Here is a 53,573-nt window from a genome sequence, read left to right as displayed (position 1 = left end):
CTGATAATAGCGATAACTAGAGGGTTTCAGGAAGGATCAAATGAGAATTTCCAGTACCTTTTCACACACTGGTTATCAGCCATAATCACGTGGTGCCTCAGGGGTACAAGTTTGGACAAAGACAAGGTCCATATTGTAGGCATTTAGTCTAGTTTGGGAGATGTGATCTATGCATAAAAGACAAATAACATAAGGTGACTACCAGGGAGCACCAGTCTTGCTGATGAGGAGGTAAAAGATAGGTGGAAAGATGAGGTGGAAACATTTTAAAATGTAGGTTAAACAAATAGGGTGGCCGATGATGAATACTTTATTCTGTAAGCGGTAAGGAGACCCTGTTTGAGCTGGTGGGGGAGGAAGGTAGATGGATAGAGAAAGGTGTGGCTAAGTGCCCAGACTCTGCAGTTAAGACTGCATGATTTTTAATTGCCACATGCTAACTGTGCAACCTCGGCTAAGTTACTTAACCTCTCTGAGCCTCAACTTACTCGTGCAAAACAGGGACAGTCATAGTTATTTCATAGGGTATTGTGAGGATTCATGAGAAAAACTTGAAAATATGCAGTGTGCCCAGCACATGTAAGCATTAAAAGTGTAATAACTTTTATTCTTACTACTTTATAAGGCAATTCTTAGGACGATTAAGCTAACAAAGAGAGGTGCTCAGGAGAATTCCCTGGTGGTCCAATGGTTAGGACTCGGCGCTTTCTCTGCCGTGGCTCCAGGGTCAATCCCTGGTCAGGGAACTAAGATCCTGCAAGCCGCGCAGCAAGCCGCGCAGCGCGGCCAAAAAGAAAAAAAAATCAAAAGATAGGTGCTCGGGAACTGGATACACCAGAAATTGAAGACAAAGAAGCTTGATAGGAGATCGTGATAGTCCCAGACTGTGAGAGCTGAAGGGAAGGGACGAATTGGAAGCACTTTAGGAGGGAAACCTACCTGCTTTGGTAACTGACCAGAGGAAAGTTACCTTTGGCAGGGGAAGGAGAGGACGATGGCCAGGTTGGCAACAGCTGAAAGTCTGGCAGACTTATAGAGGAGGAGCTTGCTTTGGACAGGGTAGAGATGTGAGTTCAGCCTGAGGCGATGGTGGAGAGATTTCAGGGCTACCTTTAGATATGTGACCCAAGCCAAGGGGACATATCAGGGCTGCAGGTGTAGGCTTAGTGGGTGCAGTTGAGTTCTCTAAAGTAGAGATTGTAGAAGCAGAATATCTTTGAGTATGTTTCCAGGGTTAATGCACCAGACGATTAAATCGATGCTTCCACCTTTCGGCCCAGCAGGAAACAATGCTATTCAAAATCAGAAAATCAGATCTTCTGCTGGGAGTTTCCAAAGCACCCACACCACCTCCCTGTAGACATCTGTTTACATCTGCCTTCACATCTCATGCTTTATGGCACAGAATTCTCTAGAGTCTTTTCCCAAACTTGAATTTGCCCAACTAACTGAACAAAAACGCTTTACTGAGAAAACTGTCACCCTCCCTCAGAGGCAGTGCTCTACTTGGAGATGAATGGCCCTCCTGAGAAAGGAAAACCCAGCCTCCTTAATTTTCCTAACAGAATGTTGTCTTTGTTGCCCAAATAACTGTCTATTGCTTTTCAAACAATCTAGAGATTACTTCAAGCAACAGGGTATGTTCCTCCATCTCGACTGATGCTTTGCAAAGAGAAGCCAATAAAAAAAACTCTAGCCTTGCTGGTTTTAATTAATTCATGAGAATGCTCAACACATTTCTTCCTTGGTTTTGCTGAGTTAATAACTACAATATATACTTTATGCATGCAGAATAAATTTTACCCATGATTATGGCTCCATATGTTTAAAGGACAAAATTGCTACATAAACCTATCAGCTTACTGAGAGTTCCTAAGCCATTATTTTTTTGTATTATACTTCGTATCTTTGCAATTACTTACCTAGAAAAAAAGAACACTTACAATACTCAGTGATGACCAATATCTTCACAAAGAGAACATAATGTTATTTCAATAATTTTTAAAATGACAAACTCTGTAAGTCAAAGGATACCAAAGAAGATGGTAAAATTATTTCTACTTTTTGCTTTCATAGCAAAGCAGTTTTGGTACCTGTCCTTTCACTAAAACATTTGAATATTGGTCCATATACTTGATTCCTGTTACACTTAAAAGCTGCAACTAGCTGTTCATCAGCTTTCTTCAATTGAATTAATGATTGCGTAATAAATCTGATATTTCATTAAAAGCAATTCCAACTTAGCCCTTTCATTATGGGTCAAATGAAATTGTTGGTCAATTTTCACCATAATCTTGATTTTATGATTTAATGTGAATAAATTTTATATGTGTTCATATTAAATAATCATATATAGTTAAAAGGTTTTTTTTCATTTTTAAAGAAAATAATAGACTTTATTTTTTTAGAGCAATTTTAGGATTATAGAAAAATTGTGTGGAAGGAACAGAGTTCCCATATAGCCCCTTCCACACACACAATTTTTTTTTTTAGTAGATCTTTATTGGAGTATAATTGCTTCACAGTACTGTGTTAGTTTCTGTTGTACAACAAAGTGAATCAGCAATATGCATACATATATCCCCATATCTCCTCCCTCCCTTCTTATCCCACCCCTCTAGGTGGACACAAAGCACCGAGCTGATCTCCCTGTGCTCTGCAGCTGCTTCCCACTAGCTATCTATTTTACGTTTGGTAGTGTATGTATGTCCATGCCACTCTCTCACTTCGTCCCAGCTTCCCCCTCCCTGTGTCCTGCCCCTAGTTCATTCTCTACATCTGCGTCTTTATTCCTGTCCTGCCCCTAGGTTCATCAGTACCTTTTTTTTTTTTAAGATTCCATATATATGTGTTAGCATATGATATTTGTTTTTCTCTTTCTGACTTCACTCTGTATGACAGACTCTAGGTCCATCCACCTCACTACAGATAACTCAATTTCGTTTCTTTTTATGGCTGAGTAATATTCCATTGTATATATATATGCCACATCTTCTTTATCCATTCATCTGTCGATGGACATTTAGGTTGGCTCCATGTCCTGGCTATTGTAAATAGTGCTGCAGTGAACATTGTGGTATGTCTCTCTTTTTAAAAATTTATTTTTGTTTTGGCTCCGTTGGGTCTTCGTTGCTGTGTGCGGGCTTTCTCTAGTTGCAGCAAGCGGGGCTTCTCTTGTTGTGGAGCACAGGCTCTAGGAGTGCGGGTTTCAGTAGTCGTGGCTCACGGTCTCTAGAGCGCAGGCTCAGTAGTTGCGGCGCACGGGCTTAGTTGCTCTGAGGCATGTGGGATCTTCCCAGACCAGGGCTCAAACCCATGTCCCCTGCATTGGCAGGTGGATTCTTAACCACTGCGCCACCAGGGAAGTCCCACATGTCTCTTTGAATCATGGTTTTCTCAGGGTATGTGCCCAGTAGTGGGATTGCGGGGTCGTATGGTAGTTCTATTTTTAGTTTTTTAAGGAACCTTCATACTGTTCTCCATAGTGGCTGTACCAATTTACATTCCCACCAACAGTGTAGGAGGGTTCCCTTTTTCACCACACACTTTCCAGCATTTTTGTTTCTAGATTTTTTGATAATGGCCATTCTGACTGGTGTGGGGTGATACGTCACTGTAGTTTTGATTTGCATTTTTCTAATAATTAGTGATGTTGAGCATCTTTTCATGTGCCCCTTGGCCATCTGTATGGTTTCTTTGGCACACACACAATTTTATTATTAACATCTTGCATTAGTATGGGACTTTTTATTACAATTGATGAGCCAATATTGATACATTATTAACTAAAGGTTCACTCTTTATGTTACACTTTCAATAGGTTTTGACAGAGGTATCCACCATTACAGTATTATGCAGAATAGTTTCGCTGCCCTAAAAATCTTCTGTGCTCTTACCCCTCATCCCTCCCTCCACCAAACATCTGGCAACCACTGACCTTTCTTACTGTCTCCCTAGTTTTGCTTTCTCCAGAGCATTCTACAGTTCAAATCATACAGTGTGTAGTCTTTTCATATTGGTTTCTTTCACTTAGCAATATGCATTTAAGGTTTCTGCATGTTTTTTTGTGTGGTTTGATAGCTTATTTCTTTTTAGCACTGAATAATATTCCATCACATGGATGTACACCATAGTTTGATTATCCATTTATCTGTTGAAGGACATCTTGGTTGCTTCCAAGTTTTGGCAGTTATGAGTAAAGCTATTATGAACATTCATGTGCAGGTTTTGTATGGATGTAAGTTTTCCATACATTTGGGTAAATTCCAAGGATTGTGTGCTTAGTTTTGCAACAAGCTGCCAAACTGCCTTCCAAAGTACCATTCTGCATTTCCATCAGCAGTGAATGAGAACTCCTGTTGTTCCACATCCTCCCGAGCACTTGGTGGTGTTTTTGTTTTGAATTGTAGCCATTCTAATAAGTGTAAGATGGTATCGTTGAAATTTGCAATCCCCTAATGACATGCGCGGTTTAGCATCCTTTCATATGTTTATTTGCCAACTGTACATCTTTGGTGAGGTATCCATTATCTTTTGCCCTTTAAAAACTTGGGTTGTTTTCTTATTGTTGCATTTTAAGAGTTCTTTGGATATTTTGATACCAGTTCTTTCTCAGATATGTGTTTTGTAAAGATTTATTCCCAGTCTGTGGCTTGCGTTAGTTTTTGTGAAAGGTGTAAGATCTGCAACTAGATTATTATTATTTTTTTTCTTTTTGAATGTGGATGTTCAGTTGTGCCGGCACCATTTGTTGAAAATACTATCCTTTCTCCATTGAATTGCTTTTGCCCCTTTGTCAAAGACCAGTCTTTGTCAAAGACTCTCTGGGTCTATTTCTGGGCTCTGTGTTCTGTTCTATTCACGTATTTGTCTATTCTTTCACCAGTACCACACTGTCTTGATTACTGTAGTTTTATAGTAAGTCGTGAAGCTGGGTAGCGTCCACCTTCCAACTTTGTTCTTTTCATTCAATAGTGTGTTGGCTATTCTGGGTCTTTTGCTTCTCCATATAAACTTTAGAATCAGTTTGTTGATAGCCACAAAATAACTTGGGATATTTATTGTAATTGCATTGAATCTGTAGATCAGGTTAGGAAGAACTGATATCTTAACAATATGGAGTTTCCCTACACATAAACATGGAATATCTCTCCATTTATTTCTTTAATTTCTTTCATCAGATCTTATACATATTTTATTGGATTTATAACTAACCCTTTCATTTTGGGGTGTTAATAAAGATGTTATAGTGTTTTTTAAATTTCAAGTTCCAATTATTCATGGCACACTGATATTGGTAATCTGTGTCTTCTCTTTTCTTAGTTAACATGGGTAGAGGTTTATCAATTTTATCAATTGTTTCAAAGAACCAGCTTTCGGTTTCATTGATTTTCTCTATTGAGTTCCTGGTTTAAATTTCATTGATTTCTGGCCTCAGTTGTATTAAGTTATTTTCTTCTGTTTATTTTGCGTTTAACTTGCCATTCTTTTTCTAGTTTTTTTTTTTTAAAGAAGCATTAACTATTGATTTTATATCTTCTTTTCTATATATGTAGTCAATGCTACACATTTCCTGCTAAGCCCTGCTTTCATTTCATCCCCCAATTTTTTTTTTTTTTTTTGCGGTACGCGGGCCTCTCACTGTTGTGGCCTCTCCCGTTGCGGAGCACAGGCTCCGGACGCGCAGGCGCAGCGACCATGGCTCACGGGCCCAGCCGCTCCGCGGCACGTGGGATCTTCCCGGACCGGAGCAGCACGAACCCATGTCCCCTGCATCGGCAGGCGGACTCTCAACCACTGCGCCACCAGGGAAGCCCCTAAATACCTTACTTTTTTTTTTTTTTTTTTTTGTCGTACGCGGGCCTCTCACAGCTGTGGCCTCTCCCGTTGCGGAAAACAGGCTCCGGACGCGCAGGCGCAGCGGCCATGGCTCACGGGCCCAGCCGCTCCGCGGCACGTGGGATCCTCCCGGATCGGGGCACGAACCCGTGTCCCCTGCATTGGCAGGCGGACTCTCAACCACTGCGCCATCAGGGAAGCCCTCATCCCCAAATTTTGATGTTATATTTTATTTCATTTAGTTTAAAATATATTTAAATTTCTCTTGAGACTTATTTAATCCATGTATAACTTACAAAGTGTATTTAATCTCCAAGTGTTTTGAAGGTTTCCAGGTATCTTTGTGTTATCGATTTCTAGTTTAGTTCCACTGTGGTATGAAAACATACTGTGTATGATTTCTGTTGTTTTAAATTTCTTAAATTAAATTTAAATTTCTGTGTTTAATGGCTCAGAATGTGGTCTGTCATGGTAAATGTCCTCTGAGAGCCTGAGAAGAATGTGTTTTGTCATATGTACACTATGAAGTATTCTATAAATGTCAGTTAGATCTAGTTGATTGACGCTGTTCAGTTCAACTATGTTCTTAATGATTGTTTTGCCCGTTGGGTCTGTTAATCACTGATAGAGGGATTTTCAAGTCTCCAGCTATACTAGTGGATTGGTATATTTTTCCCTGTAGTTTTTGCCTTATGTATTTTGATGCTGTATTTTTATGTACATATACAAGAAGGGATTTTTATGTCTTCTTGGAGAATTGATCCCTATATCATTTTGTAATGCCCCTTTATCCCTGATAATTTTCCTTGCTTTGAAATCTTCTTTGTCTGAAATTAATGTAGCTACTCTTTCTTTTGATTAATGTTGGCATGCTGTATCTTTCTCCATCTCTTTACATTTTATCTATATGTGTCTTTATATTTAAAGTGGGTAGACAGCATGTAGATGAGTCTTGCTTTTTTTTCCACTCTCAAAGTTTCTGTCTTTTAATTGGTATATTGAGACCAATGATGTTTAAAGTGATTACTGATATAATTGGATTAATATCTACCATATTTGTTACTGTTTTCTGTTCACTGCCCTTGTTCCTTGTTTCTTCTATTGTCTTTCATTCTATTTCTGACTTTTCTGGTTTTAATGGAGCATTTTATGTTATTCCATTTTCTCACTTCTCTTAGTGTATCAATTATACTTTTTTAAACTTTTTTTGGGGGGTGGGGGTGGTTGCCCTAGAGTTTGCAATATACATCGACTACTAATCCAAGTTCACTTTCAAAGAATACTATATCTCTTCATGGCTAGGGAAACTACCTTGTAACAGAGTATCCCCAATTCTTCCCTCCTATCCCGTATAACATTGTTGTCATTTATTTCATTTATCCATTAGCTATAATCACCAAATACATGTGGCCATTGTTACTTTGAACAAACTGTATTCTATTTGGGAATTCCCTGGCAGTCCAGTGGTTAGGACTCCATGCTTTCACTGCCAGGGCCTGCGTTCGATCCCTGGTCGGGGAACTAAGATCCCACAAGCCATGTAGCACAGCCAAAAAAACACCAAAAAACAAAAAAACGACAAAACCTATTATCTGTTCATGAAGAATAAGAAAAATAAAAGACTTTATCTTCATGTATTCTTTCTCTAATGCTTTTCTTTTCCTTTTATAGATCTGAGTTTTTGACCTTCTCTGAAGACCTTTTACATTCCTGGCAAGGCAGGTCTACTGGCAACAAACTCCATCAACTTTTGCTTGTCTAAGAAAGTCTACTGCTCCTTCACTTTTGAAGAATAATTTCCATGGACACAGAATTACAGGTTGGTGGTTTCTCTCTCAACTTTCTTCTTGCTTGCATGGTTTCTGAAGAGAGGTCTGATATATTTCTTATCCTTGCTCTTCTAGAGGTAAGTTATTTTTCCCTTTTGGCTTCTTTCAAAATTTTTTTTTTTGTTTTTCATTTTCTGCTTTTTGCCCATGATATACTTAGGTGAAGACTTTTTTGGCATTTATCCTGTGTGGCGTTCTCTGAGTTTCCCAGATCTGTGGTTTGTACCTGTCATTAATTTTTGAAAATTCTCAGCCATTATTACTTCAGGCATTCCTCTGTCCCCTTCTCTCCTTCTGGTATTCTCACTGCACACTTTCTGTAACTGCCTCACAGTTCTTGGATATTCTGTTCTTCATTCTTTTTTTAAAATTGATCTTCAGTTTTGGAAGTTTCTCATGACATTTCTTCAAGCTCACTGATTCATTTCTCAGCCATGGTCAGTCTACTCATGATCTCATCATAGGCATTCTTTTTTTTTTTTTTTTTTTTCTTTTTTTGCGGTACGCGGGCCTCTCACTGCTGTGGCCTCTCCCGTTGCGGAGCACAGGCTCCGGACGCGCAGGCGCAGCGGCCACGGCTCACGGGCCCAGCCGCTCCGCGGCATGTGGGATCTTCCCGGACCGGGGCACGAACCCATGTCCCCTGCATCGGCAGGCAGACTCTCAACCACTGCGCCGCCAGGGAAGCCCCATAGACATTCTTTATTTCTGTTACAGGCTTTTTGATTTCTAGTATTCCCTTTTGACTTTTTCTTAGAGTTTCCATCTCTCTGCTTACATTAGCCCTCTGTTCCTGCATATTGTCACTTTTTCCATTAGAGCTCTTAGGATGTTAATGACAGTTGTTTCAAATTCCCAGTCTTATATCCATTATGTGTGAGTCTGGTTATGATGCTTTATCTTTAAAAACTGTTTTTTGGTCTTTTAGTATGCCTTATAATTTTTTGTTGAAAACTGAACATGATGTACTAGGTAAAAGGAACTGAGGTAAACAGGCCTTTGGTGGGGGGTTTTTTGTTTGCCTGGCTATAGGAGTTGGACTATGACTAGTGTTTGCTGCAGCTGTGTGTCATATGCTAAAATTTCCTCTGGTGTCCTCGTTTCTGTCTCCACTGTTGTCTTTGGGTTTCCCGGTAGACTTCTTCTTAGAGAAAGTCTAAGATGTGCAGTTGTTTCTGTCGTAATCCCTTGTTATCATACAGAAGCCCTGTTGATGTGGTGGTGGGGGGTAGCGGGGAGGGGAAGCATTCTATAGGTCTATGGTTAGTCTTTTCGCGAGCTTGTGCCTCTGGGCTGTGACCTTTACAGGTTTTTTCCCTCCTCTTTAGGTGCTAAGAATAAGGGGGCAGAAGTTGGGCGTATCTGTTCCCCCAGGTTGGTCAGGCTCTGATAATATCCCAACAAGTTAGGCTCTGGTAAAAAAGTTTCTCTAAGGGCAGCCTTCTTAAGAAGAACAGAATGCTCTGGTGTATTTCAAAATGTCTCCTCCCCCCCCCCCCACCCCCCGCCGGAATTACGGGGGAGTTTTTTCTGATCTTTACTGTGGGAATCTGGTAGGACTTGTGGAGGTAAAACTCATGAAAGTGCAGGGTTCCCCCTAAGACTGGGCTCCCCAGGGCGTTTTTAACTCTCAAGCTCATCCACGCTGAGACTTGAGCAATTCTTCAATTACAGTTTGTATTTTCCTACTCAGGTCTTGGCTCCTACTGTGGTTTCTGCTCCTGAGGCCCTGGTCTGCTCATCAGCGACTCTCTGTACCTCCCTGTCTGTCTCTCCAGTTTGGGGGCAGAGGTTTACCCTGTGACCTCAGTTCTCTGAAAGATTTGGAAAGAGTTGACGATTTTAAGTTTGTTCGGCTTTTTTCTTATTATAAGGATAGGAGTGATGATGACCAGATCAAAATTATTTTTAAGCATAATATTTAAAGACTTAATTATGTAAAATTATTAGCTGTAAAAGTTTCTTCTGCTCACTCATATTTCTTCACATTTGCCACCTTTCTGTTGTTCCCATTAGCCACACAAGAATACAGCATGGCTGGCCCTAGAAGAGGGGTAGTTAACTGGTAACATGGAACAAGGCCTTGAAGACTGAATTAACAGGATAAGACATGCACAGACTTTACAAGTTGTTTACCAAACTGTTTGATTCCCCCAAAACAACAGCCTTAATTTAAGTTGACCGTATGAACTTGCCTTCATCTACAATCCTTCTAATTAGCAAGGAAACAATTTGATAACAGGCTTAATCAGCACATTTACACTGTTATTTCACATTGGGATCAGGTTAATATTTTTACTTGAACAAAGTAAAAGGATATTCCCAATAACTTAAGTGTAGAACCATTTGGTTTGCTTTTTTATTTAGGATACTGTTGAAATCTATCTTCTCCAATATAAGATAGTAAGGAAAAAAAATTTAAACTAGAAACTATAAACAAGAAATTAAAAGTAAAATTTTCATAGTTATTTTAGAAATGTCTTTAACAAACTCCCTGGGGTAAGGGGGGATCTAAATTACTGTTGAATTTGTGCAGTGTGTTTCTCCTGGCATGAAGCTGTAATTAACTGCTTTGATTCCTGTTTTAAAATATATATGTACCTACACACATATGCACACACAAGTCAAGTTTGTCTAGGAGAGATTCTTATGACAAAGTCAAACAGAGGAGATTTAAAATTTTTCTCTTAAGTATTTTAGGCTATAGATACATAAGGACATTGCTATAACTTTTATGGCTGGTAAACTGCAGGTTTACAAAATATGGCAAATCCCTGTCTTCTCACCTCCTTAGAAAGAGCAGTTTCTAATTCAAACACCACTTACTGGCATCTAGTAAAGGGATTTGCTCATATTCACAGAATTAACAAAATGGTTCTGAGTAAGTATTAAGCTTATTTGAAGCTGAATACAGAAAACACATCCTATGAAATTAGCTGGTCGTATATGAACAATGTGAAAGATTCATAAGCAAAATTTTATTTTGCAATAACTTTTTTTTTTTGCAATAACTATTTTTGTGATTATGAATATAGAGCCTGATCCAGGAAGAAAACTAATAGATAGCTATTCTTTTTACAAATTAATACACTATTTACTGTATGGTTGATAAACATATACCTGCAGCACAACAAAAGAAAAAGAACACTTTACACTGTGGATGATTACATGACATCCAGTGAACCTAATGTATCCGCCTCATGTAGGTCAGTATTTTTTCACTTGTCCTGACGATCAAGTAAAAGCTCACAGGGCTCATCTGAAAAGAGCCACATCATAACTTTGGTGCTGTGGCTGAAATAAAACTGTAAGATATACACAACCCCAGATAGATCTGTCTTAAATGAATAAAGAAAATAACAATGTGATTTATTTAAAAATACTTCAAAGACACTTTTCTTGATTAAATCTGTGACCACTTCATTTTTCCTGCTTCCTCAGAAAGTTCTTAATCGGTGAGGTTTCTTCCATCTTATTACCGCATTTACTCTATCCACGATGTCACACACTCAAAACCCGCATGCACAGTTCAGTGCTCACATCAACTGAATATTAAAAACAAAACAAACCTCTTATCAGGAGAGTGGTACGTTAAGGATTCTATTTTGCGAGTTTATGGGAATGCACCAAAAAATGTCCTTTTTAGAACATAATGGTTTTCTTTCTCCTAAAATAATGAGCCAAAATATTTGAGTGAAACAAATGACACAAAAGTACAACTCTTGGAGGAAAAAGTCTGACATTTACCAACAGTTTGGGGGAGGTGAAAGGTCAACACTTAAATGATGCAGTCCGTAACATGAATCAGTAGTGTATCTATGTCGGGCAGAACTTCTCCACATTTGGGGCAAGAGTGAATTGGAATATTCTGTTGTTCCTGCTGCATCCAGTTTCTATCCTCAGCTCCTGGGAATAAGCATTAAATGAAATGTTAATCCATTCCTTCCATGTTGCAAGCAGTTTTAAAAAACAGATGGTGAATTTTAATTTTAACATCAGTTAAACTTGGTAATCAATACCTCGTGGGAAATGAATACAGGTTTTTTTTCCTGGTCTTTAACTGAAGTAATCGACACACATAGAAAAAAATCTCCAAAAGTAATACCTGCTTCCCTATCATGTTAAGATTCAGGCTCTATTCCAGGTTCTAGGTATGTGAAAATATGTGGTTTCGGTTTTAGGTACAGGATGATACATGTTCTAGTAAAAACTAGAATATTTGAGAGAAGAAAAGAGATAGATGAGGAGGTAAGCTAAGGAGGAGAGAATTTGAACAGAGCATGGAGAGGGATCCTGGAACAGTAGGTACCTTCTCAGAAACAGAGACAACAATTACGGTTATTCAGTAGATGCTTTTGAGCACTTGGGAGATGGGAGAGAGGGACACACACATGGTGGGGACATCAGGCAAGAAAAAGAGACAGTGGCAGGACGTGAGGGAAGCACTGAGGCTGTGTCAGACACAAGGTGGTTTTGTGGGGGGGGGGGGGGCAGAGAAGGGCGCCTGGCTCAGACAGCTCGGTGCAGACAGGCCCCCTGATGAGACCAGCTCCACTTGAGAGGAGTCTTAAGAATGAACAAGAGTTATCCAGGCAAAGAAGTGAGGAGAAGAATTGAAGAATCAGTCCTATTGTTTCCCCCAATTATGGAGTCGGACTGAGGTTCAAGTCTTAAATCAAAGAATGCTCCGAAGAAGTCATGGCTCTCAGCAGGTCCCCTGTGTGCAGACCATGCTCAGTACAGGAAATGGTTTCTAGTTCGCAGAGCACCTCGTTGATCTGATCTTTCTGCACCGATGCAAAGCATTTTAGTTTTTCAGCGTCTCCACCCAGGTCTCTAGATTTTTATTCAGCCTCCCAAATGTTTGTTTTTGCAGAATGATAGTGGAGGTAACTTTTTTTTTTGATTAATTTATTTATTTTTGGCTGCGTTGGGTCTTCGTTGCCGCGCGCGGGCTTCCTCTAGTTGCAGCAAGTGGGGGCTGCTCTTTGTTGCGGTGCGTGGGCTTCTCATTGTGGTGGCTTCTCTTGTTGTGGAGCATGGGCTCTAGGCGCGCGGGCTTCAGCAGTTGTGGCACGTGGGCTCAGGAGTTGTGACTCACGGGCCCTAGAGTACAGGCTCAGTAGTTGTGGCGCACGGGCTTAGTTGCTTGGCGGCATGTGGGATCTTCCCGGACCAGGGCTCGAACTCATGTCCCCTGCATTGGCAGGCGGATTCTTAACCACTGCACCACCAGGGAAGCCCAAGTTAACTTTTAATATGGTTATTTGCTTCTGAGCATATTATCTGAATTCACTAACATGGGAGACTGTTACGGATAGTTGGTGTTAAGCAAACTTTAGAAGCACCCTTGAATAGAAATACTGATCACAAGGCATGATTTCTGAAGCAGGGAGCTTTCTAACAGTCTCATTGTTTTAGATCAGGGGTCAGTAACTTTCTGTAAAGGGCCAGACAGTAAATATTTTAGACTTTATAGGTCATAAATTTCGGTCATAACTACTCAAGTCTGCCACTGTAGCATGAAAGTAGCCAGACAATATGTCAATAAGAGAGCATGACTCTGCTGCAATAAAACTTTACTTATGCAGACATGTGACAGGCTAGATTTGGCCTGTGGGCTGCAGTTTACCAAACCCTGCTCTGTAGGACAATCTGCCACTTATCAGGGACTGTTAATTCGTCCCTTTAAACTTTATTGCATCAGTCTGTGCCTTTATTTTTGTCCTGGTCTAGGTTTCAAGATGCAGACTGGGGCTCTTTTATCAGCCAGCTAATGGGTTCCCTCTGCCTCCTGGCTCTTCACTATAAAATCAGCTTAGTCAGTTTTTTTTTTTTTTTTTTTTTTTTTTTTTGGCGGTACGCGGGCCTCTCACTGCTGTGGCCTCTCCCGTTGCGGAGCACAGGCTCCGGACGCGCAGGCGCAGCGGCCACGGCTCACGGGCCCAGCCGCTCCGCGGCACGTGGGATCTTCCCGGACCGGGGCTCGAACCCGCGTCCCCTGCATCGGCAGGCGGACTCTCAACCGCTGCGCCACCAGGGAAGCCCTCTATGTGTATTTTTAACCTGAATTACTACCTCTAATATTTACTTTAACCTAATTTTTCCTGTAAAAGAACTCTGGCGGGGGCATCAGTGGAGTTAGGAGGTAAAAGGGATACTCAGAAATTTCCCTAGGATTTAATAGTTAACTATACATACTAATATTGCTTCCTTGCTGTTGATAACACTGTGATAGTTCCATTTCAATAGTCTGTTGCTATGTGGAAGGGACTTAGACTCAGCCAGCATTTAAAACAAGTTAAAGAACCAGTTATGTGAAATTTGCATAACATCTCTCTCACTCTCTGTCTTTTTTTTTTTTTTGGATAACATCTAACACCCTGATTCATCTTAGTGGCATTGCTATTAACTTTTCATCTACCTATGTCAGTCTTTGATCCTGTGAATTTTATGTTTTTTCAAATCTAGACTCAAGGAAAATACTTCCCTTTCAGTGATGTAATTTACTGTAAAGGACGGAACATTATTACTAGAGTATTAAAACCACGTAATAAACAAAGCACCATACTTTGAGTAAGTGTCACGATGAATTTCACTCAGGAATTACAGTCTGGATGGAGCACATAATTAGTGTGTCGTGGTGAACAGTCGGGTAACCTTGGGTTCCATGTCCAGCTCTGCCCCTAAAAATCCTCGTGATCCTGGGTTGTTTAACCTTGTCTTCTGGAAGATGGTGATCCTATACACCTCGTGGAATTTTTGAGGATCACATGAAATAATAGGTATGAAGGGATCAGCACAGCATCCACGCATAGTAAACTCTCAATAAATGGTAACATTACTATGTGCAAAACGGGAAGCAGGTGAGCATATAAGCTCCAAGGGAGCTTATTTATTAGAGTACTTCAGTGCATGTTTAGAACACATAAATAATGGGGTAAGAGTTCACTGGAAAGAGACTGTAGGAAGAGAGATATGAGTGAGGGAAGGGCATCTACATGAAGGATACCGCATAAGCAAGTATATGTAGCTATGTAAGCTTAGGATAAGTTCAAGGAACAGGAAGTGATTCCATTGGCTAATATCTATAGGGGAACGGGGTGAGGGAAGGCTCAAAAGTTTGGCTATGCCAGGCCTTAACTGCTAGTGTGAAGAGTCTGGTCTGGATTCAGTAGAGAGTAGATGGAGTTTGAGGTACTGTGGAAATAAGACTGATAGGTGTTATGTCTTTGGTAGCTTGATTTGGAATCCATTGTATAGAATGTAGTGGAATTTTCCTTCATAGGATAGCTCACCCCGGGAGCCCTGACAGCCTAGAATCACACGTGACTCACCTCTTTGAACGAGATAAGCCTGCTGGTCAGCGTCACTTGCTCTCGCCCCGTGACGGCTCTGCATTTCCATCAGGGACTGCCTGCTGGGATGAAAAGCAGCACTATATGTGAAACCCTGAAATAGGACAACATTAAGCAGGCATTCAACAGAAGTGTGAGAAAAAAGACCTAAACTACAAAGCCAAGGTCCATGGAAACCAGAACTTAAGAGTAATTTGAGGGCTTCCCTGGTGGCGCAGTGGTTGAGAATCCGCCTGCCGATGCGGGAGACACGGGTTCGTGCCCTGGTCCGGGAGGATCCCACGTGCCGCGGAGCGGCTGGGCCCGTGAGCCGTGGCCGCTGAGCCTGCGCGTCCGGAGCCTGTGCTCCGCAACGGGAGAGGCCTCAAAAAAAGAGTAATTTGAGTTTTAAATATTACTGGCACTAAGACACAATGTAGTAAAAGTAAATAAGATTTTTAAAAATCAGGAAACAAACAAAATGTCAATTGATAGGGGAATAGATTAGAAAAAAGTGGCATATTTCTAAAACAAGACACAACAGAGCAATTAAACAGAGTGAAGTCAATCTACATATATATACACACACATACAGAGTTCAAAATTAGTTATGTAAAGCAAGTTGCAGAATAATACCTATAGTGACTGTTTTGTAACCTAGGCACCTTGTTTTAAGAAATTAATATTACCTTGTTTTAAGATATTATATAGATGTGTATATATGCAAAAGTACAAAACAGCCGGGGATGGATGCTACCCACCAGTTCCGGGCAGTGTGGGGAAGGGAGAGGACTAAAATGGCGGGGGGCTGTGGTTCAACTATAAAAATATAGTTGACGCAAATGAAACAAATATTAGTAACTGTCAGTTCTGGATGGATACCTATTGGTGTGTATTATTTTATTCTCCGTATTTTTCTATTTCTATTCCTCAATAGTTCAGTTTTTTCTCAAAATGAAAAATTTAAAGATAGAAGTAATTTTAGCAGTATTTTCTTTTAAAACAGTACAGAATTATTTAAAGTGTTAGGAATATTTCATCCATGACAATGGCAGGATATGACTTCGGAACACATAATGTCACGTTTTTACAATTTATCTAAAAGAACTCGATCAGGTTCCCACAAGATGCAGCCAGGCCTTGCAGGGCAAATGAAGTGTTAGGGACACCGTCAGGCAAAGTGTGCTCAGAGCGATTCTTATAGCTCAAATTAGGAAACACTGTGGGTCACCTCTCCCACAGACCGGGTGATATGTGCTCTAAGTCTTCCCCTCGTTTACCTGCCTCCATCTTCAAAAGCATTGTTCTCTTTCAGCAGAATTGCCAGCTGCAATGCCAGTTGCTCCTTTTCTTCATGTATCTTCTCTCTTGCTGCTCTTTCAGCATGAAAGTCAGAACAATAAACCTCCATCTGTTAGAGGAAAAAAAGAGACAGAAGTTACCACCGAGACAAATGTGGATTCTCTACAGCTCACCCGCTGATAAGGTGCAGAGGTAGTGCTGCATCCTGCGACACTGTCTTGCAAATAACAGGCACTTGTTCCTGCTAGAAACCAGTGTAATCACCATGACTTTCCAACTACCGTCAAATAGAAGACACAAGTTACGTGTGTGTGTGTGTGTGTGTGTGTGTGTGTGTGTGTGTGTGTGTGCTTTAAACTATCAGAGCCCAGCAATTACACAGATATAGGTAGTTTAAATACTGTGTGTACCATTAGTTCAGTAAAATTCTCTGGTCTCTTTTAAAAAAATAATATTCAGCAGTAGCTTAATATAGTAAATGGTTTATTTACCCTGTCAGGTATATTTATGAAGGCTGGCCTTAAGCTAAATTTAAAATAACAACAATAAATAGATGCTATTTATTGAATTCCAAACATCTGCAGGGTCCTATGTTTGGTGCCCTTATTGACCATTTTATTTTCTCCTTATCCAAAATCCTGGGAAGGCAGAATTGCTATGCTCATCTTACATTTATAAATTTAATAGCTCTTCATCTTGGGGAAATTAGTTAAATGCTCAAACCAGCATTTGAACCCAGATTGAAGCCCATGAACCATGGATGCTTCCATTTATCATACTGCTTTCCACAGTGGTAGCCAGCCTCCAAGATGGTGCCAGTGATCCTTACCTCTTGGTAATCATACCCTCATGTGGTCCCCTCCCACAATGAATGGGCCAACCTGTGTAATCACTAGGATATTACAGAAGTAATGGTGTGTGGCTTCTGAAACTAGGGCATAAAGGACACCATGGCTTCTGCCTTGTTCTCTCATGGATCACTTGCTCTGGGGGAAGCTAGTTGCCACGTCATGAGGGTATTCAAGCAGCCCTCTGGAGAGGCACACATGGTCAGGAACTGAGGCCTCCCGCCCATAGCCATGAGAATGAGCCATCTTGGAAATAGATCTTTCAGTCCATCCTGAGTGCAGCCTCATGAGAGACCCTGAGTCAGAATCACCCTGCTAAGCTGCTCTTGGATTCCTGATCCATAGCAACTGTGTGAGATAACAAATGCTTGTTGTTTTAGCTGCTACGTTTGGAGAATAATTTGTTACCTATAAAAAAGTAAATATGCCATAATATGTAATTTCTTCACTGTTACAAAAATTATAAAGTAAAGGGCTTCCCTGGTGACGCAGTGGTTGAGAGTCTGCCTGCCGATGCAGGGGACACGGGTTCATGCCCCTGTCTGGGAAGATCCCACATGCCGCGGAGCGGCTAGGCCTGTGAGCCATGGCCGCTGAGCCTGCGCGTCCGGAGCCTGTGCTCCGCAACGGGAGAGGCCACAACAGTGAGAGGCCCGCGTACCGCAAAAATAAAAATTATAAAGTAAAAATGAATGCCTTAATAGTGAATTGAGCATTATTTTAATACCAGTTTTTAACTTCCTATATTTAAAATTGGGTTTTTCATTTCAAATTTAGTGGTTCTCGGATACAAATTTTTTTTTTTGGATACAAATTTTTATCCATTACTTTAAAAAGTAAAATTAATAAAAATTTAAATATTCTAAGCACACTGTAGTTACCAAAAAAAGTATGAAATAGATCATTTTAAGGGACTTCTGCCATTTGTGAGTGATCCAACATTTTATGGTTATCATTGATAGATTATGGGCTTTTTTTTGAGTCAGACCTAAATCTGAGTTAGAGTCTCACCTCCATCACTTATGAGCTTTGAGCCAGTAAGAACTGGGCCTTTGTTTTGTCCATTCCTATATCCCCGGCACTAAGAACAGTGACATAAAGTGCTCAAAAAAGAGTTGCTGAGGGCTTCCCTGGTGGCGCAGTGGTTGAGAGCCCGCCTGCCGATGCAGGGGACGTGGGTTCGTGCCCCGGTCCGGGAAGATCCCACATGCCGCGGAGCGGCTGGGCCCGTGAGCCATGGCCGCTGAGCCTGCGCGTCCGGAGCCTGTGCTCCGCAACGGGAGAGGCCACAACAGTGAGAGGCCCGCGTACCGCAAAAAAAAAAAAAAAAAAGAGTTGCTGAATGAATGAACAAGAGTATCCATCAAAACAAAACAAATGTCTCTGTACAGAACATGGCAAAAGTACATGACGACAGTATCATGCACAAACAAAGGAAATGCCTTAAAGAGCTCAGGTTGAAATTCTATTCCTGTCGAAATAAAACTAAAACCATAAGTTCAGTCAACCACTTCCATATTTCACTGGGCCAGCCACTCTGGGCAGCTGGTACTGAGTATGTATGTATATAGGGAATAATAAACTTCTGGCATTGCTACACTACAAATAATCTATTTATCTTCTTCAGACTGGCAAACATTTAAAGAGTGACGCACGGATGTGGGGAAATACGAGCTCTCATCTACTTTTGGTGAGAGAATAATTTTCATTATGCATTTTTGGAAGACAACTTGGTAATACTTATTTAACATAAAAACAGGCATATCCAATGACCCAAACATTCCATTTCTGTATCTTACTAGAGACTCCACAAGTGCACAAAGACACAGATACAGAAATGTTCAGCTCAGCATTGTTGATGATAGCAAAAATATTGGTACACCCTACAGGTCCATTAATAGAAGACTGGTTAAACCTGTCATGGCAATGTACACTTTGGACACCATGCAACTGTTAAAAAAACTACATATGGCTGTGAGTAATAACATGGAGAGATATCCAAGATATATCAAGAATGAAAAAGTAGTGCAAAATGTATGACATGATCCCACTTTTAAATAAGCAAACAAACAAAATGGAAACAAACAAAACAACGTTTTCCCCCCACTTTTTTGGTGATTTTACATCTCAGGCAGGATGTATGTTCACTAATAAAACTCTTCTCTAAGGACTCCACCCACGAGTATGAAAAGTGGGCCAAAACAGTCACAACCAGCCAATTGTACACAAATTCTTCCAGAGAACAGTGAAAGAAATGTGCCCCAACTTGTTTTTCTGAGGCCAGTAAAACCCTGAAATCCAAACCCAACAAGGACATGAGCAGAAGGAAAATTCTAGGCCAATCTTACTCAAGAATGTAGATACAAAAATCCTAAGCAAAATATAAGCAAACCAAATCCAACAATATATACAGAGGATAATTCAAGAAAGGCAAAGTTTAATATTTTAAAAATCAATGTGATTTACCACATTAACAAATTAAAGGAAAAAGGCATATAATTATCTAATTATATCATTATATGAAGAAAAAACATTTCCTAAATAAAATTCAACATCCACTCAAAATAAACATTTTTGGCAAACAAGGAAGAGAATGGAATTTTCTTAATCTAATAAGTGATATCCATGAAAAGCCTACAGCAGACACCACACACTCAACAGTGAAATGTTGAAAACACTGCCACTGAGACTGAGAGCAAGGCAAGGCTGCCTGCTCTCTCCACTGTTACACAGCATTGCCCTGGGGTCCCAGCCAGTGCAATAAGGCAAGAAAAAGAAAGAAAAAAATATAATGAACTGGAAAGGAAAAGAAACAAACAGTCATTATTCAACTGATCTTAGTGTACCAAGTCCAAAGGAATATTCAGAAATATTATTAGAATTAAAATGTGAGTTGAGTAAGTTTACTGCATGTAAAGTCAATATTAGAAATCAATTGTATTTCTATATAGCAGCAACCATTAGAAAATGAAGTTTTAAAAAATGCTCTTTATAAAAGTATCATAAAAATAGAAAATATCTAGGAATAATCTAATAAAAGATGAGCAAAATCTTTACTAAGAAGATTAAAAATATGACTGAAAATAATTAAAGAAGATATGTCATGTTCGTGGGCTGGAAGAGTCAATGATGTAAAGTTGCCAATCATCTCCAAATTGATTTTTATATATTTAAGAAAATTCTAATCAAAATCCCAGGTTTTTTTTCTGTGTAGAAAATATCAAGCAAATTCTGAAATTTATAAGGAAAGGAAAACCTAAGGTCCTCCTGAAGAATCTCAATGAGGTAGGAAGACTTTCTACCAGATATCAAAGCATTTGATTCTTTATAATAAGACAGTATGGTACCAGAGCAAGGATGTACAAATAACCCAATGGAACAGTATGGAATCCAGAAATAGACCCGTGGGTACCTGGACACAATATGTGACAAAGAGGGCAGCAGAGTCCTTAAGAAAAGATGACCTTTTAAATAAATGGTGCCAAATGAACAGGATATTCATGCAGAAAAAAATATAAATCTTTACCCTTACCTCACTCCATATAGAAAAGCTAATTCCAGATGGTTTTTAGATCTTAATGTAAAAGGCAAAACCATAAAACTTTTAGAAGACAACATAGGAGAATATGTTCATGGCCCTGAGATAGTGAAAGTTTTTAAAACGGGACACAAAAAGTACTATAATCATAAATAAAAAGACTCATAAACTGGACTGCATTAAAATTAAGAATTTTCGTTCAACAGACACCTTCATGAGAGTGGAAAGGCAAATCATGGAATGAAGAAATCTGCAAAAAGTATAACTGGCAAGGGCTTGTATGTGGAATATATAAAGAACTTCTATAAATTTAAGAAAAAGCCAGAAAACCAGAAGAAAATTGGGCAAAGACCTGATCAGGCTCTTCACAAAAGGGGATGCTTAGAAGGCCAGTAAACATCTGAAAAAGTACTCACTATCATACCATCAGGGAAATGCAAATTTAATGAGACACCATTATAAACCCACTAGAATGGTTAAAAATTCTGATAATACAAGTACAGGTAAGGATATAGAGCAATAGGAACTCTCTGTTGGTGGGAGTGAAAACTGGTCCACTTTGGAAACCTCTTTGGCATTATCTATTAAAGATGAGTAACATGCATACTCTACAAACAAGCAATTCCACTCCTAGGTTTGTACCCAACAGAAATGAATGCACAGGTGAACAAAGAGACACGCATAAGAATGACAGAGCAACATTAAACACAAAGCCCCAAGCTGGAAATAATCCAGCTGTCTATAAAGTGTAGAATGGATAAATTCAGTGAGTAATACACTTAAAAGTGTGGTGCACTTTCCACCTGTGATATACTTCGGTAAAAAGGTTTTTAAAAATATACTGGTGGAAATAGTATAAAGTCAAAAAATATATTTTAAGCACTATCACTTTCCTGTTAGAGAATATAATCGGGGTTGGCCTGCCTCGGCTCACATTTGGGAACGAAGCCTACCTGAGCCCGGAGAACAGCCATGGTTTCCAGGTCCTTCTCCTGCTTGGCGATGGTCTGCTTCATCTCGTCCATTTGGAGCTGCTTGGAAGCCAGGGCTTTCTCTGCCAGTTCCAGCTTTCCACTCAGTTCCTGCAGCACCACCTTATCCACTTTTTCCGACTGAAAAAGACAAACTTATTCTAGACATGGTTGATTTCAACCTATTTTAGTAAAATATTAGATGAAGGTTTATTTTTTTTTAAATGACTGGCTCTAAACTATTCTGTTAATCAGGAGTGATAACTTATTCAGCAACTTTCATGCACTTAATTTACAGCTTGAAGATAATAATTTCCTAATTTAAAATAATGATTTATAAAAAGAAAACACTAAAATAAGGGAGATAATAACAACCCCTATCTCGGGGTGGGTGTACGTTGCTGATACTCCTATTCTTCCACTCACATTACTCTTAACTTAATGAAGTCAGTGGAATGTTTAAATTAAAAATTTACTAGGTCCTAGAGAGGAACAATATTCTAGTAAAAGTAAATGAAAAACAGAAAATATATTTCTAAGAATATAAACTCAAAGACCCCTTCTAATTCAGAGCTCCCGTGGTCTTTATTTATTCCAGCTTTATTGAGGTAAAACTGCCAAATAAAGTTGTAAAATATTTAAAGTGTACAACGTGATGATTTGATATACATTGTGAAAGGATTCCCACCATCAGGTTTATTCCCACATCTATCACCTGACATCTCTATCCATGGTGTTTAAATTATCACACCATTCTGGGGGCATTATTACTATTACTAATACAATAATTTAAGATGCAGCCAGATAAGTCCAGGGCCTCAAGTCCACTGACAGCAGGCAAGCTAGCCTTGTGATAGCTTCAGGCAGCAGTCTCACTATACAGTCATTACTCAAGTAGGAGCCCAGGCTTAGCTCTTCTACAAACCCATCCACTGTTAGAAATACTAAAAGCTTAGCCGCGGAGCAAGTAAGCCCATGTGCCACAACTATTGAGCCTGTATTCTAGAGCTTGTGCTCTAGAGCCCATGAGCCACAACTGCTGAGCCTGTGTGCCACAACTACTGAAGCCTGTGTGCTTAGAGCCCGTGCTCTGCAACAAGAGAAGCCACTGCAATGAGAAGCTCACGCACAGCAACGAAGAGTAGCCCCCGCTCACTGCAACTAGAGAAAGCCCGCACACAGCAGCAAAGACCCAACGCAGCCAAAAAATAATAATAAATAAGTAAATAAATGTATTTTTTTAAAAAATGCTAAAACTGTACTCTGACCGTAGGACATGCACATCACCTCTGTACACAAGACACATTATACATGTATGGCATATCAGGAGGTATAAAACGTTATAAACACTTAGACACAAGAAATCAATTATAAATGGAAAAACAACCCTTGAAACCAGACTTAGTTAAGGATGAACACAACTGCTTTAGATATTTACATAAAATGTTAAATGGCTATGAAAGTAATTTTTTTTTCTATAAGTACCTCTCTTCTTTTTAGTTCCTCAGTTGTTTTCAGTGCATTATTGTATTCTTGAAGAAGCCTGTTGTGTGTCAACTGTAGAGTGGCTAATTTGGACCTATTTAAAAAGAAATTTTAAAATGGAATCTTGGGGAAAATATCATAGAAGCGTAGTCTCACCTCCCTACCCTCTTCTGAACACTCAGGTGACAAAATCTTCGCTCCCACCCTTATAATCCCACACCTACTAGCATGTTCTTACTTGCCAAGAAAACAATTCCCCCCTCCCCAATCAAGATAGATTACAAATAATTTTCATAATTGTTATTATAAAACTTAACATTTATCTCCTCAGAAAAGTCCACTAGTATGCCATCAAATAAATAAAAGAGAAAGTTTTTAAAATTTATTCTTAAATCCTGATTCCAATCTGCATAAAAGAGCTATTCTGTCTTCTTTTAGCAAGTAGCCATTCAGTCACAGCATACTCACTTTTCATCTTCTGTTTTTGCTTGCTCCATTTTGATTTCTGATCGCATGCTTTCTACTTGGAGCTCTAACTTTCTGTTATTATAAACAAGCTCTTGCTTTTCATTCAGCTCTGATGGGGTTGCAGAATTTTTCCTTTCAAGGGCCTGACATCTAAGAAAGAGCAAAATTTCATGAGGACAAACAATACTTCATTTCTCAGTGGCTTTTAAACGAATCCCCAGATTATGTAGCATATGCAAAGCATTTTAGGATTACATTTTTCAAAAATTTAACAGTACAAAATTAAATATTTTATCCTCCCTGCTTCTTTAATAGAAGTAAGTAATATTTCTGAACCGTTATGCCTGAATATTAAAAAAATACAGATTTTTCTAAAAGAAATTTACATATCTCTGAACCCTTATGCCTAACATAAACAAATACAGATCTAAGATCACACAGGCTACTGTCTACTTGGAGTAATTGTTTCAACTAGTCATGCAAATATATTTCTGTGATTTAGATACAGACCAAACTAGTAATTAGCTAGAGGTGCCTCTCATATAGTGATCCATGGATATCTTTAGTATTTTTAAAACTACGGGCTCTGTTAAGCACAAAAAATATGACTTCTGACAAAGATTCAATAGGGGAGAAGGAAATGCTTTCAGTCCTCTTAAAGATCAGAGAGAAAATTTCACTATAACAGCAAATACAAACCAATGATAGCTACGTGCAAGGCATTAACGCAAAGCATGTTAAACATTAGCTTACTTACTACTAAGTCAGAATTATGACACACAGTTTACAAATGATAAAACTGAGACTCAGAGAGGTTAAATAAATAACTTGTCCAGGGTAATACCACAAATAAGGGGTAGATCCATATTTCAACCTCAGGTCTGTTTATCCAAAGTCCTTAGCATCAGCTGCTACGCTGTACTAGATAACCATTAATACTGTACAACCTTGGTCGGTGTAACTCCATGGAAACATACACTTATATATTGTGCTGGAAATATGTTTGCTAACTAATCCAAAAGAACAACATCAACTTAGCTTTCCTAAACTTGGGATAACTTCTTACATCAAGAGAAACAAGCAAATGCAAAATTCTCTCAATTTATAAATTAGACTTCATAACTGATTGAAAATCAATTTTTTTTCCTAGGTAAATCTCACTCAAGTTCTTCTTGCCCTTTGTAGCTTTTATATTTGTTCACATCGATGTTGTCAGCTCATGTAAGTCACAGGAAGTCTGGCTCACTGCTTTTTCCAGGTCCTCATATATGCTTAACAAGTGTCCCCGAACAGCAGCATCAGAGTCCCTTGGGCCCGTTCCCCCGTATTACTACAAGGACTTCGTGTTTCTATATTAACCTGAACATTAGTGTTTTCTGAATTCATATTTTAATTAGGTCTCTTTTGCTTTTACTCAGTAAAACAGTAACAAAACTGTATTTTTGTATATTAACGTATTTTGTAAAACTGTACACTTTTCGAAGGAGGATAAAATTCATCTCTCATTCTTACTTTTCCTGAAGCCTCCTCTTCATTAGCTCAGCCTCACTGAGTTTCGTGTGAGCCTCCTGTAGCTCCTTAAACAGGGCTGCCACCTGAAGGTTCAACGCTTCCACTTCACTTCCAACCTGTCATCCGGGCAATCACAGACACACATTTATCAGAGGCTAAATGAACCTCTTTGTGAGAAAACTGGTGTCTAAATAAGACTGTTGAATTGATTGAACTTTTAGCAATTAACGCCCCAAATATCTTGTATTGGAAAAAAAAAAAGCTTTGAGTACAACTCTGTTTCCTTATAGATCATTAACTGCTCAGTTTGGATGCACTTGTGATAATGACTTTATCTTAATTAAAATGAATCCTGGGCTTCCCTGGTGGCGCAGTGGTTAAGAATCCACCTGCCAACGCAGGGGACACGGGTTCGAGCCCTGGTCCGGGAAGATCCCACGTGCCGCGGAGCAACTAAGCCCGTGCACCACAGCTACTGAGGCTGTGCCCTGCGAGCCACAACTACTGAAGCCCACGTGCCTAGAGCCCGTGCTCCACAACAAGAGAAGCCACCACAATGAGAAGCCTGTGCATTGCAATGAAGAGTAGCCCCTGCTCGACGCAACTGGAGAAAGCCTGCACACAGCAACAAAGACCCAAAGCAGCCAAAAGAATCCTGATCATAGCTCAAGGGATCATAGCTCACAGTGATGTCAAAGCACAATCTAATTTATCCAGCTAGCAACTCATGCCCATATTCCCTGGCTGATTTATTTTTCCAGTCTACTCAACTATTTTCACTGTACTGCCTTTTTCCTGGCAGCTCTAGAATTTTTGTCAGTGAGTTTTATGGTGCCATGGAAGTCTCAGTACTTCTCTATTATTAGTTGTCGATTAGTTTTAGTCAACAGGGTACTATTACTCACAGGTGTTCTCTTCATCTCAGTTTTTAAAATAGTCTCCATTCTCTTGAAAGTAGGAGACTCAGCCCAGAACATGGCATACAGTAGGCATTTGATATATATTTGCTGAATAAATAAATGAGCTAAAGTATTTTATGTAAATGCCTTTCTCATGGGCTACTGTGGGTCTTACAACTTCCTGCCTTCATCACCTTTCCCTAAGCTTCAGACTGTATTTGCAGGCTACAAGGCATGTCTCTGAGTTGCCACAGAACAGAAACGTATATGAGCATGTATATAAACATGAACCTTTTTTGTTCATACTATTTTATTCAAACCAGTAGTGGGATAGAACCAAGATCTTTCAATTCTACCTTACGTTTCTGGGTCACATCCTCAAATGATCTTACTATAAATTGGACAAAATTCCTTTCTCAATTAGTGGGCCTGTCCACTTAGGAATTCTGGAGAGAAAATCAGCCAAGAAGAGAGAGAGATGTTATCTCCTAGAATCACTAGGATAGGAATACATCTCAGTACAATGAATGAAATTCAGATCAGGACAAGGAAATATAAGAGAAATAGAAAATACTCAAGATGGAAATTATTTCTTTATTGCTAAAGCCAATAACACATCACAAGACTCAGCTCCAGCGCCTGCACTACTCTCTGTCCATCGGGGGTGTGGTAACAGTCTTAGACTCTTAGTACCCACAGTTTCTGTGCCTTTCTCCTCTTCTTTCTCTTGTTCTGTGCACCCCTCTGTCTGGGTCTCAATCTCACAATGATCCTTCGCTTTCTTTTCAAAATCAGAAATTCTGAAAAATTAAAGAACATAGAAAAGTTACTTTCTCTTTGGCTTCCAGAGGAATATCAATTGTGGAAGCACTGAAAAGAACATTGTTCAAACTTTGGATAAAAGATCAATGTTTTCAAAATCTCTTCACATTTACTATATTAGCTCTGGTTTTGCTTTCAACCTGATATTGGCTAGAATTGATTTAAGGGATGAATGCACATGGAGGTATAAGATATGTATAATTTATCTTGAACACTGAAAAATACTGCCTCTTTTCACGTCATTGTCATGCACAGAAATATATTTTAAATGTGTGTTTTTATGTGTGTACACATGTGCATGCATATGTGCTACATGAGAGTGGGTGTCCCTTTATAAGGATTCGGCAGAGAGGGAAAGACTCGTTTTTGGGGACCCATCTAAGTTTATGAGGTCCTGAAAACAAACAGATATAGCAACATTCTTACACTGAATCATAATCATATGAAAGCCATCCCGATACAAATGAAATAAAGAGACTTGTGGTTAAAGACAGTAGATTAAATATACGCATGTAATTTTTCTCCCACCTTGAATGCCACTAAAATGACTTTTAAAAGTCACATACCTATAAGAACAAAGAGAAAGGGAGAGGAAATAATAGCAAGAAGATTAGGGAAGCATTAGGTATGAGTGGGAACTGACTAGATAGCCCAAGAGGACTGGATCTGAGCCAATAGTAGGGAGAGCCAAGATGGAACCCACTTCACACTGTGGGACCCCAAAGGCTCAGGAATCAGTGACATCAGGTACCTCTGGACGTGGGGCTAAAGTTGGGACCTGTTTAAGAATGACTAGAAGGTCATAAAATAAAGGGTCTCCTGACTCAGAGTCATTAATCAGAGTTGAGGGGCTGGGTTCCCTACTGAAAAGAGGGGAACTTACAGAATGCTAAGACCCTCAGCCTTCTGTTCCAACTCATCTCCAGAACGCTGCCATCTAGAAGAGTACCCTTCAGACAGGAGACTGGAAAAGTCTCCTCTGGAGAATTTGATCAGGATAAGGTAAAGATTTAAAGTTTCTGTCGTAAGACTTCCCCAAGGAAACCTCCCGGCCAGATCTCCCTACATATGCACACAGCGCTTTGTTTTTTAATACATTTATTTATTTATTTATTTATTTTAGGCTGTGTTGGGTCTTCGTTGCTGTGCGCGGGCTTTCTCTAGTTGTGGCGAGTGGGGGCTACTCTTTGTTGTGGTGCGCGGGCTTCTCATGGCGGTGGCTTCTCTTGTCGCGGAGCACGGGCTCTAGGTGTGTGGGCTTCAGTAGTCGTGGCTTGTGGGCTCTAGAGTGCAGACTCAGTAGTTGTGGCTCACGGGCTTAGTTGCTCTGTGGCATGTGGGATCTCCCCGGACCAGGGCTCGAACCTGTGTCCCCTGCAATGGCAGGCGGATTCTCAACCACTGCGCCACCAGGGAAGCCCCACACAGCAGTATGATCAGCATCTAACCCCCCAGTCTTAAATCTGATCAAACAGTAAAGATTACCAGACATTGCAGGAAAACCTTAAAATGAAACAGATAAAGTAAACCAGAAAATAGAACAACTTACTGAAATTAGAATATACCAAGGGGAAAAAACTTTAAAAAAACCCCCTATCATTAATATCCTTAGGGACAGAAGGAAACATATTACCACCATAATAAAATGGAAGAGGAACATTCAAAGGAACTGTCTCCCACCCCTCAAAAAAGATGAAAGTTGATCAAATGTATCAGAAAGCAGAAAAAGAGAAAGAGCAAGAGTGAAGGGGGGGTGGAGAGAAAGAGAGAGATAAGGAGAGAGAGAAAAAATGGAAAAGAGGGACACCCAGTTGAGAAAGTCAGAGGACTGGTCCAGGAGGTCCAATTAAAAATAACAGTAGTGCTAGAATGAGAGAATAGAGAAAACTGAAGATAACAGGTTATCCACCTGAATTATTTCAAGATCATTTTTCGAGAACTGAAGGACATGAGTTTGCGGAATGAAAGAGGCCAAGAATGTCCAGAACAAATGGATGAAAAGAAGGTCACACCAAAGCACATGTGAAATGTCACAAAACTTGGGACAGAGCAAAGAACCTTTGGGGGAGTGGAAAAACAAAGAAGTTTCATACCAAAAGATTAAGAATCAGAATGGCAATGAGTTTTTCAACATTAACACCAAAAGCTAGAACACAATGAAGTAATGGTTTCAAAATTTGGAGGGAAAATTATATCCAATGCAGATGTCTATATCTAGCCAAATTATCCATTAAGTATAAAGGTAGAAACAGAGATTTTCAGATATGCAGATCTCAGGAAATATCCTTCCCATATATTCTGTCTTAGTAAGTTAGTGGAGATATTTAAAGATATTTAGAGAATGAGAAAGGCACTGGATTCAGGAAACAGGTGATCCAACACAGTACAGATGAAGGAATTCCACAGGACAATGACAAAGGGAGGTTCCGATATGACTGCAATACAACAGCACCTAGATAATAACCAGGCTGACTCCAGGAGAAAAGTCTTCAAGAGAAAACTATTAGACTACTAACATGTTTGAATGTAATTGAGATTTCCTCATTGGAAAAGAGTATGGTGAAACTAAGCAAATTTTTATAAAGGTAATTCTGTATAAAGATTTTTTTTTAAGTATAAAAACGGAAAAGTGGTCAAAGCATAGAGCACAGCTCAACAGAGAACTGTATGGGTGCATGGGTATGTACGCATAATAATAATAAACACTGAGTAGTGATCTAACTGAATGTCAGTATAATCCGTTTTGGAGTGGGGTGGGAAGAAGGGTCCAGAAGTGTGTGTAGTGACAATGGTGAGAGTGAAAGGCAGTTAAACCCTCATCGTTCATAGTGGGAGGTCAATAGATTATGTCTAAAATAGGAAAAAACATTAAGTAGCAATTTAATCTTGATATATGGGAGTAAGTATCAAAAGAACCAGCTAAATATGTTGCAAGTGGTTGTCTCAGAAGCAGGAAAAGGAGGTGGGGGGTAAAAGGGGGTTGGTCAAAGAATTACTGTTTTTCCATTAAAAGCTTGTGGAACCAATTCTTTAAACTATGTGAATTCAAACCTGATTTTTAAAAAACTTAGTGATAATAACAAATAAACAAACAGCATTAGTATCTGTTGCAAACTGCCCAATCTAATTGGTGCACAGGCACTGTTTCTAGCTAAGCAAATCAATGGGCCAAGAGCTGGTTGGTGCAGGATCGAAGGATGGGCCATTATCACGCCACTCACATATGACGCAGGCTTCTGACCTACATTTGAATTTCAACTTAATTTTGTAGGGCAAATTTTCATCTCGGCTGACTTTTCCCTACTACCTCTTGATTATCCCAGGTCACACTTCATATACACTTTCCCTCTCCTTCCTGGCTGTCAGTTTAAGTTTGTTCAGAAGACACAAATTGCACGAAATATGAATCCTGGCAAACGATGGAAGAAAGGCAAGTCTGTTGTCCACTGTCCCCACAAATCCCTAAAACTTTTCAGAGTAAATTTTAAACTGTCTATTACCCCTATTTCTCATGAAAATGGTTGAAGATTGACTTATGTATTTGAGAAAAAGACATGTTAGGTCTTGGAATGTCTTTCCATCATATCCCACATAGTAGATCAAGCCAGGTTGTCTAGGAATCAGTGATTTTATTTCTTGGTTTCAGTCCGACCTTAGCCAGGAGGTCATCCTAATACCCACATGGGGAACATTACTCTTGGCAACCAATCACTGACTTGCCAGGTGTTAAATACTGCAAGAAGGCTGACTCACAAAATGGAAATTTAATGCTATTGAGAAAGGGATCCTTTACAGGGAGCTCAGAGTGAGAGAGGGAAACACCCATCACAAAGGCAGGCCTGACTTCCTAGCTGCAATCTGAAAAGCTATACCTCCAGACAGACAGCTACGATTATTTTGAAAGCAGGAAATATATAATAGATTATATGAAAGATCCGGATGTATAATCAGAAAATTCCTAAGTTTACACTTTTATTATTAAAGCTAATCATGTTATCTGAGGAAGGATGAAATACTGGCTAAACTTGACTTCTTAGAATGGTGTGCAGAACTCAGGAGGGTAAATGTGCCAATGAAACAGAAACACACTGATTACTCATGACTATTAAGGGTCTTTTACAAAGCAAAACATCTTCCCTTTAAAAATCAGCTGGAATAATTAAGGTGTAAAAAGAATGCTTTTACTTAATTATTTTTCTGTGCATCATTACTAGATTTGGGGACTTGTCAAAAAGGCAGGATGGTCTTCCCTGGTGGCGCAGTGGTTGAGAGTCCGCCTGCCGATGCAGAGGACGCGGGTTCGTGCCCCGGTCTGGGAAGATCCCACGTGCAAAAAAAAAAAAAAAAAAAAAAAAAAAAAGGCAGGATGAATATTTTACTCCATTAGAATACATGGTACTAGTTTCCTGGAAGTTAACCTCTGAACTTTTCTAAGGGACAGTAGTAGGATATGGGGTAAAAACCTACGATTCATAGCTATCATACCTTTTTCACCTCTGAAAAGAGCTGACGATCAAATAAGTCATTGGACAAACACTGATTATTCTAGTTACCCTCATTCTGAATAAATAACTTATGCTTCATATTTTTAAAACAGATCTTATAGTTAAAAATTTCAACTGCTTCAGTTAGAAAGTGCTTCTTCTTTTTTTTTTTTTTTTTTCTATACGCAGGCCTCTCACTATTGTGGCCTCTCCCGTTGCAGAGCACAGGCTCCGGACGCGCAGGCTCAGCGGCCATGGCTCACGGGCCCAGCTGCTCCGCGGCATGTGGGATCTTCCCGGACCGGGGCACGAACCCATGTCCCCTGCATCGGCAGGCAGATTCTCAACCACTGCGCCACCAGGGAAGCCCAGAAAGTGCTTCTTATAGTATAATTTTAAGATTAATGAGCCATTTATAATGTCTGAGAGTATTATGTCTCAGACATAATATATTTATGTATATTATAGTATATCCTATTTATAGTATATTTATTATTAAATGTTGCAATCAATGGAACCCTAAAACTGTTGCATTATCTCCCGTCTTATGTGGTTTCGCACTTTGCCTTCATAAAAAGTTCATTCACACGTAGAAATTCATTGACTTCACAACTCTATGAGGTAAATAAATTTTATCCCAAAGTGCGTGTGTATACCACATTCTATGAAGCCAGTATTTCCCTTATACCAAAGCCAGACAAAGACAACATAAGAAAACTACAGACCAGTACCCCTTAGGTATACAGACGCAAAGATCCTTAACAAAAGACTAGCAGTCCAAACCAGCAACATATAAAAAGAGATCATACGTCATGACCAAGTGGGCTTTATCCAGGGATGAAAAGTTAGTTTGACATTGGAAAATCAATCGATGTAATACATTATATTAATAGAGGTTAAAAAAACCCATGGGCTTCCCTGGTGGCGCAGTGGTTGAGAATCTGCCTGCTAATGCAGGGGACACAGGTTCGAGCCCTGGTCTGGGAAGATTCCACATGCCACGGGGCAGCTGGGCCCGTGAGCCACAACTACTGAGCCTGCGCATCTGGAGCCTGCGCTCCGCAACAAGAGAGGCCGCGATAGTGAGAGGCCCGAGCACCGCGATGAAGAGTGGCCCCCGCTTGCCACAACTAGAGAAAGCCCTCGCACAGAAACGAAGACGCAACACAGCAAAAATAAATAAATTAACTAATAAACTCCTACCCCCAACATCTTCTTTAAAAAAACAAAACAAAAAAAACCCATACAGGGACTTCCCTGGTGGTCCAGTGGTTAAGACTCTGTGATCCAATGCAGGGGGCTTGGATTCAATCCATGGTCAGGGAACTAGAGCCCATATGCATGCCACAGCTAAGAGTCTGCATGCCACAACTAAGAGCCCGCATGCTGCAACTAAGAAGATCCCGCATGCTGCAGTGAAGACCTGGCACAGCCAAATAAATAAATTAAAAGTAAATATTTTTTAAAAACCCATACAATCATCTTCATAGACTCAGAAAAAGCATTTAACAAAATCCAAAACCCTTTCATGATAAAAATTGCAACTAGAAATAGAAGGGAGCTTCTCACCTTGATAAAAGCATCTATGAAAAACAAAGGTAATACCAGCTTAATGGTAAAAGACTGAAAGCGTTCTCCCCTAAGATCAGGAACAAGACAAGGATGTCTACTTTCTCCTCTTTCATTTAACATTGTACAGGAAGTCTAGCCAGGGCAATTATGCAAAAAAAAGAAATAAAAGGAATCCTGGTTGTTAAGGAAGAAGTAACACTATTTTTTTGCAAATGACATGATCTTGTATACAGAAAATCCTAAGGAATCCACTAAAAAAATGATTAGCACTAATGAATTCAGCAAGGTTGCAGGCTACAAGATCAATATACAAAAATCAGTTGTATTTCTCTACACTAGCAATGAATAATCCAAAAATGAAATTAAGAAAACAATTTCATGTATAATAGCACCAAAAAGACTAGAATACAAAGGAATAAATTTTGAAAAAGAAGTGCAAGACCTGTACGCTGAAAACTACAACACATCATTGAAAGAAACTAAGGATGACCTAAGTAAATGGAAAGACAACCATGTTCATGGATCAGAAGACTTAATATTGTTAAGATGACAATGGTTCCCAAATCGATCTCCAGATTCAATGCAATCCCTAACAAAATCCCAGGTGGCTTTTCTCCCCAAATTAACAAACTTTCCTAAGAATTACATTAAAAAAAAAACAAGGGACCCAGAATAGCCAAAACAGTCTTTTAAAAGAAGAACAGGGCTTCCCTGGTGGCGCAGTGGTTGAGAGTCCACCTGCCGATGCAGGGGACACAGGTTCGTGCCCCGGTCCGGGAAGATCCCACATGCCGCGAAGCGGCTGGGCCTGTGAGCCATGGCCGCTGAGCCTGCACGTCTGGAGCCTGTGCTCCTCAACGGGAGAGGCCACAACAGTGAGAGGCCTGCGTACCGCAAAAAAAAAAACCAAAAAAAAAAAAAAAAAGAAGAACAAAATTGGAGGACTTGCATCTCCCAATTTCAAAATTTACTACAGAACTAAAGTAATCAAGACTGTGTAGTACTGACATAAGGATAGACATATAGATCAATTGAGTGTTTAGGAATTAATCTTTACACTTATGGTCAACTGATCTACACCAGGGGTGTCAAGACAATTCAGTGAGGAAAAGAATTACCTTTTCAACAAATGGTGTGGGACAGCAATATATCTACATATGCAAGAATGTAGTTGGACCCTTACCTCACACCATGCACAAAAATGTAATCAATATGGATCACAGACTTAAATTTAAGAGCTAAAAGTATAAAACTCTTAGGAAAAAACACAGGGGTGAATCTTTGTAACCTTGGGTTAGGCAATGGTTTCTTAGATACAACACCAAAGGCAGAAGGGACAAAAAAACCAAACAGATAAACAGGACTAGATCAAAATAAAAAAATTCTGGGCTGCAAATGATACCACCAAGGAAGTGAAAAGATAAGTTACAGACTGGGAGAAAATATTTGCAAACCATATACCTCATAAAGGACTTGTATCCAGAATATTAATGAACTCTTATCATTCAATAATTAAAAGACAATCCAATTTTTTTAAATGGGCAAAGAAGAAGAGATACAAATGGCCAACATGAAAAGATGCTCAACATTATTAGCCATTGGGGAAACAAAATCACGAGATACCACTTCACATCCACGAGGATGGTCATAATCAAAAAGATACACAACAATGGTGTTCGCGTGGATGTGGAGTAAGTGGAACCCTCATACATTGCTGGTGAGAATGTAAAATGGTGCAGCCACCATGGAAAACAGTTTGGTAGTTCCTCAAAACATTCAACAGTAACCACGTGACCCAGCAATTCAACTCCTAGGTATATACCCAGAGAATTTTAAAAATATGTCCACACAAGGGCTTCCCTGGTGGCGCAGTGGTTGAGAGTCCGCCTGCCGATGCAGGGGACGCGGGTTCGTGCCCCGGTCCGGGAGGATCCCACATGCCGCGGGGCGGCTGGGCCCGTGAGCCGTGGCCGCTGCGCCTGCGCGTCCGGAGCCTGTGCTCCGCAACGGGAGAGGCCGCAACGGTGAGAGGCCCACGTACCGCACCGCCCCCCCCCCAAAAAAAATGTCCACACAAAATATCGTGCATAAATGTTGAGAGCAAATATTATTCATAATGGGCAAAAAGTGGGAACAACCCCAATGTTCATCCAATGATGAAGAGATAAACAAAACGTTGTCTAGTTACATCATGGAATATTATTTGGCAACAAAAAGGAGAAAAGAACTGACACATGCTACATCATGGATAAACTTTGAAAACATTATGCTAAATAAAATAAGCCAATCACAAAAGACTACATGTTGTATGATTCCATTTGTATGAAGTGTCCAGAAAAGGTAAGTCTATGGAGACAGACAGAATTACTAGGAGGAATGGGGAGTGAGTGCTAACAGCTATTGGGTTGCTTATTTGAAAGGAAAAACGTTCTAAAATTATAATGTGGTAAAGGCTACATAACTCTGTGAATATTCTAAAAATTGAAACGTACACTTCAAATGGATGAATTGTATGGTATATTAATTATATCTCAATAAAGCTGTTAAAAAAGCAATGTATGCCTATTTCGCGTTGCCTATTGCATACCTTTCTTTGGCTTCCTTGAGGGCACGTTCAAGTCTCTCCACCTTCTGGTTTCCTTCCCTTAGACAAAGCAGGAGCTGGCTCACAGTTAATTCCTCAAATTCCAAATAATTCCTGGCACCTTCTGCAGATTTACTCCTACATCAGGACAGCATAAAGGTTAAAAGGTTTTCATGAGAAAACAAAAATGTCAGAGTCCAGGAATATTACTGGAACCAGTTTAAAGGAACTGCTTTCCAGAATATTCTCTAGTTAATTCTCATTTACAGACCAAGCACAGCTGGCCCGGTGACCACCAGTGCCTCACTCCTGCATGCTTTCCAGGGAAGAAGTGGGGACTGATGGGTGGGCTCGACTTACGCTGCACATGCTCACTTCCTCTAAGTGATCACCGTGTCCGCGGCACCAGACCACAGGAACCACAGTGGGGCAGAGGTAGCCCTGGTTTTTGGTGTCCAGCTTTCCCAGAGGACTAATCTCCAGGAAGACCACAGTCATACAAAGGGCACAAGCATGTGTGCTGCCCATGGTGACATGCAGACCACCGGCCTTTCTCCAGCTCGACCGAAACCACCACGTTCTCTAGTCAGGAGAAGAAAATCATTTTTGTTTCTGGTTTCAAACAATCAGAGCAGAGAATTGTAGGCACTGTTGGCACGTCAAATATTTTTCTTGATTTCCAACTCAGATTAAATCAAGAGGCAGTTCAATGACAAAGAAAACCACAACAAGCACTGCAGCAACTAAACATTCTGGACGACTGTGCTGATGCCAGTGGCAGCTGCTCTTTCAGTAACCTACGCAAGGTCACACATCTAACAAAAAGCGAGGATTCAATCCCAGTCCCCACTGCCGGAGCTCAAACTCTGAACCTGGAAATCCATCTCTGACTCCTCAAAATACTTTCAAACCGGGTAAGGAAGCTGTTATTACAAAATAGCTGTGTGGGGACTTCCCTGGTGGTCCAGTGGTAAAGAATCCGCCTTACAATGCAGGGGACGCGGGTTCGATCCCTGGTCAGGGAACTAAGATCCCACATGGCACGGGGCAACTAAGCCTGTGCACCACAACTGCTGAGCTGGCGCGCCTCAACCAGAGCCTGCCTGCCGCAAACTACAGAGCCCAAGCACTCTGGAACCTGCGCCACAACTACAGAGCTCACACGCCCTAGAGCCTGTGCGCCACAACTAGAGGAGAAAGCCCTCACGCCACAACTAGAGAGAAGCCCACGCACCGCAACAAAGAGTAGCCCCTGCTCGCCGCAACTAGAGAAAGCCTGCGCGCACCAACGAAGACCCAACGCAGACAAAGATAAATAAATAAAAATAATTTTTTTAAAAAAAAGCAATGGGGAGAGGGGGAAGCTGAGGAATTTCTAGCTAAAAAAGGGAATAACTTTCATTTCTGCCAACTGCCCTGTTTGATGAAAAAATATTATCTAATCCCGATTTTCTCCCTTATACAAAGGCTTGGGAGCATAACTGAAAAAAACAATAACCCATTTTTATGTTTTATAAGTACATTCATCAAGTTATAGAAAAAAGATATTAAAAGCCTATGAGGGAAGAGATCCTTAGGGAAATTTTCAGATAACTCTTCTTAAGCAGAGACATGCAGTAAGAACCTGCTTACAGAGGATGAGCTGACAGCATAGTCTGGGTCAGAGCTACTTGCAAGAGATTCAGGTGACCAGTTCCCCTGCTGTCTCCTCCTCAAGGTCCCCCCACCTCTTAAGATGTCGGCTTCCTAATATCTACTTGTCACAAGTCTACTTGCAATTCCCCAGGTAAGATATCTGGGCACTTTCAAAAAAACGGCCACCATCACTCAGAGCAACAACAGTCATTGTTATGGAAGATTATCCTGAATTAGTCACCTTGGCTTGTACTCGGGGATGAACAGGGAAGACAAAATGGAAACATCCCCCTTATCAGCTGGGCAGCCTGGTCCGGATCAGACTGCACTGGTAAACAAATTAGGAAACATGGGTCTCTTAATTGAGAAGCAGCTTGTTTTCACTGCCCATCTGATGGAGATGAAGCACCTCTACACAGAGTGGTGAGGGGTTAGTTCGCCGACAAAGGCACCAGACATAGTTTTTCTTCTCCACCAGTTTGGGCTGCAACATTAAATAGCAATTCAAATGGAACATTCTTGAAAGGTCCCGGTATAAATTAATAAGTGGCTTTTTCAGCCCACCATGTTTGGCCTCCCAGGGGACAGCTGAAAGTGACAGGACTGCCCAGTGTGTCTGTCCGAAAGCCCTAGTCTGCCTTCACGTACGTGTCAATGGAATCAGTTCTTGTGGGCCCAGGACTTGGCTTGATTTCTTTCGTTGCCACATCTGCTTCTCCCTCCTGTAAAAGCAGAAATGAAAGGGATTTAACGTAGTATGTCTGCAAAACAAATTCCTTATCAAAAGAGAAAAAGGCAAAAGAGCAGGAATTTGGATGACACACAACCCAAGGAACCTATCAAACGTGGAAATGTGAGATGTTTAAATTCGGTCGCTCAGATGTCATGGAAATTTACCCTTCCCTCAACCTGCACTCCCCATCGGGATTATAAACATCCAGGCAAAGAGAGAAGGTTGAGGAGGCCGGGCTCCTCTCATTCAGCACAGTCAACCTGACCGCCCACACAGGAAAGCTTATCTTCTTCTCTTTCTCCTTGGCAGTTCCCTTCTCCCCGACCAGGTTAAGGTCACAGAGAGCTAGTGACAGTTCCACATACCTTTCCCACACAGTCCTTTAACATGCAAAATGTTAGAACTGGCTGAAGCCACCGTGAAAAGAAGGCTGTTTTCTGTGGGCAAGGCTCACAAAGCATAGGTTAGCTCCTATTAGAAATCTGTATGCATCTCGGGCCACTTAGGGAACAGGAAGATTAAGACCACTTAAATGATTTGAAGGATGTTTCTTTTTTTTTTTCTCTCTTTTAAATATTTATTTATTTATTTGGCTGCGTTGGGTCTTAGTTGCGGCATACGGGATCTTTCGTTGCAGCGTGCCGGCTTCTCTCTAGTTGTGGCACATGGGCTTCACTGCCCTGCAGCATGTGGGATCTTAGGTCCCTGACCAGGAAACGAACCTGCATCCCCGGCATCGGAAGGCAGATTCTTGACCACTGGACCACCAGGGAAGTCCCTTGAAAGACATTTCTATTCCAATGAGGTAGCAGAAAGATCTTCCAAAAATACAGAGATGGTTCTAGACAATTCTGTGTGTGCACACCGTTCCTAAATCTTGGGCAGTGTTTTTCTGTTCACCGAAGCAAGGCAAGAACACATGTTGACGCTACAAGTAACTGTCACTCATCAGTGAGGGAGAATATTACGCTAACCGTTCATCCCAAAGAAAGAAGCCTCCTTTGGAAACTTCTGATAGGCTCCTTGGGCTTCCTGAATTTTATCAGTTATCTGCAGAAGGTTAACATAACGCTCTTTGATCGACGCTGTGTTTTCATAACCTTTGCTCACTTGCAGAAAGAGGACTCTGACATTAGTGCGCTTCCTGATGAGTATTTTCCTTGGCTTGGCTTCAGCCCCTATTCCTCTAAAATGTATGAGGGGCGTGGGTGGTAGGGCTATTAAGAGCCATTTTGCAGCTCTGTTCACCTTGTGCACCGGCAAATAAATGAGAAGGTAAAGGAAGTCGCACTCAGCCATTTCAGACACGTCCACTAGTTAAGCTTCTCCAACGGTGCCCCTCGCCCCGCCCCACTCCCACTCCCCCACAAAGTCGAGTTTCCTCTTTCAGAGACACAGGTCACCTCTCTGCCTGTATCAGACGTGTACTCTGACAGAGCGGGAATGACTGTGTGTCTGAGGGAGGATTTTCTCTTCCGGTACTTGTCTCCCTCACCCTGTATGCAGTTTTTTCCTAGTAGCAGGGAAGGAGAGGTCCCTCTGGGCTTCACGTACCTTCCGTGCTCTTCAGCAGGACTGCCCGCACGCCAGGTCCCCCGACACACGCTTCCCACCAGGGATGGGCCGGCACGTGCTGCCTCGCCCAGCTCGCATCATTTGGGGGTGCACATAAATGCCAGTTAGCCCACCCTGCCTTCAAACCCTGTTCTCGGGGGTTCCGTAGCCGCTGCCGTTAGAGGGGAGGGACAAGCCAGGGTATTCCCTGAGGGTACAACCAGAGCCGCTCTGCTCTTTCTTTTCTCCGCTTCTTAGTTTTAATATACCAACGTTCCTCGTAAGACTTTGTTTGAAAAGAGGGTTCTGTTCTTAGTAAGTGTTTTAAAGCCTTTTGATTTTACCACATCTGATCACAACTCCGCTTACCTAAGTGAAATGCTGAACACAGCCTTGAGACCTGGGCTGAAAAAGTTTATGCCTTTTTTTTTTCTTTTTAGGTCAGTCACATAAATTTGTCAGGACATACTGGAAAAAAAAGGACTTATCTCTTTGGTCATAGAAGGTAATCAGTATTTTCCATTTCAGCTATGATAGCCACAATCGTTATGTTATACATTTACGTTGACTACGCTGAAGTTTCCCCACTATCTGGCTTTCCTTGAAAGGAAATGGTGGTATTTGTAGCAACTGTCCAGGTGAGGTTTTGTCACTCGCTTACCACAAAACCAAAACCAACACACTTACAGCCATCCTGATTTCAACAAAGGAGTCTTCGGAGGGGCCACCTGAGTTCAGCTTGAGCTGTAATTCAGACACGATGCCCAGCAGATCGACCTTTTCAGCTTGAAGGCGCGCCACTTGGGTCTTCAGCTGTTCCATGTCCTGTTCTGCCTCTGCCTTGGGGACCTTGGGGACGAGGAGCAAAGTGAATGAATGAATCACACTAGGGACTTGGCCGTCAAACTCGAGTGCCTCCATACCCACTGGCAAGACAGCCATGCTTTACAGTAGGATATTCTAGCGTGTCCTTGGCAATTTATTTTGACATGCCAATTAAAATGCAAAAGCTTACATTGTTTTATCATATGCAAATAACTGGAAGTTAAAATAACCTCATGACAAGAAAGGCTTCCTCAGCATGCTGAAATCATCTGATGCCATGAAAATGACCAACCAGACTTTGGCAACGGTAGACTTGTAAATTCTAGTCCAAAATTCCACAAAGAACTGCCACAACTCAACCTTTTGCCTTTTTTTCCCCCTACAAATGCATACCCACCCCTACACTCCCCATTCTTGTCATGTCTACTCAGAAGCCAGAGCACCAAGGAAGTAATGTTACAGTGATGGCAAAACACAATGAAAGGCCCACAATTCTCCCAGGTATGTAGTCTGGTTGCTGCAGTACTCTACGCTCCTGTTTTAAGGTTGCTAAAAATAAGTCTGGTGAGAAATAAGAAAACTGAAAATTCAGAGGCTGGTACCAAGGGTGGAAGAATTAAATTTCGGCCTCTATAAACATGAATAATAAACATTAATATTTCCCTGAGTACCTGCTGTGGTCATCCTGTTGCAGTTACTACATATGACAAAGTCATAAGAGAAAGAGCCTGTTGGCATGTGGTGCTTTTACTTGGGAGAAGGGAGAGCAGATTCTAGTCCACACTGTGCTAATCAGAGCACGTGTCACCTTGAGCAGATTCACTCAATGTCTGGGCTTCAGTTTTCTCGGCTCAGAAAGAAAGACGTGGTACCACGTGGTCTCTGGGGTCTCTTCCAGCCGTGACCTTCTTAGCCTCTCTGATTTCTTCCCTCACTGCTCTTATGGACATGGCACCACCAGAAACACATACACTTGAGATTATCAGAGGATTGCAACACACAGAAAATTCATACACACACACACACACACACACACCCTATGACAGATCTCCTAAGGAATGGTAAACAGGCTCAAAGGCTTATAGTAAAACCAAAAAAGTATCAGAAAGGCTTGTGCACGGACCATAAACCAGCTAGTCCATGAAGTATTAAATGAAGTATTAAGAAGAAAGGGCTTGGGCTTCCCCGGGGGCGCAGTGGTTGAGAATCCACCTGCCGATGCAGGGGACGCGGGTTCGTGCCCCGGTCCGGGAAGATCCCACGTGCCGCGGAGCGGCTGGGCCCGTGAGCCGTGGCCGCTGAGCCTGCGCGTCCGGAGCCTGTGCTCCGCAACGGGAGAGGCCACAACGGTGAGAGGCCCGCGGACCGCAAAAAAAAAAAAGAAGAGAGGGCTTGGTAGTAATTGGCAGCAGGGAAGTGCCCCTCACACCAGTGGAATCATGCTCTGCCTTCATCTGGACCATTCTCTTGCTAGGAAACTCCCACAGGCATTAGAAAAATGCAACTCGTTGTAAAACTGAAGGGTTAGGTCTGTAAGAAAAGGTTCGAAGCCTGTGCAGTCTCTCCTGGTAATGACTCAGACCAAAGAAATGTATAGTTAAAGGCACGAGAACATAAAAGAAAATGTACTGCCTAGCCCGGTGCTAGGAAGCAGGCAGGGAAGGGCGAGACTGCCCTCTGTGAGCGATTTTCACATCCATCCTCTTGCCCTCCCCGAGGATGCTGTGTAGAATGGACTTTTAAGGAAGAAAATGGAGTTTTAAGCAGGGGTCTGAGGACCAGGGATATAAGGCCATGACTCTAAAATCTCAGATGTCAGGTTAATTTTCTTTTGTGCAACTGTGCGGCTCTCTTAACTATCCTGGGGAAATTATGAATCTGCTCATTTGGCTATAAAACACCTTGTGAGGTGACACTTTAAATTTCTCTTCATTTCACTGTAAAGGCTCTGTCCATCGTCTTCCCGGACTAAACTTCCAGGGCTTATTCTCTGGATCTCAAGCCCAGCTCCATTATTTGTTATGTCTTTCATCAGTTTTGAGCACTTAGCATTGATTAGCCTTCGTGACACAACAATTTCTCTGTCTTTTTCTGTGCTTGTGTTGTCCTGGAAATGTGCCCAGGCTGATATGCCATTTTATAATCCAAAAACAATAGTCTATCTAATGACCTTTGCCTGGCCATCTGTAGTTAAAAGTTAAAAAGTACTCTTTAGGGATCATTATGATGTATAATTCAGTGAAACTGGACAGAACCAGTAATGCCTCGGCCTCACCCTAAAGATCAGAGGCAGATTTCCAAAGGAAGTTCCCTGCTCCCTTCCCTTGTGTGACACAGACCACAGGAGAGGCCCTGATGGCTTGTGGGGGTGGGTGGGTGGGGAGGAGGGGCGCGTCCTGCAGAAGCAGCAGCAAAGATGGGCCAGCTTGAGTGAGGAAAATCTGAGGCCTTGAGAGCTTTAGTAAATCAGGAAGATGAGGGCCTAAATTAAAAACAACTGGCCTTCCCTGGTGGCGCAGTGGTTAAGGATCCGCCTGCCAATGCAGGGGACACGGGTTCAAGCCCTAGTCCGGGAAGATCCTACATGCCGCAGAGCAACTAAGCCCGTGTGTCACAACTACTGAGCCTGTGTGCCACAACTACTGAGCCTGTCCTCTAGAGCCTGCGAGTCACAACTACTGAGCCCACGCGCCACAACTACTGAGCCTGCGAGCCACAACTACTGAGCCCACGTGCCTAGAGCCCGTGCTCTGCAACAAGAGAAGCCACTGCAAAGAGAAGCCCGTTGCACTGCCCCCGCTCGCTGCAACTAGAGAAAGCCCACACGCAGCAACGAAGACTCAGTGCAGCCAAAAATAAATAAATAAAATAAATTTTTTGAAAATTAAACAACAACAACAACACAAGTGGTGCAGGAGACAAACATTACAGAAGAGGCAGGGGGGCAAGAGGTGGGCCTGGGAGGTACAGTCTGGGGGGATACAGCTGATGACCAAGGGTTTTTAAGAGTCCTAAATGTCACTTTGTCCCAAGGACTCATTTCTGAGTCCTGCTTGTAGTTTGCTTCAGCTGATCCTCTGCCCTGAAAGAAGCTGTCCAGAGCTCCAGCTTCTGACCTCAACTTCTTCCAATACTGGGACCTTTTTGGAAAACCTACAGGCAGACTATCTCAGGCAGACAAACTGCTTCTGGAAGCTTCCTTTTTGGCTTCAAAGTGCTGGGCCCCCACAGGCTGAAGCCAACTGTCAGCCCACATCCCAAAAGCCAAGGGAGGAAAAGAAAGTGAGATATTTTCTTCCAGCAAGTAGAAAATTACCCATATATCCCAGTGATCATTTCTTCAGAGTATTCTACCTCAAAAATATTTAGACAATGAGAGGTTTCGCCCAAAGAAGTGACTTAATGCTCTTTGAACTGTAAGACAAACTGAAGCATCAGACATGATAAATCTTATCAATAATGAAACATTTCCAATACAAATACAAACTTATTAAAGCTGAATATTTTCATTGTCCCATAAGCAGAAGCTGATGAGTGAGATCATTGATATAAACTATGATATTTCTCTAAACAACTTTTCATTCTTTAGATTATTCCATATTTCTCTTTTCCTTATTTTATTTCTTTGTTTCTATTCTTTACTTATTTAAGAAATTAGACATCAGCAAAGTTCAAGGTAAAGTCTCAAGAAAAATCACTGATGAGGGGAGGGAGAAGTGAGGAGTATGGAATTGACAGATACAAACTACTTCCTGTAATAAACCATAATGGAAAAGAAAGGATATAAGGGAACAGATACAAACTACTGTACATAAAAGAGATAAGCAATAAGGATTTACTGTTTAGCACATGGAACTATAGTATGTATCTTGTATCTTATTTTCCTATAATGGAAAATAAACCAAAAAAAATTTCTATAACTGAATCACTTTGCTGCATACCTGAACTAACACAATATTGTAAATGAACTGGAAAAAAAGAAAAAGAAAAGGAAAGAAAATCACTGATATCCAAGAATTAACCCAGTGCTCCATCCTCCCTAAAGCTGTTAAGTTCTAGGTTTGGAAGAAAATGAACTGCAGATGTCCATCTAAACAAATAATACCCAGTGAGCCTTAGAATATGGGCAGAGGCTTCAAGTGTGCTCTGACTTGCTTTTTCACTCACATCTTTGATGCTCGTTCTCGGGTGTGAGCACACTTCTTGGGTTCTTTGGGTCAGTGGAAATGTGGCAACCCTACAGCCTCACATCACATGACATTTGTCAAACCAGTTTTCAAAAGTAAATGTAAAACATAAAGCGAGGAATCTATTTTAGCTGGAGAGAAAGGACAAGGTCCATAAGGGAAAATTCTGAGTGACAGATTTTTTAAGTGTAATTCTATATCAAAGACATAAACTAACGACTAACACTTGGGTGGTTCTAGGCAGAGGTCCTTCCGCACCATCTATAATGAATACAAAATACTGACTTATAACCGTCACACTCTTTTGACTATAATCCACGTGGTCAAAGCTTTACCCATTTCTTTCCTTCACCAGAGATTATACATGACCCTTAAAATTGTAACCAATCTTCTCATCAAGCACACTTCTTTCAAGACAATGCAAAGCACCCATCTAGCCTGAACCGTGAAAGGTTCTGATCTAGAAGTCTGGTCAAGTAAGATCGCACGACAGACATGAACAGCATAAAATCACAACTGACCAGCCTGCTCACCTCGAATGACCTTGCAGTTTTCCCTCTTAGTCTTCCGAGTTCTTGCTTCAGTTTTTCATTTTCAAGACTCATCGCCATGAGGCGCTCTTTGGCTTCTTTGCTCTGGGCCTCAGAGAACAGGCGTTCTTCTTTCTGTTTTTCTGTCCAGGCTGAGAGCTCCTCAAATCGCCCTTTCATAGCTTGATTGTTCAGCTTCATGGCCTCTGCATGGGGTGCAGAGGGAGAGTGTCACGCCAGGGGCCTGGATTTGGGGTCATGAATGGAACCCGCCTGGGCCCCAGAGTCAGCCGGAAAAGACTGCAAAGCAAGATGAGTGAGTGGTTTCCGCTTGCAGACAGGACTAGCGGGGTCTAATGTCATCTCTAGTCCTCAAGAGTCTCAAGAAAATAAAACTGATTTTATTGATTTATTATAACAAAATGTCTGTTAATAACTACATAGACTGAGGTCCATCACTCCTGGATTCGAACACTGGTTCTCCCAAAAACCATGGCTGCAGATACTAGAATGCTTTCTTTTTTTTTTTTTTTTTTTTTTTTTTGCGGTACGCGGGCCTCTCACCGCCGTGGCCTCTCCCTTTGCAGAGCACAGGCTCCGGACGCGCAGGCTCAGCGGCCACGGCTCACGGGCCCAGCCGCTCCGCGGCACGTGGGATCCTCCCGGACCGGGGCACGAACCCGCGTCCCCCGCATCGGCAGGCGGACTCTCAACCGCTGCGCCACCAGGGAAGCCCACAGAATGCTTTCTTTTAAGGTGATATTTAGGACTAACTCTCTAATAATAGCAGCCTCTTTTTCTTTTTCCTTTTAAATGGGCTAAATGTCATTATGCCATATCCCCGAGATGCCTACTTTTTATTTTTACCTGTATCCAAAAGTAAACACTGGAAACAGCTTTAGCCTTACTCAGAGCTAATTCTGTGCTCTTTCTTCCCCCAGGGAACCAGGCACAGAGAAAGGGATTCAGCCACAAGCTCTTAGCAAAGGATGGCATCCCCGGAGGCCCGGGGCGAAGGAGGAAACACGGGGCCACAGGTGCTGCTCACCTTTCAGCTGATGGTTCTCCCTTAGAAGCTCTCTCATCTGCTGCAGCAGCTCATGTGGCGTGAACGCGTCCAGATTCGGGTGAGCCAGATTGGGGGGTCCATTTCCTGTGGTTTCGTTGGGGCTGCCCCCCTTTTCAGTCAGGCAGCTAACGGGTTGGTGGGACATGGCAGCAGTTCCTACAGAAAAGTCACAAACCGAAAAGATAACCGTTCCCCTCTGCATGGCGTCCTCATGAGTCCCACAGGCCCATGTGCAAGTGCTAAGAAGTATTCTACAAGGCGCTCTCTCTCCCATTATATTTTGAACAATCTTGATTCTTCCTTTTTAAACAAAAAAGGTACATCCTAGCTTCAGTTTGTACGTGTATGTCTGTGTATAAGGGTGTCTAAAGGGGTACAGTGAGGAGATGGGGGATAGAGGAGGGAGAGACGGACATGATATCACGATGATCAGGAATCCTAACGTGGGGAGTTCAAGAGGCTTTCCATATCTACATTTGTAGATGTGGGCAAAGTATTATTAAATGGATTTTTCCCCAGAAAAATCTTTAAGCTCAAATCTTCCTATTTTGGGTGAATTGTATGGTATGTGAATTATATCTCAATAATTAATTGTTACAGAATCTCCAGATTTCGTTTCTTGTATATTTGGCTGAGAGGAAAGGGAGAACTAACATATTTCGGATGCTTACTGTCCTCTTGGTCATCGCACCAGACTGTCAGTTTCTAATCCTCACTAAAACTCAACTAGACAGCTATTTTCCTGGTGGCAGAGCTGAGTCCACAGAGGTTTTATAGCTCATCCAAGGTCACTCAGGGAAGGTAACAACCGAGCATGCAGGATGATTCCAGAACCCAGCCCTGCCACACAGTGAAGGTAGCACTGAACACTTAGGCTTCCATAGTCGATACTTTTGCAAAGCATTCTAAAAGACTAAGAAAATCTTGCTTAGTTGTTGCATATTCTGAGACTATTTTAAGCATACTACTTTATTTGTTGAGGGCTCAGTGTGGCCATAAATAAGATAGACGGGTGTATCCCAACTGTACTTCTGTATGGCCTACCACCTGGGCAAACACAGAAATCAAATGCTGTGGGCACACATTTTCCTTTCCGCATTTCACAAAGATGATGATCTACCTTTTCATGAGGAATTGCAGAGTTACTGCATCAGTCACTGGAAGCTGAGGAGAGAGAAGTGCTCTCTGATCTATCGCTGTATAACCTCTGGGTGTGCTCTATAGGTAAACATGGAAGGTGGGCCCATTCACCTCACCCAGGGTTCAGATTCCACGTCACCCATCCATCACACACTGCCAGAAATCTTAAAGAAATAACCAAGGCTGCTGGAAGGATTTCTTCTTCTTACTTCTTAGCAATAACAGTCAATGAATTGCTTACAAACAAGTTACTAACAAATTCTCACTGCGTCCAAAGAACCTCGTCCCTGTAAGAAGTTCCCACATGTGCCGATAGAACCTGCCACCGCCGACAGGAGGGCGGAGTACAAATGACTATCTCTCTAAGAGGCTGCAAGGGATGCCTCAGTTACGGTTTTTGTTGTTAAGTCCCTGTGCATGTTAGGGCAGAAGCTGGGGAAACCACCATGCATCAGTGCCCGTATATTAATGCACCAAACCCTTGGGGTGCAGAGCGGTGCTTCTTTCCCACTCTGGCAGGAGGCAATCCCTAGGCTCTCTGGAGGTCTCCTGGAACTGAGAGCCTGGTGACCTGCTTTTGGTCTAAAGGACCCGTAAGGGAAGCTGGGACGAAGTGAGAGAGCGGCATGGACTTATAAACACGACCAAATGTAAAATCGATAGCTAGTGGGAAGCAGCCTCATAGCACAGGGAGATCAGCTCGGTGCTTTGTGACCACCTAGAGGGGTGGGATAGGGAGGGTGGGAGGGAGACGCAAGAGGGAGGAGATATGGGCACATATGTATATGTATAGCTGATTCACTTTGTTACAAAGCAGAAACTAACACACCATGGTAAAGCAATTATACTCCAATAAAGATGTAAAATAAATAAATAAATAAAATAAAGGACCTGTAGGAAATCAGAGACAGGGCTGCTACCGAGGGGACAGCTGGCCCCAGCACGGTGGCCTGCGTGATTCCTCTAGAGCAGCTGGCACAGGAAAGGCATTCTCATGGAATTCTTTAATGAGGATGGCAGTTCTATGAAGTGAAAAACACAGATGAAGCATTTTGAGCCTTTTGAAAGCATCTGTGTTTTACATATCCTGATTCGTTTAGAAAGAGGTACACTGCTAAAGCGTGCTATCTCTTAGCATTAGGTGACCAGAATAGACTGCTTTTGTTTTCCCCAATAAAATAATTTGGATTGGGCTTCCCTGGTGGCGCAGTGGTTGAGAATCCGCCTGCCGATGCAGGAGACACGGGTTCGTGCCCTGGTCCGGGAAGATCCCACGTGCCGCGGAGCAACTAAGCCCGTGAGCCATGGCCGCTAGGCCTGTGCGTCCGGAGCCTGTGCCCCGCAACGGGAGAGGCCACAACAGTGAGAGGCCCGCATACCGCAAAAAAAAAAAAAATTAAAAAAAAATAATAATAATAATAATTTGGATAAAGCCAGTTTCTGACTTTCCATAAAAGTCATTTTTGCATAGTACTATGTTGGCGGTAAAATTTCATAAAAATGGGTTTTTACTAAATAACAGTGCTCCTATCTATTTTTGCAAAGAATACTAAAATTCTAAGTAATTGACAAAGACAAAATCCTTGTAACGTGTGTCATTCACTTGTCAATATTAAATTTCCTCAGGTTTTCAAGGATTAGACTAGACTCTGGAGACATTTAACAGATTTGTTTTTAAAGTATCTAAAGCAGAGGGAGGGAAGAGTAGGGGAAGGGGGAGGGTAGAGAAGAGAGACGGTTCCTTCCAATATTTTTCCTCCTTGACTTTCAGTTATATCTCCACCAAGACTTGAGGCACAACCGTTAACAGTTAAAACCGAGTCTACTTATCAACTTTTTCTGGTTGCCCAGATTTTATAAGGACATGAGAGAAAACAACAAACAAACAGGGTTATACTGAGGGAGACAGTAGAAAAATAAGCCAGGTGCCACTAACCAGACAAGTGACCTTGAGAGCTCCTCTGACCTCTGTGATGATTTACTGACTTGCCTAGCAAATGATGATCACTATAGCTGCTTTCAGCTCAGAAGCCCTATGAAAAGTATTAAGCTTCTAGCAAGATCACAGTCCAACCCACACTGTCAAACACATACACCCCAGCACCTCGTGGCCATGCTGCCCTCTCCCACTAATACATACGCCCGTCCCGATTATAGTGAACACTTTGCTATGCAGCATTGTTAGGAAAACTATTTGGTAATTCAAATGTCGTGGTGTATAAGAAGGTAACATAAATGCCAAACATAAGCACATAAATACTTAGAAACAAAATTTTACTAAAAGCAATTTAATTGATTTTTGGTGACTCAAAGTGCATTTTATGATTTTAGAATATTTGGGGGGGCGTCATTACAAGCTATCACAGTACAGTGCAGTACAAGCTATCACAGTACAGTATATGAGATGTCTACTGGTAGAATGCCAGTTAGAGAAAGCTGAATTCTCTAAATGTTTAGCATCACCTTGAAATATTTTCAATTGAGAAAATGCAGAGATGTATTATAAATCCTTGCACACATCCTCAAAGGTGATGAACTAAGGAACTAAGCCATTTACTCCAAGGTTCTGTCTAATAACAGAATTTCTCATAAAAATCCAACCAATGATCAGAAATGCATCATTTCTAAGCAAAGGTGTTTTTTTTTTTGTTTTGTTTTTTTTTTTTAAGTACAGAAGGGTGAATTAATTTAGCACAGGATTTGTCAAGATTTCACCAATGAGGAAAAATAGGAACCACCTGGAAGGTGGAAGATCAAAAGCAAAATCTCCTAGATTTTATTCCTGGATCTGCTATTCAAATTCCTGATTATAATTATTGTTCTTAATTCCAGAGGTCACGTAATTATAGCAGTGACTTGACTTTGTAGTCATGAGCTTAAATCTTCTTTCTGAGTTGGCCTTAAAAATGAGCCAGCCCCACTTACTCAATGCAGGAATGTCCTGTCCGGTTTCCATGGCAGATGGTCATATAGACCAGGCTCGAATGACTTCAGTGACAGACAATATGAGCACATGATCTTAGCAGGCCACTGCCCGTTCTATTCCAGGGCGGCTCTGACTGCCCGAAAGCCATTCTGTATCCAACAGAAATCTGCCTTACACTGACTTCTCGCCACTGGTCGTCCCACCATCAGGAATAATACAGAATAAGCCCAGGTCCTTACCCTGGTGTGGCTGATTCTCCGAACCTGCTGATTAAGCATTCACAGGTTCAATCCCCACATGGGTAAATTAGTTATAAACAGTGAAAACCTATTTCCTGATCAGAGACAATTGCTGGCTATTGGCAAATTCTGGTTTGGGTTTTCAAGGGAATGATTGAGTAACATTCCAAGATTGCATCAACTAAACTCATCACCATCCTGGAAAAAGAACTCAAAGCACATATCCTATTAAGGGGGTAAAAGAAGACTTACCTTTTATGCCAGAAATGGAACTCTGACTTTTGTAACTGCAAACATACAGAAAATGGAAATAGACGGTGTCATCACCCAAGGCAGGAACCCGAGAGTTATGCTGGATTCTTCCTATTTGCTCTTCCCCCAAGTCTAACGGGTCACCGAGTCCTGTCACTCCCACCCCCTCTCAATCCCCACCAGCTTAGGTCAGGCCCTTCTTGTCTTGTCTGGCCCACAGAGTACGGGACTTTCGTCTGTTTTGTCCACTGCCGTGTCCCTAGCACCTAGAACATTACCCGACATATATGGGGGTTCAACAAATACTTGCTGAATGAATTTGCATAGCTTCCTCCATGGCTGGACTCATCTCCTTTCCTTGCAGCCCCACTACCTCCATGGTTTCTTTCCTAATCCCAGGGCATCCCCCTGCTTAAACCCTTCCCATACAGACAGAGCTCCAGCTCCCGAGCAAGACAAACACGGCCTTTCAGAGACTGGCCCCCACTTACCCAGCAGTATCATCTCCTGTCACCAGTACCACTCATACCTGAGGCACATGAAAGAGCTCACAGTTCGTGGCCTTATTTTGCTTTCCTACCTACCCTTCCCCGAGATGCCCGGATCTGCTTTTACCCTGGCAAACCCCCACTGGACAGTTCAATGTCCAGCTCGAACAAATGTCCTGTGTAAAATGACCCGTTCTTTCCTCTGAGCACCCAACAGCGCTCTGTGTATTCCACCCCCTTGGTCCTTTTATGTAAGGTACTGTGATCATAACCACGCCAGTCAATCTTCTCATCAAACCTAAGTCAAGGTCTCTATTTTGTTCTTCCTACAGACTGGCACACTGAGAGCAGGCTCTCAGAAAATGTCTGTTGAAATGAAATGAAGCTATAGTGTAAGAGGTAAAGTCATACACTTGTAAAACACAAACCCGACATACTAGTATTACGAGTTTCTCTACAGATCAGTGGCACTCATTTCCAGATTCTTGAACTCAACTTATTTTGAAAATTAGTACCACTTTACAAATATCACTACAAAGGTATCTGGATGTCATTTCGTAACCCATATTCCATTACTCAACCCACATAATAGGTCAAAGTGAAAACAACTTTCAATATAATTTTTTTCTTTCTCAGTGAAACAGATTTTATTTTCAAAACGCAGAGTTTAACTTCTTCCTTTTCCCTTGGATTTACTATTCCATAGATTCCAAAGAACATATCACAGAGTCCAAGTCTCTATAAAATTCAGAAAAAGTGAGGCTTGGAGAAGAGAATACCCATGTGCCCCTACCTAAGGGTGGGGATTCCATGGGAGGGTAAAACAGTGACCAATTCCTTTCAAGAATAATGCTTTTGTTTTTTCGGAGAGTTTAGATGGAGCGCATAACATAATATGCAACTTGAGGTCAGTTACCAAAAAATAAATAAAAATACTACTTTTATAATGTTGTACACAATACATAAAGAACAACTGAAATTGGCCCAGTAGAAGAACTGGCCAATCACCCGGAAGACTCTAATTACTGTCCTCTCTACAGGCTACATTTCGACTTGTCTTGCCTAGGGCATTACGGGGCAGTCCCTGGACTGGCCTCTGCTACTGGACCTCCCCAGCCCACTCCAAACTGGGCATATCCTGGGCGGGGTGGCCAGGGCCCCCTAGCTCTTCTCTCCTTCCGGCAAAGAGCAAGGGTGAGGGGTTCTTCTGTTAACGGTGCGTTTGCTTCACCAGATCCCAGGCTTTATTTTTTATTTTTATTTTTTATTTTTTGATCCCAGGCTTTTGATGTTTTAAGTTTCGGTTTTCCGTTTCATCCTTAAGCAGTGCTGTGGCATATAATTTCCATACAGCAGTCTTCCTGGTGGAGGAAGGAGGCTAGACGGAACCTGGGTTACATTTTCTCTTAGCAATGCTCACTGCTTGCAGCTTACACGATAGAAACAATCCCTTTGGGGTTCTCAGCTCATCACATATTCATATTCTCTACGCATCTATAAACACACACAAACACATACATACACACATGCCCTCCTAGACACAACGGTTTACGAAGATTCCTTTCAGCTGTTCAGTAATCCCGCCACCTTAGAGAGCGGTCGCCGGTTCTTTAGTGTCCTGGGCCATCGTAAAGCTAGAGTAGTTTGTACGTCTTCCAAAGGTGTGTCCTTAACCCCTTCCCTTATAGTGAGGAACTGGCTGTACACTCATTCCCAACCTGCGGAAGGATGTCAGCCTCAGACCACCTTCATGACCTACAGAGGAAGGCACCTGCAGCCAGCCTGCAGAGTAAAAAAGGGGGAAAGGGGCGCTTTGGGCTGGACGCCCCCGCTGCCCTTCCGCACCAGGTCAGGATCGCCAGGGCCCGGAAACCCTCCCAGCGAGCGCCGCCGTCCCACCCGAGGGGACGCCCCACCCTCGCCACCCACGTCCCTACTGGCTCCGGGTCGCAGGGAAGGCGGCTACGGGAACCGCTTCCAGGGCGGAGAGGGAGCCCCTGCCCGCCCCCTGCCCCAGCTCACCCGGCGCCCGGGATCCGGCCTCCCTCGGGGTCACTGCCTCCTCGGCATCGTTGCCGCTGGGAGAGGGCTCTGGACCCGGATGCAGACGCCAACCAGGGGACCGGCCGGGGGCGGCGGCGGCGGGGGCTGGGGAGCCTCTGGCGGACGCGCAGCCTCGCCACCCCACCCAGCGCTGCTCAGCTGACAGTCGCGCCGGCCTCTTCACCTCCGCCCGGAAATTTCCCGGGCCCCGCCCGCCGCAGGCCCCGCCCCAACGCCCGGCCCTCGGCAGGCCGCGCCCCCCGCAGGCCCCGCCCCAACGCTCCGCCCTGCCTGTCTCGTGGGCCAGCCCACAGCCTCCCAGCGAGCCCCGCAGCTCTCCCAGGGTCCGGGCCCGGACGCGGGTTAATGCGGCTTGCGCATTAACCCAGTGCGACTGCCCTGACGGACGGCGTTAACTAAAACACACTGTTAATTAAATGGAGTGTGAGGTGTCGGTCTTCGC

At 41.9% G+C, this 53,573-nt stretch overlaps 1 protein-coding gene across 11 annotated transcripts; it reads right to left on the bottom strand.

Moving 5' to 3' along the window:
- Positions 1 to 11,006: 11,006 nt before the first annotated feature.
- Positions 11,007 to 53,336, bottom strand: OPTN (optineurin). 11 transcript variants are annotated; one of them, XM_067030453.1, is made up of 16 exons: positions 51,071 to 51,103; positions 50,580 to 50,614; positions 48,054 to 48,184; positions 46,002 to 46,178; positions 44,957 to 45,159; positions 40,099 to 40,260; positions 37,773 to 37,846; positions 35,493 to 35,627; positions 26,725 to 26,827; positions 25,129 to 25,244; positions 23,617 to 23,766; positions 23,149 to 23,242; positions 21,646 to 21,804; positions 16,285 to 16,415; positions 15,005 to 15,087; positions 11,007 to 11,573 (listed from the first exon to the last, which is right to left on the bottom strand). In XM_067030453.1, the coding sequence occupies exons 4-16, from the start codon at positions 46,165 to 46,167 to the stop codon at positions 11,446 to 11,448; spliced, it is 1,704 nt and encodes a 567-aa protein (XP_066886554.1). In that variant the 5' UTR covers positions 46,168 to 46,178; positions 48,054 to 48,184; positions 50,580 to 50,614; positions 51,071 to 51,103; the 3' UTR covers positions 11,007 to 11,445. The 11 variants fall into 11 exon arrangements, with proteins under 11 accessions (XP_066886554.1, XP_066886553.1, XP_066886559.1 ...); XM_067030452.1 differs by lacking the exons at positions 50,580 to 50,614; positions 51,071 to 51,103 and adding an exon at positions 53,090 to 53,321; XM_067030458.1 differs by lacking the exons at positions 50,580 to 50,614; positions 51,071 to 51,103 and adding an exon at positions 53,090 to 53,315 and having other exon boundaries at positions 15,005 to 15,084.
- Positions 53,337 to 53,573: the final 237 nt, after the last annotated feature.

The sequence above is a fragment of the Kogia breviceps genome, chromosome 3 (assembly GCF_026419965.1).
Source record: "Kogia breviceps isolate mKogBre1 chromosome 3, mKogBre1 haplotype 1, whole genome shotgun sequence".
NCBI classification, from domain to species: Eukaryota; Metazoa; Chordata; class Mammalia; order Artiodactyla; family Physeteridae; genus Kogia; species Kogia breviceps.
The sequence above is the reverse complement of the archived record's forward strand: the minus strand, read 5'-3'. Positions and strand labels throughout refer to the sequence as shown.

Bases quoted from the DNA above. Each gene is read 5' to 3' on its own strand.
- OPTN (XM_059059181.2), bottom strand. The intron at 45,160-46,001 runs GTGAGCAGCACC...CACCCCATGCAG, and splicing joins GGAGAACCATCAGCTGAAAG to AGGCCATGAAGCTGAACAAT. The intron at 15,088-16,284 runs GTAAACGAGGGG...TTTTCATCCCAG, and splicing joins GCTTTTGAAGATGGAGGCAG to CAGGCAGTCCCTGATGGAAA.